The sequence below is a fragment of the Dipodomys spectabilis genome, unplaced genomic scaffold (genome assembly GCF_019054845.1).
Source record: "Dipodomys spectabilis isolate Male_0828 unplaced genomic scaffold, ASM1905484v1 ptg000414l, whole genome shotgun sequence".
In the NCBI taxonomy this organism is placed as follows: Eukaryota; Metazoa; Chordata; class Mammalia; order Rodentia; family Heteromyidae; genus Dipodomys; species Dipodomys spectabilis.
In genome coordinates this window covers 650,948-723,036 of record NW_024871091.1, presented here as the reverse complement: position 1 = coordinate 723,036, position 72,089 = coordinate 650,948, and positions in this window count along the sequence as shown.

Here is a 72,089-nt window from a genome sequence, read left to right as displayed (position 1 = left end):
ATTATGAATCCAAAATAATAGTATGCATAACATTTACAATAGGTTTTATACTTTTGTGTTAGTTCTGAGTGTCAAAATTATCCGAGGACTGCCAGTTAGATAGTTCTCATCATTTTCACAAATTCTACAACACTGGTTTCAGAATGTAGTTTTGTTTCTGATTGATGTGAAGACTTCACTGTATCTGCACATGAAGGACTTCTGGATTCCCTTCATGCAAATAGAAAACAAATCAAAATTTTATAAAGTATTTTGTATTTCATGATATACATATATATACACACACACATATATTTATACACATGATGTATATGTATATACACATGATATATATATATATATATATATATACACTGTTTTCCCCAATAAATGCTTCATAAATGAATTCCAGCAAAATTTACTCAGTTTATCAGATCAAATAAAAGGCTCTGTTAATGATGGCCACATGACACTTGAAAAACATCATCAAAATGAAAGGAGTAATAAAGTAGCATAACAATAAGACATAAATATCCAATCTATAAGAATATATTCTAAAATTCCTCATTTTTATAGCAGGGTCTTAATGAGAATATAAATAGAATAAAATGAATAATATACAATAAAAGAACAGGATGCAAGTGTAAATCACAGAGGTGACAATAATTTAGTGCTCCAAAATACAATAAGGAACTAATAAGTACATGTAAAATATGAAAAGAAAAAATAATGATGGGTGTAAATGTCATTAAAGACACAGATGACAGGCTAAGGATACAATTTGGAGGAAATGAGTATGTAAGGAGGATACTATAGAGAATCAATGTAATAAGGAACAAGGCTCAAAGTCTATACTAATACCTGAAATCTGTCTGGGAATATGGAAAGCATCGCTACGTTCTAGGTTCCTGTGTGGGTAATACCATCCCTCACCCCTCCCCTGGTGGGGATAGAGATAGGTCACAATGCTGCTTCAAGATTTGCAATACAATCTAGAGGATTAGAAGCAGCTGCTTAAACCATGGATCATTTGACAATTCTTGGTTGCCTTATGAAATGGTGCTGTTAATAGTACCAGAACCACAGAAGCCCAGTGCACAAAGAACTGGGACTCTTCTCAAGTCTGTTGCCTGTGCCACACAGGAGGCGATAATTCCAGAACCTCCATTCTCAAGATGTTCTTGCACAGTCCTCAGTTCTCTAAAACTTTCACAAAGCCACTTTAATTTGTAAATGGCTGCCCAATTAGTGTTACCATGTAGGGATACAAATGAGGCTTCTTATTCTGTCCTCTTTCTGACATCATTTCTGATCATTTCAAATCAACAGAATGCAATTCTAATGCTTATGAGAAAACCAGAACCTGAAAAGAGTCATGAAAATAATGAAAATTAAAAGATGTAAGGAAAAAATAATCAAGAGGAAGTAATAGTTGTTAATATTTATGGACCAAAAGGCATAATTGAGTTTATTGAGCAAATTCTTCTGGATGTTGGAGTACTGTAGACATTAGTGGGAGATTTTTAATACCCTGCACTTACCAATTTATGCATAACTCAGACAAAAATCAACAAAGTAATCTCAGAAATAGATGAGATTATACAATGAATGGATTTAACAGACATCTACAGTGTATTTTATACAATAGTAATAAAATGCACATACATGTTATTATTGTGTGGAACTTTTTCCAAAAAAAAAAAGCACGTATCACATTCATTCTAAAACTGGACAGGAACAAAATAAAAATAGAGAATCATAGGCCTGTATCATAGGCCTGTTTCATGTGTGTGTATATGTCTGTGTGTGTGTGTGTGTGTGTGTGTGTGTTTGTTTGTGCTTGTCCTAGATCTTGAACTCAGGCCCTGACCACTTGAGCCATTTTGGCTTAAGGTCACTAGCACTACAGCTCCATTTCCATGTTTTGGTGCTTATTTGGAGATGAGTCTTACAGACTTTCTTGCCCAGGCTGGCTTCCAACAATGAGCCTCAGCTCTCAGCCTCCTGAGTAGTTAGAATTACAGGTGTGAGCCACCAGCACCTGGCAGGACATAGATAAAAATTTAAAAATTCCCAATAAAATTCTCACAAACTAAATTCAATACTGTTTTTTTCTATAGTGTATGATTTTTAAAATACATATTGAAGCCGGGCGCTGGTGGCTCACGCCTGTAATCCTAGCTACTTAGGAGGCTGAGATCTGAGGATCGCAGTTCAAAGCTAGCCCAGGCAGGAAAGTCTGTGAGACTCTTATCTTCAATAAAACCACTAGAAAACCAGAAGTGGTGCTGTGGCTCAAGCGGTAGAGTGCTCGGCTTGAGCTGAAGAGCTCAGGGACAGCGCCCAAGCCAAGAGTTCAAGCCCCACAACTGACAAAAAAAAAAATCATACACTATGATTAAGTTGGTTTTATTCCAAGGATGCAAGAATGGTTTTATGTAAACACAATCAAAGATAAAAATCATATGATTTCAATTGACTCAGAGAAAGCCATTGAAAAAATTATAGCATCTTATTATGACAACTCTGAAAAAGCCAGGAGTAGAAGGAATATACTTCATCATAATAAAGGATGTAAATAACAAACATGAGTCCAACATCATACTAAATAGAGAAAAACTGAAATAATTTCTTTTAAACTCATGGACCAGACAAGTTTCCACTCTCTCCATTCTTAATATACTAAAGGAATTCCTAAACAGAACAGTAAGGTGGAGAAATAAAAGAATTCAAATAGGCAAGAAAAAAGTCAGTTTTTCCATTTGTGGATTATATGATCTAATACTTAAAAGATCTTAAAACTTCTACAAAAAATTCCTAGATCTAACAAACCGATTTGGTAACATAGTAGGCTACAAAGTCAACATAAAAAATTCAATAATGAACAACAATGAACCTACAATGAACAGACTGAAAAAAAATCAAGAAAATAAATCCACTCACAATTGCTTCAAATGAAATAAAACACCCATGCATAAACTTAATCACAGAAGTAAAAGAACCTCTGAAATGAAAACTAAAAAAATTGGGAGAAAAGAAATTGGGGAACATAATAGAAGATGGAAAAATACCTTACTTATGAATTCATAAAATGAATATCATAAAAATAATCATTATAGCAAAAGGGATCTTAGATTTGGTATAATACCCATCCAAGTCCCAAAGCCATTTTTTTCATAATGAGAAAAATCAATCCAAAATTGAGCCCAAAGAGCAATACTAGTGGTATCATGATACCAGAGTTCATTATATTAATATGTGTAGACAGTAAGGCATATGTTTTATTGTCAAGGTGATGTATAGAGAGATTACAGTAACATAAGTAAGGTAATAAGTACACTTGTCAAATATGTTACCCTTTCCCTCATTTTCCCTCTGCCCCAACCTCCCACACTGTAGAATAGATCATTTCCAACATATTGTCTTGTGAATATCACTGTTGCATTGGTTCCACCATTGTCCTTTGTCTCACCACTCTGTTGTTCCCCTTCTCTTCCCTGATTTAAATAAACATATACACAATACCAGGGTACCAAAATCAATTTGTATAAGTTGATCATAAATGCACATGAATTGAATATTTGTTATATATTAGGTTCTAATCTAAATGTTTGAAATATATTCGTTTTTCATTTCTACATCATCACAGATAGCTATAACTTTTCATTCCCATTTACAGAGAAGTTATCTGATTTGCTTAAATTGCAATGTTAGGAACTGAAAAAATACCAATATTCCCACCTAGGTAAGCTGCAATGTAACTGATAAACTATAGATAGATAGATAGATAGATAGATAGATAGATAGATAGATAGATAGATAGATAGATATCCATAGCACTAGCAATGGAGTGAGAGTAGAGTGGTAGAATGAGAGACAAGATTGGTTAGTAAATACTTCAAAAGTATCTCTTCCTTTTCTATAGAGATTCTCCAACCCTCTGTTCCTGTTGTTAATGATTCCTTCTTTGAGTCCAGGTTGATATTTGATTCCTTCCAGGAAGTACTCCCTGACCACATTAAGCTTAATTAAGTTTCCATTGTTATCCAATCATAAAACTCTTCATGTCATTTATTTTTCTGGCTAACTTCACTTATCATCTGAGAGTCAGTACAAATGGAATTGTGGCAAGATTTTCCCTAGACTCCCCCCAAAAAGATTAGATTCCTCTGTAAAAGCCTACTTACACTTGGTAGCTCAATGTCTGTTCCCTACTCTATTGTAATTTTGTATTTGGCACTTCTATGGTTTGTATGTGGACTGTTATCTTTGATAGGCAGATGCTCCACATTTGAACCTTTGCTTCAACAAAAAGTGTTAGTGGTAACATTCAGGAAACAAATGTACCTTAAATGAATTAAGGTTAACTAGAATATCAGTAGTAAAGCAATATGTTTGTTAGTGAGATTAAATTTATGCAGATTATTTTCAGAAACTATTACTAAATTTCTGAGTCATTCAGCAATGGGGACATTATAAATTCAATTTCCAATGACAACAAGGTGAAGCTCAAAAAGTCTATAATTCAGTAATAATGAGAGTAGTTTACAGTTGGTGTTGCTTAGTCCATGTTCTATGACTAGTACAATTTTTATGATTAGCTATGACAAAAACATTGCTACTGAAATATTACTGATGATGGAACTGAGGCTCAAATGTCATAATGTGGTGTGTAAGAATGAAGGATTGAACCTGCACTTTGTAAGTTCAAAATCCAGGTCTCTTCATTATACTGCCACTGCTATCAGTGAAGGATACTAAAAGGATACTTTACACTAACCAGAAGAATTTAATGGCAGTAGGCTAGGCCTTTAATCAGTTTGATTTTCCTTTTGTTTTTCTAATAAACACAATGCAGTTTTGTAAAATATTTCAAAATATGAGCGTTTTAATGTTATTTGTTTAAAAGGAAAAAATTTTTCAACCAATAGAACAATTCCCTATTAGACAACACAAAATGAACTTTACAACTTTGGTGGGGTGGGGGGAGTGTAGTCCTGGAGATGGGAAGGCAAGGGATGGTAAGGGGAAACAAAGGAAGAGGCAACAATGCTTGATAAGAAATGAACTCATTACCTTGCTCATGTAACTGTAACCCCTCTGTACAGTATTTTCACAATGAAAAAACTTATTAAAAAAAAAAGGATATAGGAATGTCAGCCAGGTGCTGGTGGCTCATGCCTGAAATCCTAGCTACTCATGAGGCTGATATTTGAGGATCATGATTTGAAGCCAGACTGGGCAGGGAAGTTCATATTACTCTTAGCTCCAATTAACCACCAGAAAACCAGAAGTGGCACTGTGGCTCAATGTGGTATAGTGCTAGCCTTTAGCAAAAAGATCACAAGGACAGTGTCCAGGCCCTGACTTCAAGCCTCATCACCTACTAAAAAAAGAAAGAAAAGGAAAAAAAAGCAAAAAGCTTACAAGACTTTCAATCTGTTTACCTTCAACAATGATTGGTACAAAGAATCCATTTTTATGCTACATATACTATCTAGGTAAAAAAGTTTTTTTGAAAACCTTGTAAATAATGATATATTGAAGTCAAATGTCACATATAGTAGTACTAAAATTTGTTTTTCATAACATGTATAGCAAAAATGTTGATAGAAATGTGATTAAAGTTTTTAATCACAGCTCACATAGATGATTACCTAATTATCATCCCCCAAATCTAAGTAAATTTTAATTTAGCCTTATGCATTTTTCAAACGACAGCTGAAATAAGTCATCTGGCCAGAATACTAATAATGAAAGAAGTATGTGCTTCTTCTTAGGCAAAATGAAAATGAGAATAATATTTAACATTTCAGTATATTGAAAATGAGTGACAGAAAACTGATACAAAATTACACTCTCTATTTTACCTTCAAACTCATTTTATGGGGAAAATGTGTTTCCTTCCATTCAAGGATATCAAAAATATAGTGGCTAGTTAAATAGTATCCCCAATTAAACTAGTAATGATGTGTATGTGTGCCTATGTGTGTCTGTGTGTGTATTTATACAGGTGAAAATAAAGATTAATACATAGAGAAGAGTTGTCAGGTTATCATTATTCTTAATAGCTGAAAAGGGTTTGAATTACTATAAATCTTTTTTTTGAACTACTATAAATCTATGCATACTTACAATATTATTAGCCATTAAGTACAAAGTATGCAGCTATTATTCCAATCTGCTTTAATTAATTAATGCTTCTATAATGTGATATATTATAAAGCTCTGCCTTCTTAACATAGTACAAAGTTAATTTTTGCAATTCTGTATATCTCATATTTAAGAACACAAGGAAAATACCTTTTTGAGATGAAATACTCTAAACTCTTATTGACATTTGAAACTAGTTTGCTTTCTGACCTTTCATGACAAAATGAGTCCAATAAGCACTTAAGTGAAGGCCATATACCAGTGCTGTAATGGAATGAGTCTAGGCCAAGGTAGAAACAAACAAGTATCCTACCCAGTGTCCATACTGTCATGAGTTGATTAAGTATACCATGTTTGTTCTTGTAAGCAGTTACCAATTAGCCATGGATATGTTCTCAGTTATATGTTACCATTTGTATTATCAGAATGGTTACATTAAAGGTACTTAAATATTATTGCTCTAAATGTCTTGAGGTTCTTATGCATTTCTTCTGAGCTGCCTACCACAGATGTCAAAAATTATTTCCTTTGTTTTTCTAATTAGCATATTTCCCTTCTTTCTTACTCCCTATTAGGCAAATAAGCATAAGTAACAATTGAATCTTGTTTAGGGCAAATATAACATGTAGTTCTTATTATTTCCTGATCAAATACTTGGTGTCAGGATTGGTGTTAGAGATCCATGCATAAATTAATAGTGTGAAAGGATCCAAGGACTAAACTTTGAAGTCCTCTGAGCAGACAGACAGTTCTTCAGAAAAATACAAATTGCCAGCTTCAGTGTTTTTGAAAGTGTTATCACCCATTTAACAGGATCCAGTCACCCAGGAACTTGTCAGACATACAAACTTTCGGCTTCATTTCAGACTCGTTGATAAACTCTATATCCGTGGTCTGTCAAATTATAGCTACCCAAATATTCCTGGGAATTCTAAAGCATACTCAAGTTGTCTGAGTATCACTTCTGTGTTTTAGGCAGGTCCATGGATCATAAGTTTGATCTCCACTTGGGGGTACTATTTTAAGAGATTGTGAAAACTTGAGGAGGCAGTGCTTAGCTAGAGAAAGTGGGTTCATCTTTCAAAGTGCAGGACTTGATTATAACCAGACCTGTCCACTATGAAGAAAAGATTCTTCTCTTTCACCTGTTCCTGCTGCCATGGTGTTTTTCCAAATGCATGGGTCCCAGCTGCATGACTGAAGTCTTTGAGACTGTGAGACAAAATAAACATTTCATCTTTTAAATTGTTCTCCCATATTTTTGTCCCAGCTATATAAAAGTAACTAATATAGTTTTCTTGCTCAATAGAGTGTGCCTATATGATTATACATCTTGTCTTTAATTCATTTACAACCTCCTCTTGCTGTGAATGTTACCCAATGCTAAGCTTACCATCCTCAAGGATGCATGTCAACAAATAAGATCAGTTGATCTGAGATTAGTTAAATTATATTGCCTTTTCAACAACAAATCCTGCGCCATATTTAGGGGTGATATTAATGCAGTTGAATGTAACCATGGAAATGAGGGAATATAAAATCAGATCTTGAAGCATCTGAGTAAGATAAAGGTAGTGAGTCGGGCTTTTCTAATCTTTCAGCTGTACTTTCCAAGGACTGAGATTCAGGAGGTTGAGCATATTCCCGGAATCTTGAATCCAACACATATGGGATATCTTAGGAAACGCTGAATGTAGCTTGGAGAATGTGTTCACGTGCGGGGCCTTCACTGGCCATCTTTGGGCAGATCTCATTTCTGTATAGAAATGGTATACATACGCACTACTGAAGGACAGGGTGAAAATATTGCTGACAGTGAGCTACCACTGGAGGGCAGGGTGCTAGGATGAACTGCTGATGGCGGACAGAGTGTGAAACTCTAAACAGAATGAAGTGGGTGCTACTGAGCAGAATCAGTGAGTCCATGGTAGAATAAGCCAAAGGATTGGGTGTTATTATTCTAGAAGCTGCTGCCATTATTATTGCTGGTGATGAATCTATGGACAGAAAGCTTTGAGTAAACATGACCTTCATCTCCATCTTGCCTGGACACTTTCTATGGCCTGCCTGAATCAAAGGAGAAAGCTGAGGACTTGTAGCACAATAATATATAGACACCGAATAATGGGATCCAATTAGCAATTTTTAAAGATCACTCTAGTTATAATAGAAGGGTTAAATGGTGATACAGGAATGGGAATTAGCAAATTTATATAAGAGCTATTTATGGTCTCTATTTCAAAATGAATTTCATTACAATCCAGAAAAACAGAAAGCAATGGGATATGTGCATAATATTTAAACAACAGAAACAATATACTCAGTATGTTCACTGTAATTGGTTACATTTTCCCCCCCATTAGGCCACTGAGGTAACAATGTACACACTACTGTCTTATGGCAGGTTCAACCGTCAAGCTATGTCTTCAATTGCAAGGAAGAAACATTCCTGTTAGCCAAACAGGTTTATAACTATGAAAAAGGAGTTGGGCTCATTATTTTTGTTCTAGTTCTTACTTTATTTCTTTATTGTTATTCTACAGGTTTGTGTTACTTCCCTCAGTTATCCTCCACGTGATCTAAGAATTGTGTAAATGCAGTTACTGTGTTTATTAGTCACGATGTACAAACTTAACACAGTATAACAGAAGGAATAACTCTAGCACAGTCTGGACAAGAGATAAATCATTATGGATAAAAGCAGAGCCCCTGAAATTAGACAAAGCCAAATTTGAACCTCAAGTCATCCCTCTTTACAACCTCCATTAGCCTAGGTAAATTTAACCTTCTTCAGTCTTTATCGGCTGTGTATGTTGGAGTTAACAAGCATATTGTGTACATTATTGTACTTCGGCACAATGCCTGGAAAGGATTCAATCTAAAGTAATTGGCATACAAGATTTAAAGCTGCTTCTGGCAATAAATGACATTGTAAATCATTTCTTCACTTTGGCCCTTAATGTTCTTATCTGTATTCTGAGGGCATGGAGACTCTAAGCAGTGTGGGTTTAAGATTATAAGAATATTCTTACTTTGGGTCATTTTCTGAACTATAATTGCTTCAAGATAAAGTGCAGTACTTTCCCTGTAAAAGTGATTTGCCAACATAAACAACAAGAGAAAGATAGAAATGACTATAATTGCCACATATTTTTGAAAGCTTTTAAACCATTTTCAAAAGCAGTATAATGTTTTATTCACTGTTGCGTTGGGCTATAATTTTACTTTACTTTGTTTCAAGAGCTCTTTTTGTGTGAGACACGATTTACCCTCTCAGGAAAGGTACCATCAGGCCTGGAACGTTTTATTTAACAAAGTGTTCTTTAGAGATATTTTTTTATCTTCTCTCACTGATATCAAAGCCAGATGCCTAATCTATAATTCCCAGACTCAATTTTGTTTTTTGTAAAGGATCAGTAGTGAAGAGCCATCCAAGCCACTGTCCAGGGAACAGCTGAAGAAAATATACTGCATCTCTGTTCATGATACAGACCTTTTGATATTGGATACTGTCCAGGAAATCTAATTTCTTAAACTGTCCATCACTTGTTTACATTACACTTGGTTCTGAGTGAAATACTACTTCTCTACCACAAAATAATCAAAACACATAGTTCTTTTTGATCTGCAATACATGAATTTCTGAAAACCTATGATTTCTCTCAGTACCTTAGATCATCACAAAATTCTAAGGGACATTCATTATATTGGGGCAACTTTGGAATGAAGAGCCATGAAAAAGTTAGAATATAAAAAAATGCCTGCAAGAGATATAGGTCTTAGATATTTTTCCTGAAAGATACTCATTTTTTTCAAAAATTAATTAATTGATTTATTAATTCTTCTAAAATATGTACCAGGCTGTGGCATTAGCTACTGAAATATATTCATCTTTTCTTTTGCTATAGTTTAAATATCATTGCACAATAATTCCTATGAGGCACATTCAAAATTGATTAGCATGGATTTTTTTAATCATCTCTTTCTATTTTATGTTCTAACCTCAAATTTTGCTATAATCTTTAAATTCTATCTACACAGAGAGTAACCTTATATCTACAGACAGCAAATGACCCTATTTTCCATAGGGGTCACACTGTCTCAGCATACACTGTTCAGTTCACTTTCCTTGAAATGACTCAACTTGGCTCCTCTATCTATGATTATCTTAGGAAGGTAAGCAATCATTTTGCATTCAAATACATTTTGTATACTTCTCTAATGGTCCCTTTAATAGGAATGAACCATTATGTGTCTTCATATTTATCATTTTGTAACATAAAATAGGTCATATTTACCTTGGTATCTTCATGCCTGTGTAACCCGTGTGGAAGAAAAAAAATCCAATACACGGGCTCTGTCAAGATGGTGGTAGTAGCAGGAGAGGGTTAGGCTAAAAAGGAGGATGAAAGATGATACATATGTATGAAGTAGATTATCTGTATCTGTGAAAATAGAACAAATAAATATGTTCAAAGTGCTTTGGGAGGGGAAGTGGAGAATAATATGGGGAGTGTGACTGAATAGAATATATTATGATGGAATATAATATATATGTATATATATGCTCCAGGGGACACAAATACATTAACTAAAATATGGTGTATACAGGGGAGAATTCAAATGATATACCTTTCAGAACAATTAGTTCAAAATCAATATCAGGAAGATAATACTTGAGATCTAGGAAGAGAGGAGAAATAGGGAAGGGGTAGACAAATGAAGAGTGTAGGAGGAAGAGAATGTAATCAAAATGTTTAATGAATGTCTTAAGAATCTAGGAACTATGACAGGAGTGATGTAGCCAGAAATGATCTGTGGAAAATGTGAAATGTTGGGTCTTCGTCCGTCCCACGAAAGACGGACGGGGTCCGAGGAAAGGTAAGCGCGGCGCTAGCCCGTTCCCCAGCCTCCCTCACCCGGGGAGACAATCAGACACAGCGGGGAGCCAAATCCAGCAGGTAGAAAACTCCTTTATTAACAGAGAGCAGCCCTTTTTAAAGCCAAAAAGGGTGGGTGGCATGGCAAGAGAGGAAGAGGAACCCATCACTGTCAAGGTCACACCCTGTCATGCACCTAAAACTTCACGGGCTGGTTAGGCACTGATCGGAAGGTCAATTGGGCTCTGCCCACTCTACTCTCTCCCAGCGCCATCTTGGCTGCCCATGTGCTCTACAGTAAATTGGGCTCTGTCCACTCAACTCCCTCTCAGCGCCATCTTTGCTGCCCATGTGCTCTACAGTGAAAGTCATCAAGATCCATTGTACTCATAAACTGACATAGAATGGGTAACATGTGAATACTAAAGATAATAAAACATAATTAGAAATAAAATAAATACGTGTGGAATTATAGAAAGTGGAAGATTTTACTCTGTGTAACTAAGCTCATAAAAAAGAAAAAAATGGTCCAACATAAAATATACTTCTTCATGAATATGAGATGAAACTAGGGGTTATGAGAATATAAGAACCAGGTAGGAATCAATAATGACAATAAATCAAGTAACATAATGGCATATTATAGTTGAAGAATAAGGCCTGCACAGAGAATGTGGCAGCAGAGAAATGGTCAAAAGGCTGAAATTGAAACAAATAATTCAGCAACTTGTTTAGTGAAATTCTACTCAACTTTAAAAAATTTAAATACTGATCTTATTAACAGGATACAAAACAAGTCATTTATTCAAAAGAATATAGAAGACAGAAAAAGTGTGGAAACAAGTAAAGGTCAAATATAAAGACAACATACTGGCCGGGAGCCGGTGGCTGTAATCCTATCTACTCAGGAGGCTGAGGTCTGAGGATTTCGGTTCAAAGCCAGCTGGGGCAAGAAAGTCCGTGACACTCCTATCTCTTATAAAACCACTAGAAAACCGGAAGTGGTGCTGTGGCTCAAGCGGTAGAGAGCTGGCCTTGAGCTGAAGAGCTGAGGTACAGCGCCCAGGCCCAGAGTTCAAGCCTCACGACTGACAAAAAAAAAAAAAGTAAAGACAACATATTGAGATGAAAATGTAAATAAGAAATAAAGAAATATGAATGAAACTAAAATTTCAATGCCAGAATAAACTACATGAAAGGTAGTTGTAATACAATTAAATTATAAATTTTTATTGATTTCTATAGAAAAAATCCAAAATATAACAACTGCAAAAATATCAAATTATGACTGAGAATTTGATAATCATTTTAAATGGAGACTGACAATGTGAATGACAAGTTACATATGTTGTCAAGAAGAAGATTTTAATGGCATTATTGGGGATTGGTGGAATTTACAGGCAACGGTTTAGTTGAAAGAAGTAGATCCCTGAGTGTTTGCTTTCAGGGACTATATTTGTCCTGACCCCTTTACTCACTTTTTTCTCTGCTGACTATACACGTGGTGTTTTAAAATCTTTAAATGTGAAAAACACAACCAGTGTAGTGGTACACACTTGGAACCCCAGCTACTTGAGTTGTAAATCTGAGACCAATGTAGTCACATGGTGAGACTTCATCACAAAAACAAATTAAAAAATAGAAGGCCTGTAAAATTCACCTTCAAAACTTCCTCAACAACATTTAACTCTATAGAACATAAAAGCAAATGGCTTCCTCCTGGTACCTACAACGTATGTATTCACAAATTCTTATAGAGACTACTTGTTGGACATACTGCCCCCAAACAACCACCTCATTGGGTTCAAAATAAGTTTTAGGCAGCTATTGATTTTGATCAGTCTCCTGTATTGGGCCTGAAACACCAAACCAATATTCACACTAAATGGACTGTATGACGTTGAGAGTATACTGATGGAAGAAAGTTTTAATCAATTTTATATAACCAACTGGATCAAGAGTGACAAAGACTTCAAGATCTCGCGAGATTATGGTGTCTTTTTGCCCCACTTTTATTATTTTGCTTATAAATCCTTCCTGACCATTCAACATGCAAAAGTTCTTTGAATCTGTTCCAGTTCTTGGGCGTTCCCAGTTCACAGATCATTGTTTTGTTCAGGAAACATACACATTTGAGACTTGCTTAAAATTTTCCCTTTTAAACAATCTTCACTACTAATTCATTTTCACACAGAATCTAGATTGAAGTTATTAATTCACAATATTTTGTATGTAATTCAAGCTCATTGTAGTTGTTAGTTGCTTCTTCAATCTCATTTTATGTCACTCAAAACCTGAGATAGGACAAGTAAAGAGACTAGTTTCCACTTGGATTTGACACAATTGTATAAGGATATCAAACCTCTCTAAATTGATGCATGAAGTTAATGCAAATCAAATAAAAAGAAAAGGGGGCTATAAGAAGCCAGAAATATGACATGGCTCTAAATTTATTTGGTGTTACATATAACAAGTTTTTGAAAAATTTTCCAAATGTATCCTATCTCCCTGAAATAATTCCTAGAGGAATATCTCGTATCTCTTTGATAGCCCACACTTATTACTAAATTATATCATGATTATGTAATCATGATCAAAGAATTCCATGTGCCTCAGTATCAAATCACTAACTTTTAAACTTTCTTCAGTTTACTTGATTTCAAGTGCTAGAAGATCTTTTCATTTTATTTATATTTTTGGTCATTCCTGGGACTTGAACTCTGAGCCTGGGGGCTGTCCCTAAACTCTTCAGATGAAGGCAAGCACCCTATCACTCTACAGCACCACTTTCTGGTGATTTATTGGTGCTAAGAGTTTCCCAACTTTCCTGCCCGGGCTGGCTTTGATCTATGATCCTCAGATCTCAGCCTCCTGAGATCACAAACAAGACCATACTAAAGCTACCAGCACAACTATGTTTATTGCAGCATTATTTACCATAGCTAAGATATGGAACCAACCCAGATGCCCCTCAGTAGATGAATGGATCAAGAAATTGTGGTATATATATATATATATACACATATATATATATATATATATATACAATGGAATTCTATGTCTCCATCAGAAAGAATGACATTGCCCATTTGTTAGGAAATGGAAAGAGTTGGAAAAAATTATATTAAGTGAAGTAAGCCAGGCCCAAAAAACATAGGTCCCATGGTTTCCTTATTTGCAATAACTAGTATATGTCTGAGACAAGCAGAAACGTTCAGATAAGTTGATGTTAGGCGAAATGAATCCCAAGGTAAGGATTCAAATTTTTTTTCTTTCTTGTGAATGTTTCTAACATATTTATCAGATGATTTCTTTGTTGCTTTGTATGTCCCTCCCCCACGATATAACCCCTGCTTTCACTATATTTGGTGTTGGTATGATTTTTGGAGGGGAAGGAAAAAAACAAATCATTTAAATAGGGATACAGGTGGCCCCATTGCAACAATGAGAAGTACAAGTCGTTATGTCGAAAAGGAACTTTACAACTTTGGCAGCAGGTGGGAAGGGTGGGGGATGGGAGATGGGAAGGGATGGGAAGGGGAAACAAAGGAGGAGGCAACAATGCTTGATAAGAAATGTACTCATTACCTTGCCCATGTAATTGTAACCCCTCTGTACGGTATTTTCACACACACACACACACACACACACACACACACACACACACACACACACACAAAATCCTCTATATGATTTTTCAGAAATGACCATAGGCAATTACAAAGGCTTTACCTGGTAAGTCTGCTGCTGGTGTGCTGTCACCTCAGATTTAAGTCCTAGTCCATGTACCATAGATTCTGACTAAATCTGGAGTCATAGGTTCAGGCCTTAACCACCTCTCACTGGCTGATGTTCTCCAGCATACTTAGCTGAAGCCCCTTTGTTCAGCGGAATTCTTGTAGAGATCTTCCATATAGAATGAGGAAACACTACATTTCCATGGCTACAACACTCTCTTCTTTCCTTTTCTACTCCTAGCCTGGGACCTTGGTAGATAAAATAACAGGAGCTCTTCATCTGTATCTGTTTCTTTCTTTTAAAATACATTTATAAAAATACAGTACAGCGAGGTTACAGTTACATGAGTAAGGTCATGAGTACATTTCCTATCAAGCATTGTTGCCTCCTCCTTTGTTTTTCCCCTACCATCTATTTCTTTTTCTGTCTTCATATTTTTATTCTTTGAACTTGAATCTGTTGCACAAAGGTGCTAACAATTTACTATGTCCTTCTAAATGCCCAGAGCTGCTTCCATCATCCTCCACCTTCTCTTTTGCTCATTTCACATTTCCTACATATTTTATCATATATATATGAATATTGAATATTCTGATTATATTTGTTTCCTATTCCCTTTTTCATTCATGTCCCCCATCCCATCACCCACTTTCCCTTTCTAGCTTTCTGATATTGATTTTTCTCTATTGTGAGATAGTTTCAAGCAGAATAACAATTGAGTGTGGATAATTAAACAGGGGAAGTAGTGTCTTATGCTGGTTTAGACTCATGCTTATTCTACAATAGAAAGTGAGTAATGACTGGACTGTAACATTTCTTTTTTGTATATTTTTTATTATAAAAATGCTGTACAGAGGGGTTACAGTTACATGAGCAAGGTGGTGAGTCCATTTCCTATTGAGCATTGTTACCTTCTTTTTTTTCCCACTACCATCCGTTCCCTCCCACCTCCACAACTTCCCCAGCCCCTGTCGAAGTTGTTTCTTTTATCCTCTTGTCTTAATCAATTATTCCAGCACCTGGACATTTATCTCTTTCTAATTGAATTGAATTCCTAACAATAACTATATATGGAAAGATGAAGAAATTAGAACAACAAAATATTTAAGTATATAATTGGAGAATATCTACTACTCTGTTGTAAGTTTTAGTATATGCAGAGGTATAGAATAACAAGATACATTTTCTATATTAATTGTAAAGTACAACATATGAAAGAAATTATTTTTCTTCCTTATTCAGCAAGTATCCTTTAGATGTGACACCATTATGGGAATGACATTTTTTTCATACTCTCATCCAAAATTAGTCAACTTATCTAGGACTCATTCAGATAATTATCACTTGCAATAATTTTGATGAATGTTAAAATGTTATAGCAACTAAGCTTCCTATTGAAACCTTCTGAGTCATTCTAACAACCTTACATCTCTGTTGTACATCCAAGAAGGACATGGAGGATTGGTCATAGGATACCCTAGAAAAGTGTTGCAGTGGGCTGGGAAGTTGGCTCAGTGGTAGAGTACTTGCCTTGCATGCCTGAGGCCCTGGGTTCGATTCCTCAGCACCACATAAGAAAAAAGAAAAAAGCCGGAAGTGGCGCTGTGGCTCAAGTGGTAGAGCACTAGCCTTGAGCTGAAGAGCTGAGGGACAGCGCCCAGGCCCAGAGTTCAGGCCCCACAACCGGACCCCCCTCCCCCCCCAAAAAAAAGAAAAGAAAAGTGTTGCAGAATATTTCACTATAGGATTTTAAACTCTGTCTTATTAGTACTAATTTTGTTTCTTTTATTTTAGTAAAAGTAAATATTAGCACTTGAATAAACATGTCTTTTTGTATAAAGTGGAACTGAAAACCCTTATTCCTTTCTTCTATATTTCTATGAAAGTGATACTCTGAACTGAGATAGATATTTAATAATTGAACTATCTCTTATCTTTGAATTGAATTCCCCTTCATAATAATTGGCTCAATGCTAATAATTCATTAAATGAAAGTACACTGAGAACCTACTGTTCTGTCAGTTGCTGTGTTCACTGATGGTGATACAAACATGAAGAATACTTGTGTTCTTCCCATAGGCACATAGCCTGATAGAGGATATGAATAATAGTGATATGATATTCACACACATGAATAGGCTATTCTTAGGACATAATTTTATCACCTAGAGAGGAAATATTACCAACATGAAGTCTGAAAGGTCACTGGTGAGTGTACATATTAAATGCTTCTGGATGAATTGTCTGTCAAGTTCAAATAACTTGTTTCCTTGCTAGATTTTACCAGATGCAGGATTTTAAAATTGAATACAACTGAAGCTTATTATAACTGCAGAATACCTCCCCCAAAGCCAGGAGGCTAAGCAAATGAGAGAATAAGAGTCAATGTACTGCATGACATATGTCCTCTTGGAATTGGACTTTGCTTTTACCCATTCACTTTTATGAGAATTAAGATATGCATGAATAGCAACACAATTCTTTTTTATTTAGAAATTCTTATTACTAAGGCAACTTGGTCTACTGCTGTAAAATCAGCTTAGTCATTGCTAAGATTTGAATATGAAATAATACAAAAAGTCCCTAAACAGGCTCGTGTGTGGAGAACAACAGACTTAGTATTTTGAAATGTCATGGAAATTTCAGAAGGTGGGCCCTAACTAGAGGAAAGAGGTCACTGGGGATTTGTTCATAGAGGCTATATCTTGCTTTGTCCTGGCTCCTCTCTTTCCCATCTACTTCATATCTGCAAGATGGGCTGGGAATGTGGCTTCATGGTAGAGTGCTTGCCTAGTATGCATGAGGCCATGAGTTCAGTTTCTCACTAAGATAGAAACACATATGCAAAGTGAAGATAGCCCTCAACCATATGCTGACATTGCCATGATGCTCTGAATTAAAAGGCCCAGAACACAGACTGAATCTTCCCTCTGAAATTTTGAACCAAAATAAGTCACTTCTCTTTTCAATTGTTTCTGGTACAGATAGGTCATAGGGTAGTTTTATGTTTAGATTTGACGAATCTCCAAACTGCCTTCCAAATTGGTTGTACCTCTTTATATTTCCACCAACAATATAACAGGATTCCTTTCCATTCTTGCCAGCATTTGTTGTTTGCCTTCTAGATGATGGGCCATTCTTATTGAGATTAGATGATATCTCAATGTTGTTTTGATTTCCATTCATTTATGGCCAGAGTTGCTGGTCAAAAAATAAATTAAAAGAAAAGAGATAAATTGCTTCTGGCCCTGGCAACCCAAAATAATGAATCAAGTTGCAGTATGGAGGCAGTATAAAGGTTCCTCAAAAGACTAAACCTATAGCTTCCCTATGACCTAGCAATCCCACTTCTGGAAATGTATCCAATTGACTACAAACCAGGCCCCACTAAAGCTACCACTAAAACCATGTTCATCACATCATTGTTTACCATAGCCAAGAAATGGACTCAGCCCCAATGCCTATCAGTGGACAAATGGGATCAAAAAAATGTGGTATATATACACAATGAAATTCTATGTTTCCATTAAAAAGAATGACATTGCCCCATTCATAAGGAAATGTAAAGACTTGGAAAAAATTATACTAAGCAAAATAAACCAGACTGAGAGAAACATAGGTTGCATGGTTTCTTTATTTGTACTAATTAGAATGTACCTACAAATCTACAAGAAAACACAATGGGTGGTAAAAGACAAAAAAAATTACACTTGGACATGATAAATTAAACAGGTGTATAAACATTCACATAGTGAGACCAAAGGAGGAAATACTAGGAGAGGATCATGAAGGTTCAATTGTTATGTGTATATCATCATATAAAATGATGTTTATCAAAAAAGAACTGAAAACAAGAAGTTTTCTGTTAGTTTACTTTTTATTTTTGTTTTTTTTTCTTTTCCCCCCACTTGTTGTTTTTGATTTCTGTACTTTTTATCTTGTATGCAAATTTATCTGTTTTGGAGAAGGTTAGGGGAAGCACAGAAAAGGTGAGACAAAGGGTGAACAAATGCAGCAGTGATACTTGACACTCTGCTGAATATGAACTATACAACTGGTGGTGGAGGGGTCTGGGAGAGAAAAAGCTGAGAGAAAAGTAGGAAAGAGGTTACACTGTTCAAAATGAAATATACTCACTGACCTGACTTATGTAAGTGTAACCCCTCTGTATATCAGCTTTACAATTAATAAATTAATTGATTAAAGAAAAATAGATAAAATGCTTCTGGCCACAGAAACTGAAAATAATAAATCAACATGCATCCCAGAAACCCTCTATTATATTCTTAGCATTGTGCTTGATACCAGGCACAGGCAGATGAATAGGACAAAATATTGTTTATTAAGTGACTCTAAATCCATTGGAGGAAGTTGTATACATAAATTAGTTTACAAGGAAAAAGAAGTCACAGGTATGATGTTTAGAGGTAGCATGTCAAAATTTTTGGGGGGTTTGTTGAAGCAATGCCTGGCTTGAAATTTATAGCATGGTTTATTGAAAGATATGGCAACAATTACCATTATGTATTTATGTATCTTGTAAACTCCTTTATTTCTGGATATAATAACATTCACCTCTGTCTTACTCAATTCCCATTTGTTTATATCCCTTTCCCGACCTTTCCTTAGCCTGATTGCCCCAACTGTTAAAAAACAAATGCCTCCTAGGATTTCATCTCTTGTATCTTATTATTATTCTAAAACTTTGTCTTTAGGCTACCTCAGCTAATCACATGGCACAACAAACATGTATTACCTCCATCATTTTGCTTTCCATGGATTTTATGCTTATCTAGTTGTCTATTACTTTTCTCTTGCTTCTTTTGCTCATATTGTTGTCAAAACGTGTATTAAGTACCTGTGATAGAACAGGCATTTTGCTAGATATGGAGGGATGTAGTGGTCAGAAAAAGTAGATATGGTCATTGTTACATGAACATCCCCTAGATTACAAAATCTTGGCATATACAAACTCAAATATGTGCAATTTGTCATCTAGAAGTAGAATAGTTCACATTTATAGAGCCAACTACAGTTCTAAATTTTTTTGATGCAGTAACTTATATAATCTCATAGCAAAGCTATGAAGCAGGTACTGTTTTATCTTCACTTTACAGATAAGGAAACCTATATTAAGGGTCACTAAATATCTTATCCAGTTCACTCAGAGAGTAGGTAAAACAGCTGGGTTGTAAATCAAAGTGATATCTTTCCAAAAGTAGGATTATATCTGCTTCCATTACACCTCTTCTAAAATGCTACCTAATATTCTCTATCATAGGGACACCAGACATCCTGTTTTTAAATTTCTACCATTTCTTTTATCTTTTCCCTCTTGTCTTTCTGTTTTTCCCCTCTTCTCCTTTTTTTCTCTTTCTTCTTCATTCCTTTACTTTCTATCCTCCTTTCTCTCTCTCCTACCAACAAGCAATCGCCAAATCTTTTGAATTTGAATTCTCTTCTGATTTCCATGTCTTGTTTATTATGTCTATCATTGAGTGGTACTCAATTTTTGTCTGACAAACATACAAACTTTCATAAAGCTAGCATCATAATTCACCTAAAAGAACAAAGTTGATCATATTATTATTTTGAAAGTCTGCTTTTATTTCATATAACATTCATTGTAGAATTTAAAGACATAGAGGGTGTATTTCATAATCTGATCTCAGATTTCATCTCCAGCATCATTTTCTCTTCTCAATCTTTACAGGTCATTCATTGTTGATTGTAAAATGATTGTAATTTGCCACATATAAAAAGTAGTTTTCCATTTCCACATTATTCTCTCTGCTTTCTCCTCTGCCTTAAACTACTTTCTCCAGTTCTGCCTAGCTCATTTCTGCGTCTTTGTTCAAAATTCAGCCAAACTATTACTTCCCTTAGAGTCTTCCCAACTGCCAGATGGGTTGATGCCTTTCATTCAGGATCTCACAGTACACAGTGCTCTCTTTATCCCTGCACATAATGGTTTTGTTTCTCATCAACTATTGGCTTTCCACAGACTAGAAAATTGTGAAGGCACGATGATATCTTATTTTCAATCATCCATACTGTATCCCATTCTCAAAAATACTTATCACCTTGCAATATGAACCCCATCTGTATAATTGTTTGACTAATGTTCATCTCTTTACTACAAAGTAAAATCTACCCATGTTGACAAGAATTATGCCTATAGTTTCTTCACATTCTAATGCCAAATATGATGTCTGGCCTATAATATGAGACATATTTGTAAGCTTTGCTGAAAACCAACCACATAAAGTTAATTACTGGGAACCCAGTAGAAGCAAAGATCATGTTCACTGAAGATATTTTAAAAAATTGTGATGTGAGATTACAGCACATATCTCACTGGCACAGGAATATCATGTCAAAAATTGTGCATACTCTTCATTATGATAGGGAGAATGATTACAAGGCTGATATGTGGTTTGGGGAACAGAAAAATGGATGTCAGTTTCATAAACAGCCCTCACTGGGGGCATTTTGTGTACTTAAACCAGAAGAGAGATGACATGGTCATTGAATTCTATAGCCTCTTATATTAAGCACAGGAAGAAGAAATGTAATTTCTTTCCTGCTTCTTACTATTCATACTCTCAGACATCCATTGTAGGCAAGAGGAATTACCAGGACTAGCTTTAGGTGAAAACATTTTGCAGAGAAGGCATACGTTCATTGCCCAATATGGTTTCTTTTCTTTCTTTTTTTTTTCTTTTCTTTTTTTTACTTGCTACATTTTTTTAATTGTGAAAATACCGTACAGCGGGGTTACAATTACATGGGCAAGGTAATGAGTACATTTCTTACCAAGCATTTTTGCCTCTTCCATTGTTTCTCCTTCCCTCCCTTCCCATCTCCCTACCCCCACCCCGTACCCCTCCCAGCCCCGCCAAAGTTGTAAAGTTCGTTTTTCAACATAACAACTTGTACATCTCATTGTTGCAATGGGTCCACCTGTATCCCTATTTAAACAAGTTGTTTTTGCCCTTCCCCTCCACAAATTACACCAACATCAAATACAGTGAGAGCAGGGGTTATACCATGGAGGAGGGACATACAAAGCAACGAAGAAATCATCTTATAAGTATGTTACAAAGAATAGCAAGAAAGAAAAAAAAAACATTTGAATGCTTATCTTGGGGTTCATTTCACCTAACATCAACTTATCTGACCTTTTCTGCTTGTCTCAAACATATACTAGTAATTAAATAAGGGAAACCATGGGGCCTATGTTTCTTTGGGCCTGGCTTGCTTCACTTAATATAATTTTTTCCAAGTCTTTCCATTTCCTAGCAAATGGGGCAATGTCATTCTTTCTGATGGAGGCATAGGGTTTTTAAGTACCTGATAACTAATCTTTCAAAGGAAATGACATGTTTTCCTTCAACAACTTTACCCATACTTCTTTGGAGTGCCTGACTCCTGAGGACCCTTTAAGAAACACCATTGCTCAGATATTAAATCCATTTCCCAGGGCCACAAAGATAGGAAGTAGCAGAGTTGTGAGTCAAAAGGTGTGAAGATTGGAAATAAAATGTTAAAAAAAAGTCTGGCCCATAGTAGGTACTTGGTGCATGCTAGCTATTACTCTAATTAATCTTCACTGAAGATAAAATGCTGAACAATACAACCCTTTGAGTTCTCCTTCTGTGCTTTGAAATGTGATCTTTTTACAACTAACAAAGGGTATTATAAAGATCATGGTTTATCTCTCTAAATAGAGCCTATTATAAAGTATGAGCCATCCATGTGTTGAAATTCTTTTTCTAAATTTTAGTAGAATACATTTACCACAGCATGATGAGACTACATAATTCTTACTTTCCTTTATGATTTAATTAGCCCCAGTCTTTTTCTGTTCTTTTGTTTTGACTGCTGTCCTCTCAATCCCTACAGCTTTTTATTATGAACACTTAGAAATAAACACTACACATTCACATTTCTGCCAAGCCTTGACCCAGAATATTAGAGCTTGTTTTCCTTTTCTTCAGCAGTATAAATAATGGAGAATGAAATCGTCAACATTGTACTTTAGTTGAGTATTTGAATTAAGAATTGAACAGATTTCGAATAGTGTGCCTTTCCCATTTATGACACCTGACCACAATCAGTGTCTCTTTAAACTTGTTTATTGTATTCTGTTTCTTCATAAGGGTTGGCCATCTGAGTCTGAATTTATGTTACTCTTATAGTCTAGTACATTGTTTGGTACACTAGGACCCATGGGCCTTTTATGTATTAAATATTTTACTGCTAGACCTATCATTTACATATTTTCAATAGCCTTAGTCCTATAGTAGCATGTCGGTTGTTGGAGATCCTAGGACACACAGTTAATCGTATTTACTATCTGGTTCTTTTTGTGTATGTATGTGTCAAGAGCTTTGCACTCAAGGTTGGCATTTTACCATTTGAGTTATGTCCCCAGTTCCAGATGTTTGCTGGTTAATTAGAAATAAGACATTATGTTGAAAATGAACTTTACAACTTCAGTGGTGTGGGGGGGGGGATGGGGTTAGTTGGGGAGGTAGGAAAGGAAGGTATGGTAGGGGAAAACAAAGGAGGAGGCAACAATGCTCGATAAAAAATGTACTCAGTACCTAACTCTTGTAACTGTAGACCCTCTGTACAGTATTTTTACAATTAAAAAACATATTTAAAAAAGAATCATAGATCTGTCTGTCTAAGCTGGTTTTTCACTAAAATTCTCAATCTCAATTACCTGAGTAGCTACAATTATAAGGGGTCAGCCACCAGCATCTAACTATTGTCTCCTAAAACAGTTGGTTGACACATTTTTAAGCAATTATTTCTTTCTGTAAGTACACTCTTGTGTCAAATTGGAGGAGGGAAACTTTTTCAGACTCCAACCACAGAGCAAGGTCTTAACATGTCATATCGTCACTGACCTGAATAACACATTTCACAATCTTCTGAATCTCTGCTTATCAGAAATGTAAGTGAGGAAATTGCCCAATTTTATCTGAAAAAAAAATCTTGGTGTTTGAAATGCTTACATGAATTGGTTGTCTTGCATTATGATGCCACATTTACGATGTCTACCATTTACCTGAGAGAAAGCAAAATTGTTTGACCATCATAGAATTCTTGAAAACTAGACTTCACTACTACTCCATAACCTACTACTTCTGCTAGTTCAATTTTACTTTGAAATGTTGTGCATATTTCAACAAAAAGATTCAGAAAGCAGTTGCAGATGAATTTAATGAGTCCATGAGGGAACATTTCAAACTTTTATCACATATAATAAATAAAATCCACTACTGACTTGGCAAAATAATGCTAACATGCCTAGATTAATCAGAAGACTTTAAGAAAAATGTAAAGGATTACTACAGAATAGTAGTTAAAGGCTGTGACCATATAGACAAGGTATATCTGTAACCAAACTGTCTACCTTTAACTTCACATTTCCTGTTACCTTAGATACAGCTTCTTGCTTCAAGTCTAGGAAAGTATTTCCTTGATGCTGAGTCACACATTATCTTTATAAAAATAGCCAGGGAACTTAAAAGTTGCACATTTCTCTTGGTGCAGGTATTTAATTCATAGTGCTATGTATGAAGGATAATATATCCTTAAGTTGCATATTCTAATGGAATAATTATACTCAATTTTACTTAATTTCCTTATCTTGCCTTAAGTTGATTTGTTATCTATTTAATTACATGAAAACTCAGAATTCTTTAAATGTAAACATTTCAAATAAGATAGGAAAACTGGTTTTCTGTATTACTTTTAGTCTTTTTTTTCCTTCTTTTTTTAAGTAAGTTTTTTATTGTGAAAATACTGTACAGAGAGAGGGGTTACAATTATATGACCAAGGTAATGAGCATTGTTGCCTCCTCCTTTATTTTTTTCCCTACCATCCCTTCTCTCCCATCTCTACAACTACACGCCCCCCCAACCTTGGCCTAAATGAACCCAAGATAAGGACACAGGTGGGTTTTTTTTCTTTCTTGCTATTGTTTCTAACGTATTTATAAGGCAGTACATGATTTTTTGTTGCTTTGTATGTCCCTCCCCTGGTATAACCCCTGTTTTCACTGTATTTGATGTTGGTATAATTTGGGGAAGGGAAGGGAAAAAACAAATTGTTTAAATAGGGATACAGGTTGACCCATTGCAACAATGACATGTACAAGATAATGGGTTGAGAATGTGGCTTAGTGGTAGAGTGCTTGCCTAGCATGCATGAAGCCCTGGGTTCGATTCCTCAGTACCACATACACAGAAAAGGCTGGAAGTGGCATTGTGGCTCAAGTGGTAGTGCACTAGCCTTGAACACAGAGAGACTCAAGGACTGAACCCAGGCCCCTGACTTTAAGCTCCAGGACTGGCAAATAAACAATCAACCCCCCCCCAAAAGTCTTAATAAAAAAAAGACATTATGTCAAAAAATGAACTTTACAACTTTGGCGCTGCATGGGGCAGGGGATAAAGGGGATGGGGGGAAGGGGTGGACAAGGGGGAGGATGGGAAGGGATGGGAAGGGGAAACAAAGGAGGAGGCAACAATGCTTGATAAGAAATGTACTCATTACCTTGCTCATGTAATTATAACCCCTCTATACGGTATATTCACAATTTAAAAATTGAACTACAAAAAAAAAGAAAGAAAGAAAGGTTGGACAAATGGGATTGCATGAAACTGCAGAACTTCTGCATGGCAAAGGACATAGCTAGCAAGATGAATAGAAGGCACACGGATTGTGAGGAGAGCTTCACTAGCCATACAATGAACAAGAGTCTCATATCTAAAATATACTTAGACCTCAAAAAATTAAATACCCCAAAAACAAATCCCCAAAGAAAGAACTGCCCCATTAATAAGTGGGCTAAAGAGAAGGATTTAACTGAAGAGGAAATAAGAATGGCCAATAGACACATGAAGAAATGCTCAACTTCTCTAGCCATAAAAGAAATGCAAATCAAAACAACCTCACCCCAGTTAGAATGGCTATAATCAAGAAATCTAATAACCACAGATACTGGGGTGGGGGGTTGGTGGACAGAAGGAAACGGTACTACATTGTTGGTGGGAGTATAAACTTGTTCAGCCACTTTTGGAAAGCAGTATGGAGGTTCCTCAAAAGACTCCACATGAGCTCCCCTATTACCCAGTGATTCCACTTCTGAGCATTTACCCAAATGACCACAAACAATACCTTACTAAAGCTACCAGCAAAACTATGTTTATAGCAGCATTATTCACCATACTTAAGCTATGTAACAAACCCTCAGTAGAATGGAACAAGAAAATGTGCTGTTTATGTCCTTTTCATCTTGCCAAGAGAGATAGAATCTCAGAAAGTAATCAATGTAACTATCTTTCATTTGTTGCATTGTGTTTGTTTGATAGGTAAGAAAGGATCTATATGGGCAAAATATTTCTAAGTTTAGAATTGTACAATAAATGTGCAGCTGATCTGCTGTAGCTGCCAATACATTTCCTGTTCACAGAGCATGACTTTCTGACTACAGAATAACAGACCAGATCTTTCTTTTGGCACATCTACTATGTTTCCTTTCATAATAGCAAGCTTGGCAATGTGGAACCTTACTGCATCAATGGCTATTGATTTCCTGATGGACCGTTTGGATCTTGAGAGCATAAAAATCCTAAATCTAATGACTTCAAAATTACAAGTATCTTATAACTTTATTTTTAATCCATCTAAAACTTATTTTGATATTCGGGAGAAGTAAAATATATACATTGATTTTTATTTTAGCATTCAGTCAGTATCCGGATGTAACTTCTTTTCTTTAAACAAGTAACAAATTTACCAGAGTTTACTGCTCCAGTCTTCATTCTAAGTTGAAAATTGTATTATCTTTTGATTTATGATGTAAGAATAAACAATATCCATATCAGATACACAGTTTGACAATAACCTGAATACTGAAGAGAGCTCTGCCCTCATAGTTATCAATAGTGCATTAAAAACGCTTTTTTACTCTCACATCTCCATTCTTAATTGTCCTTTCTTTTTGTCCAACCTAAAATTTACCACTTCTTTGAGTTCCTGCTAAACATTCTTTGTGAAAACTTTGTAATTTGAGTCCATAAGTAATTCCTTCCCTAAAAGGATATATATTCATTTGTTGTACCTGATAATTTTTTAATACCGTATGCTAAAGCTGCATGTATTCTTGTGAAATTTGTTTTTACTAAACATTACTAAACACTAAACATTACTTCAAAGATTTTTGGGTGCATATAAAATCCAAACAATAGCACATGTTCATTTTACAGATATGTATATTGAAGCATAGAAAAGTTATATGACTTTCCCAAGGTCAAACTATTAAATGAAAAAAATCTATGATTCCACACTAGGAATATAGCTTCAGAGTACAAGTTGTAAATGAAAACTTCATGAGAGTGATAATCCAGAAAACTATAAAAGATAGTCAAGATGGCCTAGACTCTAAGGATACAAGACTTACTCCCAGAATATTTTTCAACCACATTCATATTCAGATTAATGACGCAATTAAATGAAACATTTTTTTTCAGTGACCCAGACAATCAGACAATTCTTTGTTTAGGGACAACTTGAACTGAATTTTTCTGAAAAGTGGAGTAATGGACTGAATTTTCTCTAGAGGGTTCTTCTAGCCTGAAGATTTTTGTGATTGAAGTTTTGTATCAAGTAGATTTTTAGTCCATTAAAATTTTAAAAATCTATTATTAACACCCTGTAATACTCCTCAAGCTATCTAAGTTTTGAAAATATGATGAAATAAACAGATTTCTAGCAATTCTCATCAATTTAGATTTAGTAGATGAAACTTAGATTTGGCAAAGGACACATCAAAACAACTATTTTGCTTAAATGAAAATAAATGTCCTTTAATTATTAAACACTCATCCTTGCCTGTTTAGAATGTATAATGAATTATGTACATATTTCAGTATAATTATTAATTGCCTCTGTTTTTATTTACATGACTTATGGATATTTTAAAGTAATTTTGACTGCATTAGCAATTGTATTATACACAATAACCATATAAGCTTTTTATCATAATGATTATATATAATTCTTGACTGGAAAAATTAGTTTATTGAAACACAGTAATTTCATACCATTTACATGAGAACAATCTTATCATAATTTGTATGTATTAAATTTTAGAAACAGTACTAGGACATTTCTTAAGGTGTTGAAAAAATATATCTCCCCATTGAGCTGACAAACTAAGATAAAGTAATTAAATTATAAATCAGCAGGTGATGACGGGTGACTGGTACTGGGGAGGTATATTTGGCAACCAGTGTTACTTTAATTACTCATGTCCTATAAATCCCATAGTCTTCATTCAAAGAACAAAGAAACTTATGGTCTGGGAAGACCTAATGAAAAAGTATTTGAAGAGAAATTTGCACGTTAGTGATAAGAAAACGCATAGACAGGGACAAATAATGAATGTCATTCATAGTAGCAGCTTGGAAGAAAATAAGACAAAGAGATATAGTAGGTAGAAATCTAATTCACTAGAAATGTTGTAGCAAATAATACAAAATCTTTACTAGGTGAGCTTATATTCTAATGAGAAAAGGAGGGAGAAATACAAAAGAACATGTAAGGTATATTGAATATCACTTTAGTGTCCCAAAGAAAACTAAAACAAGGTAAGATAAATTCAAGAGAAAAATCTATTAGTAAATATAGTGCTAAATGTATAGAGACCTGAAGTCAGTGTCGAGATAGTTGATCAGAAAGAGGAAAATGCATTTGCAAAGGTCCTTAGAAATATTGTTCTGAGGGTGTTAAAAGAACATCAACCTAAGTTTCTTTGGGCATGGATTACTTCACTTAATATAATTTTTTCCAAGTCTTTCCATTTCCTAACAAATGGGGCAATGTCATTCTTTCTCATGGAGGCAGAGAATTCCATTGTGTATATACAACACATTTTCTTGATCCATTCATTTACTGAGGGGCATCTGGGTTGATTCCATATCTTAGCTGTGGTAAATAATGCTGCAATAAACATAGTTATGCTGGTAGCTTTAATATAGTCTTGTTTGTGGTCATTTGAATAAATGCCCAAAAGTGGGATTGCTGGGTCATAGGGGAGCTCTATGTGGAGTCTTTTGAGAACCTCCATATTGCTTTCCAAAGTGGTTGAACAGGTTTACACTCCCACCAACAATGCAATAAGGTTCCATTCTGTCCACATCCCCTCCAGGAACTGTTGTTATTAGAGTTCTTGATTATAGCCATTCTAACTGGGGTGAGGTGGTATCTCAATGTTGTTTTGATTTGCATTTCTTTTATGGCTAGGGAGGTTGAGCATTTCTTCATGTGTCTATTGGCCATCCTTCTTTCCTCTTCAGAGAATTTTCTCTTTAAGTCTTTAGCCCACCTATTTATGGGCAGTTGTCTGAGTCAAGCAGAAAAGGTCAGATAAGTTGATGTTAGGGAAATGAACCCTAAGATATGTATTCAAATGTGTTTTTTTTTCTTTCAGGTGATTGTTTCTAACAAATTTATAAGATTATTTCTTTGTTGCTTTGTATGTCCCTCCCCCATGGTATAACCCCTACTTTCACTGTATTTGATGTCGGTATAATTTGTGGAGAGGAAGGGAAAAAAACAAATCGTTTAAAGAGGGATACAGGTGGATCCATTGCAACAATGAGATGTACAAGTCTTTATGTGGAAAAACGAACTTTACAACTTTGGTTGGGGGGGAGGAAGATTTGGTGGAGGGGCGAGGAGAGGATGGGAAGGGGAAACAAAGGAGGAGGCTACAATGCTTGATAGGAAATGTACTCATAATCTTGCCCATGTAATTGTAAGCCCTCTGTACAGTATTTTCACAATAAAAAAAATAAAAATAAAAAAGAACATCAACCAGATCTATATAGTTAGAGGAAATGACTGAGGGAAAACACCTGGGAAGATGAGCTCCGAACAGGAGATCATACAGGGATAGGAAATCATAAAGGGCCTTATTTGTAAGAAGAACAATTGTGGCTTTTAATGTTAGTGAGGTAGAGAGGCCTTCAGGCAAGTGAAAATGGGTTGAACGTTTGAATATATTCCAAAGGGAGGTTTTGCTTGCAGGGTGGAAAAAAACAAGAAAGCGTTACTTCAATAACCTTGGCCTGATTATTGAAAAGGTTGAGTTACCACTAAGATGGAGAAGATCATAGGCCAGGAATATGTGTGCTTGAAAGTAGAGTAGTTAATTTAGTTTGATGTAAGAGAAATTATAAAATGTTTACAATTTGTAGTTTCAATTATTACTGTGCAAAACTTCACTCTACAAATTAATGGCTTAGACAATTGTAGCATTATTTTTCCCATTAATCTGCTACTTGGTGGAGCTTGGTAGTCACTCATTACTATTCCATTTGTTTTGCAATTTGTCCAGGCACATTCTATTGTGAACGTATTCACAAAAGTCTATGAAGTTAAAGTGGAGAAGAGAGACCAACTCCAAAGACTAAGACTCAGAATGCATGAAATAGGAAATAATGCTATTGTCACTATACAACAAGATTTCATCACAGCATTTGAATAGACTGCCATTGTATGAGTCTGAAGTTCAGGTTAGCAGTGATAACACAGATAGGAAATACGAATTCTGTAACAAAAATATATTTAAGTATAGATTAGATGAGATTATCTAAGGAATTTGTATACATAGAATGGAAAAATAGTCTAAGGAATAAATACTGACGTATCTCAGCATACAGTGGTCAAGAAGGAAAAATGAAGTAAATAAATAAGAGGTGAGTGCAAAAAGAAACAAGATAATATACAGTATTAGAAGTAAAGAGGAGATTGTTTAGAGCAAAATACAGTAAATGGATCAATACAATGAGGCTGAAATGATGATAAAGAGTTGTATTGGAAGGGGACTAAGTATTGCTTGCTTTTGTAGAGCTAGGTTGTGGAATGTTTTAAGTGAGGTAAAGTGTGATAAAATAATTTAATGAAAAATAGTATAGAGAAGTTGGATATGTAGGATAAAGCCAGTGTGTGTGTGTGTGTGTGTGTGTGTGTGTGTGTGTGTGTGTGTGTGTGCGCACGCGCACGCGCCAGTCCCAAGGCTTGAACTCAGGGCCTGGGTGATGTCTCTATGCTTTAGTGCTCAACACTAATTCATATTCTACCACTTAAGCCATACCTTCATTTCCAGCTTTTTAGCATTTAATTGAAGATAAGAGTCTAAAGGTCTTTTCTGCGTGGGTGAGTTTCAAATCATGATCATCAGATCTCAGCATCCTGAGTAGCTAGGATTATGGGCACAAGCCATTGACCCTCAGATAACGTCAACGTTGATAAACACATCTTGGGATTTCCCTTTATTTTAAGTGTATTCTTTTCAATTAGATGTTAAATATTACGCTGGTTTCCCTGTTACCATTACAATAAGTGGCTAAATACTTAGTAGCTTAATGAAACAGCAATTGACTCTTTTAGATGTCTCCAGGCAGAAAATTGGAACATGGAAGAGAGCAAGGTATTAACTAGGAATAGTTTCTGTTGAGGGAAACATTGTTATGTTTCTTGCTGCTTCCAGGTTCTAAAAAGTTCCAGCATCATTTGGGTTGTGGTTGCATCATTTGCCATATTTCCTTCTCTATTAGACATTTTTATGTTCCTCTGATAAGGACACTTTTAATTAAATCAAGCAGGGTAAATGGAAAATGCAGGGTAATGAACCTATCAAAAGTTCATACTGTACAATCAATTTTGTCATGTAAGTTAACATTTTCAAGATTCATGCCAACCACACCTATTAAAATTAAAGGAGAATTCATAGCAGAATGCATATTTTTCACTTGGGATTTGTTTTTTTCTTTATAATGTACAATTTCCAAGTACCTCCCCATTTCTTTCATGATTTTTCTCCTCCTAAAAACATAAATCATTTCCTGACTTAATCTTTTTCATATTATCAGAACAGGAAAAAGGTCATCATTACAGGGCTAGTTAAAAAGGAATGTATAGTGCTATTTGAATATTTGACATCTTTTATTTTCTCCTATGATGTCTTAGTTACCTAAATACCCACATCTGAAAAAAGAGGAGGACTGTCAGCGCGTGCCAGCTGCAGAGGCAGCAGAAGCACATGTTTTCCTTGACTCAAACATGAATGCTCTGCAGGGGATAGCAGGTGCTAACGCCAGGAAAGCAGTATTTGCCAAGATGCGTTCCAAGTCAACGTGAATAACTGCAATAGTACAAGGCACTGCACTCATCCTGCAGAATCCCCTTGCAATGCAACAGCATTTCAAAGTATTAGGACATATTTTAAAGGTCATTGAGAATTTGGGTGTGCTTTGAAGAATTGAATTGTGGCTCCTATGAAGTCAATGCTTAAATGATGCAGTAAGTCCTACCACCTTTCTCACTTAGCAAAATGAGATGTGATTTCAGGCTAGAATTTGGAGAGTGGATAAAGAAGTGTAAATCCAACAGAAATATTGTGGTGTGTGTGTGTGTGTGTGTGTGTGTGTGTGTGTGTGTGTGTGTGTGTGTGTGTGGTGTCCTATGTTGGATAATAGTCCAAGCATGTTACCTACGTCAACAAGTTTAATCCTCAAAAAATCATATCAAATGGGGGATATTTTTATAGACATTATGCATTTCAGGTAGAGAGAGGTTGAATAATTTGTATCAGGTCACATAGCAATTAAAAAGTAGTGGAGTCAATGAAACCAAAGCATTCTGAATTGAGCTTGTATTTGCATACACTGTACTATGCACTCTCTTTGTTTTGTGCTGAGTTGTCCTTTTTCTAGATATTTTTTTTCTAGGATGATTTCCATACATTCCAATGAGGAAAAAGGGGTGGTGCATTAGTGGAGCTGAATTGAAACCATTCCTCACCATGTACCTAAATAAACAACTAATAAAATATAAAGTCATACATTAGGCAATAATCATAAGACCTTAAGCTAATGAGCATACTTGTAATTTTAGATTTAAATGTACATTATCTCATTTAGCCTTCATAACCACCTGTGATGGAAACAGAAATCTCATTTTAAAAATCGGTAGCTGAGGCTCAGATAAATGAAGGGATTTTCTTAAGGTCCCACAATAGGTAGAACTGGCCTCTGTGCAGATTTAGTAGACACTGGTTATGAATCTCAGTATCTCAATGGAAGTGCTCTTGCACTACTTTTAGTAGTCTTATTCTTTTCCCTTATGTGATAGTGGCAGCTACACCCCCAATTAAGGTGTGAGTTTTGAAGGAGAATAAATGACTATAAATTTCCATACTTGGAGCTCTCTGGGAATGTGACCTGATTAAACACATTAATAGAGAATATGAACTATATCTTTCCAGAAGCTCAATTAACCTTGGGCTTTACTGTGAGGAAAATATTATTAACCAAGCATTGGTCTTAATTCCTATCAATGATAGGACCAGAAAAAAATGTAGCACAGGCCATGATGATTGAGGATTTATGTTTATAAGGATAATAAATATTAGTTGATGTGAAAAATATCTAAACACCTGAGTCTTGACATAGTAAATATTTTTCTGCCCTTCAATCTAATGACAAGGCTATTCTTAGCAGGCTGCGTTTCTCTCCCCATGTGCTACCTAACAGTTCTGTAGAGCGTTGTAGAGTCTTCCACTTGCAACTCACAAGTTGAATAGTGATAGAAAGCAAGGAGAAAATATTCTGTCATATTCTCTGTACTACAAATCATGACCTGCACATATATTTTATTGCATAGAATTCAGTTGCACTGCCCCTTGTAATTGGATTTTGAGGAGAGGAAGATATTTCTGAATGTTGTTCTTTTTATATGATTTAAGATAGAAAATAAAGTTGGGGGACACAAAGCACTCCCTGGGCTTCACAGTCACACCCTTAAGGGTTCTACCAGCCCTTCCTAAATGATTATAATTCCCATTTATTAGGGACAAATACGGCTGGATAACACAACATGTAGTTAAGAAGAGTATGTTGTATGTATGGGTGGAAAAAACGGGGTGCCTCTATTATCACTTTGGCTCCATGTAGAAAAACATAAGTATACGACATTCATAATATTTGTTCAAAACCTTAAATCATCCTAGTGGCTGTAATCTTCAATCATCTTCCTAAGAAGCAGCATTTATATAGTATGTTGCAATATATAAAGAACTCCACAGAAGAGCTATCATTTGAGTGGGCAGTAAGCTTTTTTTCATTTTTATAAAAATAAGAAACTGCTGTCCTTGTGATATATCTATACAGGCACACACTATGCTCTGAACAAATTCACTTCTTCCAATATGAAATCTCATTTGAAGAAAGAAAAAGGAACTGAACTCCTGACAAGTTTAAAAAGTTTCTCTAATTTTACCCAGCTAAACGATAGCCAAGCAAAAATTGGAAGCTGGTTGTCAGCTGGTATTTAGTATAAAGCCATTCTGCTTATGTTAATTTACCTCTTATAACACTTGTGCTGAGCTTTCTGAATGAGGTCTAGACAGGAAGCATATGTGAAATACAAGTATTGAATCTGATTTCTTGGTTGGAGCTTTGGTCACAGCCAAAACCTCTGAGTCAATATGTATTTTTTGAGTACCCACAAAAGGGAATACTTCTGTTATGTAATGCCTTCAAAAAGAATTTATACTTTGTTAGGTGTTTGAAAATTGACTTTCATGGGGTGAAAAACTTTTGAATTGCATTTGAGAAGAATATTGATCTAGGTGCAACAGCCTTCTGGATGATTGCAATATAGCAGGGTTTTATATGGTTATGTCAGGCCAGTATTTCTTGTAGCCTCTAACCTGGAGATAGTGACACTAGAAATAAAACCAACGAGTGTGTTAAGAGGAAATTTATTAACTGCATGAAAAAAAATCTCCTCTCATAATTAGCTTAGGTAAAATGAAAAATAAATCTAGATATCATGAACAAAGAGGTGGATACTAGCTAGGGGTTATCAGTTCTACCTGAGTATGAATGATCTGACAGCAAGGGGCTGGCAATACATTGTGCACATAGCTTGTTGCCTGCTCCCTGTCTTCAGATTCAACACTTGACAATAAGATCATACAATCAGTTTTTACAAATTAAACCACAAATCTCTACAACAATCCTTGATGGCAAATATTGCCAATCAACAAAGATACACCAAAAATTCAAAATAGTTAATTAGTATAACCATGGCACCTTTCACTGCCCACTGGAAAGAACTTGAACAAACCCTAGAATCCAATGATAGTTATATTAAGTGAACACCTACTCTGTGCAGATATAGTCTAATCTTCTTTCATGTAAGTGTCTACTGGAGTCACTTTTTTTTATCAGATTCATTTTGAAGGTAAGCTCACCAAGCCTTAGACTAATTAAGGGATTTTCCCAAGGTCACACAACTAATAAATTGAATTGAGATTCAAAGTTAAGATGTGAATGCACATGGAACTGGTTACCAAACTTAAACAGAGTCTCCAGTGGTTCATCATACTCATTCGAATAACAGGTGGGCCTTCAAAACACAAATGCCTTAGCACTGCAACCATATGCAGTGATTACATGTGAGCTGTAGCATAAACTTTTTTCCAATTGTATTTGAAACTACTTGAGAAGAGTTTACTGTGCATCCAGTATGAAGAACCACTTGCATTAAGCTATAATGCTTTAAAAATGAGATGTCATGTTCTTTAATATACCATGGATCACTAAAGTAGGCTTCTGTGTTGTGGGAGGGTCACTTGGTAAGGAAATTTGTCAGTGCCAATAAAAGCCCTTTGGTGATAGTCAATAACCAAAGGGAAATTTCTTCCTCCAACCCTGAAGGACTGAATTTGCCACAATTGGGTCATCTCAGAAGAAGTCCCCAAATCCCAGGAAAGGACACATACCTTCTAACACTTGGATTTCAGACTCATGAGTTCTGGCAGAGGACCTATTTAAGTCATGTCTATACACTTAATCCATGTAAACTATGAAGTAATAATTGCATGTTGTTTTCAGCTATTAGCTTATGTAATTCATTATGTAGCAATAGATAACTAAGTCAGCTATCAAGGAAAAATGGTCCATGATCATTTGAGCTTGTCTAGGACACAAGCTGCCCTGGTTTAAGGCCTCTAGTAGTAACCATATTTATATTTCGGTATTACTCTGGTGAATGGTGTAACAATTTAGCTACTTTCCTTCTTTTAACCACAGTTTCATCAAACAACCTTCTGAAATTAGATTGTTATTCTGATAGGTCTCTGTAAAATCTGTTATACAAAGGAGAGGCGAAAGTTGGTACGTTAATAGTATCATACAGCATGACAAAGCAATCAGTTGACATTTAGGTATAGATCACTTACACTGTGACTTAGTATGAGTGTGCCCATGAGATAGTAAACATTTCAGGTGTTAATGAGGAAGCTCCTTGAAAAGAGCATGCAGCACTATCCTTTCTGTGGAAAAGAAACATGGAACAAATCAACGTGTATGGTGTGCCAGACTCTATTGGCTCACCCAGTACTTCCACTGAGATTGCTTCATCAACATGCTATTCATGCTACTTAAATAAGTAACTAAAAGTAAGGAAAGTATTTAATGGAGTGGTACATGAGATATATGAGGTGAGCAAATATCTGCCATATGACAAAGCAATAGACTGTCTTGCTCAAAATATAAAGCACCTCTTTCTTTTATGACAAAAGTCTTTGCAGCATACCATTCACAAGTTTGACATGCCCTGCTTTATCTGTGATTTTTTTTCTGCTGGTAAAATCATCTCAGTGAGCATTGTGCACTGGAATTCTATCTCTATTTGTTTTAATAGTCTGTGAAATGGAGGAATGTTCGTACCAATGTACCCAGCATGTCCTTTACTGCAATCTTACCTGGCAAGCTGTAGGAAGCAGTACAATAGCTAATTTCTAGATAAGTATATCTTAGGACACCGTACAAAAAAATCAGCTGCAGGTTTCTGCTGTTGGATTGAATTTTCTAAGTCTAATAGCTTAGTTGTAGCAGGAAGAGAGTAGATATTTCTCCGTTGATGCATTTCTATCCTCTGATAGTGGTGATGAGTGGTTACTGTGTTAGAACCTATTATTACCATTCTTCTGCAAGCACAGTTTGTCACACGTTTCCCTCTTTCTCTGCCTATCGCCTAGCTCAGTTATCAGAATGTTTCTAAAATGTTTCTAAAAGGAAAGGGAGGTCCTTGAGAAGGATAAACTAAGACTGTGTTTTTCTCAAGCACTGTCTGGCATCAAGTACATTAAGTACAAATACGAAATAAAGAAGTGTGTTATTTGTAGTCAAAATGGAGTAGCTATTCCTGGTGTTTTTTTTTTTCAAATTCAGATCTTTAGAGAATGACTGATCTATATTAGCTCCTTTTTAGATGATGAGTAGACAGGAATGAATTAAAATTAACATAGTTTTTATCTTCATGGCAACTAGAGTCTAATTTAACAAAAAGAGAAATTTAACAAAAAGAGAAATAGCAAGATAATACAAAAAAGCAATAAATTTGGGGACAGTAAAGAGCATTCAAGTCCAAGGAAACTCCAATGCTCAGAATATATTTTGTATAGAGAAAAGGAAATTTCAGATGGAAAACTCTAATGTGAATAACAGTGGGAAAGAATTAATGATTATAAGGAGTGCCCCTTAATTAGTTCATAGTTACAAAGCATCCTACAGTTGAAATAGAAGCCAAAGAGTAGGATAGCAGGGAGGTGTTAGATAGGCAGCTATGATACTAGCTACGTGATCATAATAGTCCTTACTAAAAGTCGTCATATTCTCTGGCTTTCATTGCATATTCTCTGTGTATTCTATATTTTATTTCATTGTATCTGCTATGTAAAGCAGCATTTTCTTAGACATTTGTACAGAAGAATTTAGTATGACTAGCTAGAGATAAGAATCACCCATATTTTAAATTATGAGTGTTTCTTATTCTATTCCTTTTGGCTTGTGTTTTTAAAACCTAGAGGAGCTACAATTTTCCTAACCAGCACTAATATCTCTCTAACATGAATGCTACTGTAAGGCTCTGCTTGATGCCTGAAGAAGTCTGCTACTTTACTTAGGTATCCCTCTGTGGAAAAAGATACAGGAGCAGAGAAAAGTCTTTTTTTTTTCTGTTTCTGAACTCTATCCAGGCTCTTCCTGCTTATGTGAGGACTGAGGAGAGAATACATCCTTAGGAGTTATGCATCAAATACTCTGAGAGCTTAGCAATGTGGTTAACTCCCTAGTTGTCATCAGCTGAAGAGCAACCTCATGCTGCTGGTAGGCTCTCCTTAATATCTCTCTTGCGTATCATGGGTAAAACAGGAAGGAGGTTTTTAAAAGAACATACACTTAGTTAGCTATGCAGAGGGTTGTAAAATCTTTAGGTATAACAGATTTCACAGACATTCATAAAACTGGCCAAGTTGTAAATAAATGTAAACCTATTTCTATTTGAAGATATCCATTTGGGGTAAGTAGTTTCTCATACTTGGATTAGCTCTGTGACCTCCCCATGATTCTTGAAGTTGCAGCCCATGCTTTGGTTGTCAGCCTCTACAATGGAGAAGAGATGGCAAGAAGAAAATTATACCATTGTTCTTTGCCCTAAATGTGCAGACTATGTCACAAGCAAGTAGGATAAGGACTAGTAAAAAAACGTCCCAAAAGGAAGGTACAAGAAAACTCAAACTGGGATTACTAACTGAATGGTCCACTTTACCAAAGTATAGAGAAAGAGCAGAACTTTGAAGTATATGTAATCCTAATGGGGAGAAATTCCCAGAGCTCCGAAACAGCAAGTATTATATAATTATCTTGAGGATTCACAGTAACTGATCTTAAATACAGCTAATTCAAGTGCCTCCTTTTGATGTGCTCCTTTTATCTGTAGGAATTAATACTCTTATCTAACTTTCCCCATTCAGAGCACCTGTTGAGAATCTCCAATGAAATAACACAACATAAATCTACAAGATACAGAGACTCATATAGCAGTCTTGGGACAAATAGCTAGAGAAGGGACAAATCTGATAAATCTTTATCATTAATGGCTTAGCTCAGGCCTTAAGGGCAGAAGGTATGTAGTGTCATAGACCATCAAAAACAAAGGGCAAGGACACATATGCTGTAATTCATAATTACCATTGTGTAGCCCAAACTTTAAATGCTCTTGATACTTTGTAGCACTGAAACCTTGAATAGGCCTTTTAATATTTTTAATACCAAGTTTTACATGTATGCAAATCAAAATGCTAATAATGTCATTCAAATGGATTGTAATGGTTAAATGTGAATATTATCTTAAATATTCATATTCAATAAGTATTTAATAATAATATTTAAAATAATATTCATATTTAATAAGTACTATCTATTGCTTTAAGTATAAAAAGAATGAATAAATAGGAAAATAGGAGGAAAAAGAAAAGAAAAGAATTATATTTAAACATCTTTCCAGAAGCGAGAGTTTTGTGTTTTGTGTGTGTGTGTGTGTGTGTGTGTGTGTGTGTGTGTGTGTGTATTTCAAATATTATTGTCTTCCCTAAGTGCCTTTTTAGGACTAAACATATTCTAGGTGCTAAAATACAAAAATGTTTAAATAAGACTAACTTATTCCTATAGCCTCCTTTATTAAAACCAAGCAGTGATGTTTTGCCCTTTGGAGTTTTGAACAAGATGGTTTTATTGCCCTTTTAGTCATTTAGAATGCTAAAAGCCAGAAACAACTGGGGATCTCCATATTTCACTTAAAAAATCTCCAAAAAATTTTTCCTAAAAATTACAAAGATGAAAGAAACGTTCAGGTTAGATGACTCTTCAATCCCAGGATAGCTTAGAGAATTTGCTAATTAGGACCAAATAATATACAGGAGATACAGCATGTGACACTCTAATCATTTATCTATCTCTAATTATGACTAACTTAGATCAAGGAACAATTTCTCCATATAGTCTTGCCTGATTGATTAAAATAACAATTTAATTTGAATGTGATAATACCAATACATTTTATGTTTTTTATTGGTTATAAAGCAGAGTAATACTAGAGGCAATTAATTGGTCTTAATTCAATGTTAGCTGGCAGCTTATTGGACATAGTCAGGGTAGGTTCATTCATTCAGGATGTATAATACACTATATCTTTGAGAATTTAAATCAAAGCTTTGCCTCCACTTTCCTCCTGGTATGTCAGTATAGCTTTGGCCAAATCACTATGGCACTGTCATTCAGCTCATCCTAAAATCACCTAGTCTGTTCTTAAAGAAACTCTTCATACAAGGTTTCACATGCTGATCAAGGCTATATTCTTAGCAAAACAGTGCTTGAAGTCTCCAAGATCACATTGAAAACCCTTTAGGGCTCTCTAGGGGGATCAAGACTCACTGCTGAATTATTTATAATTCTATCTAAAACATTTCCACAAGGCTCATAAGAACAAATAATACATTATCAGAAGCTCATCTGTTTTGATTCTGTAATTTACATCCTTCAGGAAACCAAAATTCTATCATATATAAACTATAACACCTATTTTAGTGAAGCGTGGGAAAATCCTTACTTGAGCCCCATTTATGATTTGAGGAAGTATGACTCATTAGGACAGCAATAGTGAGAATTTGGCTCTTTTATCTTCCTTTTACATAAGAAGAACATGTGACAATAGATTTGTTTTATCCCAACTTTATACCACAATTGGGACAAGCGATATCTAGGATCTACAGTTATGGCAAGATCCATCCCATTTGTATTCATGCATGTAAGAAAATGCAGTTTATGGCCCAGATTTTTATCCCTTCACACTCTAAGAAATGTGTAGTATCCTATAACGCATACCAAGATTAAGTATCAGGTCAGGGAATCAACTGCTTTCTGCAGCCATATTTTCACCCACAGAAAATTTAAAACCAAACTTAGGAATAACATTTCTTTAACACATTATTTTAGAATTCTTCTACAATGTGAAGCATTTCAGTGAGGCCCAATGAGCTTTCTGTATTTCAGGTAAGGCTTAAACTATAACTTTTATTTATAATGTCACTCTGAAGCTGATCTGTCTACCATACAATTCCCTAACATCTAAGAGAAGGAATCTCACAATGAAAGAGAAACAGAATTCAAGCCAGCTATGCCCAATGTCACTGCAAGACTTTTTTATGTTTTTTTATTGTAAAAATAGTGTACAGAGGGGTTACAGTTACATGAGTAAGGTAATGAGTACATTTCCTATAGAGCATTGTTACCTCCTCCTTAGTTTTTGGAGACCATTTCTGTTGGAGTACTCTTTGTCATTGTGTACATAAAAATTCTGTATATCTCCCAATTTCCTTTCTTGTCGGACTGCCTCCATTGCATCATTTTGATTTTTTCCCTTTAATAGCAAGGCCTCTATAGTTGGACCTATATATTTGGCTCAATATCAAACTAAATCCTAGCTGACATTTTGTAGATTTCAAATACTGAATTACAATTGCTGAAATAAAATGTTACAGAATAAACAAAAGTGGAAAATAAGTTCAAGAATACCTTTTGTTAAATTTTACAACCTATAGTAATACAAATAGTATAATATTCATATACAGAAAGAACAATGGGCTATCAGTGTAAAAGATAAACTGATTTCGTTAGAAGCATACATATATAATCATCTGATTTTTGATGAGGGGCTAAGATAATTAAATGGTGAAAGATTTTTTTCCAGAAAAAGTAGCTGAAAATTGTATGTATATGTATATATATATATTCATGTGCATGTGCATATGTTTATATATGCATATAAATATGTATACATAGGTATTTATGCACATGTGCACATAAACATATATACAATTTGTGACTCAAGCTATACACAAAATGAAAATTGACCACTGATCTGAGTTCAATCTACAAAGCTTTAAAAATCTTCATGATAAAGCAAGAATTCTTTAGAAATGATATACAAAGAATGAAAGATTTTAAATATGATACATTGGACTCTTTCCAAACTGCAAAATTACCTCCAAAAGCAACGGTTAGGAAGACAAACTGTCAAGCCACAGACTGGAAACAACCCAAATGTTCACCAACTAATGAATATATAAACTGCTTTTGTATTCCATGCCATAGAATAGAACTGAAAAATGGAAAAGAATGAAGTACTGATACATGCAGACATGTGGATGAATCTAAAAAACAACATACGTGAAAGAAGCCATTGACAACACTCCAGCATACTACACAACATTATGACGAAAAAATTGTAGATAAGTACGAACTATAGCTATGGAAGACAAAAAAGTCACTATGGCCAAAACTGAGAGGACAAAAAACTTGCAAAATATGAGGAAGAAACTGTAGTAGAAAGTATTGGTGATCACATAAATTTCTATATTGGTGAGTGTCCATCAAATCTATCAATAAAAATTGGCAGATTTATTTTTGAAATACTATCCCAATGAAATCTTTTAAATTATATATGATGCAAAAGATAACTATATATGTATATCTGCATAAATATACACTTATATGACACACAAAATAACCAATATAAATAAAATACAGGTGATATTTCAAATACAAGTTTATATTTAAACAAGAATATTAGTTTGATATCATTTTTATTGTTTGACTGGTTACCAGTGTGCCAACTGACAACCTTGATAATTGTTGTTATTGCTTAAAGGTCATGATGTAGATAGAAGTCGGCACTTGGACAATTAAGTTATCCATCAATGTAAATCTTACTCTACATTAAATTAACTTGAGATGAAGAACAGCTTCAGAGATGAAACAATAGTAGCCAGAACTTGGTATCTAGAGAAGTAATCTAAGAAACCCAGTAACAAAAAAACACACTGGGTTCATTAGCATTCATACTAATACTTTTACTGCACAGAAAATAAAACATATTTGAGCTTTCAACTCAGGAAGTTAGAATTTGGAAGCAAAAGTCTCTGTTTATCTCTGGCTTGAGAAGTCAGTAATGCCTACTCCTTATGTCAAGAAAAAAGAACGGGCTTTTAACAGGACCATATAGGTGTTTGGATTTGTGTTACTCACATTTTTCTCTGCTTATTATTCACAACAAGAGAAATTTGAATAAGATGAGATAGCTTGTCCCAGTTTTGGATACATATTTGTCCCTGAAGAATGACCAGGACATAGGACTGTGATTCTCCTGAGTCAGGTGAAGAATTCCTGTGTGAATAATGTGGAAGATTCTTAAAATTGAAGGCTGCATGAATACGACAGCGACTGAGAGAACAAATCCATGAAGGAATTAGAAATGGAATGATGAGTGGTTTAGGAGGTAAAACTTCAGTTCCTGTATCTTCCATAATTTAAATTTGTAAGCCAACAAATCTATTTTAGAAAGTTCCAAAATCAGTAACAAAAAAAAATCTGAAAAAATTAGTACCTAGTGTGCAATCCTACTCAATCTTAGAAGACTCAGAAGCATGCTTACATAAAATGCATGTTTAAGGACAATTTTAATGAAAAGCAATAACAAAAATAGGTGATGCATTGCAGGAATAATATGGAAGAAGGTAAGTCAACACCTTAAGCACAAAATTTTTGTGATTCTCAAAATGACACTTTGAAGTATATTACATTTACAATATTGAATTATGAGGCTGACACATTGGTAACTTTGTTATAGCAAAGTGTTTTTTTATTAATAAGTTTATTTATTGTGAAAATACCATACAGAGGGATTACAATTACAAGAGCAAAGTAATGAGTACATTTCTTATCAAGTATTGTTGCCTACTCCTTTGTTTCCCCTTACCATCCCTGCCCTCCCATCTCCCCCTCCCCCCCCCCCACTTCCCACGCTAAAGTTGAAAAGTTCGTTTTTCAACATAACATCTTGTACATCTCATTGTTGCAATGGGTCCACCTGTATCCCTATTTAAACAATTAGTTTTTTCCCTTCCCCTCCACAAATTATACCAACATCAAATACAGTGAAAACAGGGGTCATAACGTGGGGGAGGGACATACAAAGCAACAAAAAAATCCTCTTATAAATATGTTAGAAACAATAGCAAGAAAGAAAAAACATTTGAGTCCTTACCTTGGATTTCACTTTGCCTAACATCAACTTATCTAACCGTTTCTGCCTGACTCACACATATTCTAGTTATTGCAAATAAGGGAAACCATGGGACCTGTTTCTTTGGGCCTGGCTTACTTCACTTAATATAATTTTTTTCCAAGTCTTTCCATTTCCTAACAAATGGGGCAATGTCATTCTTTCTGATGGAGGTAGAGAATTCCATTGTATATATGTACCACATTTTCTTGATCTACTGAAGGGAATCTGGGTTGGTTCCATATCTTAGCTATGGTAAATAATGCTGCAATAAACATAGTGTGCTGGTAGCTTTAGTATGGCCTTGTTTGTGATCATTCAGGTAAATGCCCAAAAGTGGGATTACTGGGTCATAGGGGAGCTCTATATGGAATCTTTTTCGGAACCTCCATACTACTTTCCAAAGTGGTTGAACAAATATACACTCCCACCAACAATGCAGTAGGGTTCCCTTCTGTCCACATCCCCTCCACCATCTGTTGTTATTAGAGTTCTTGATTATAGCCATTCTAACTGCAGTGAGGTAGTATCTCAGTGTTGTTTTGATTTGCATTTCTTTGATGGCTAGGGAGGTTGAGCATTTTTTCATGTGTCTATTGGCCATCCTTCTTTCCTCTTCAGAGAAATTTCTATGTAAGTTTTTAGCCCACTTATTTATTGGGCATTTGTTTCTTTGAGGATTTGTTGTTGGGGGATTTAATTTTTTGAGTCAGGTATATTTTGGAAATGAGACCCTTGTCCATTTTATGGCTAGTCAAGTTCTTCTCCCAATTCATATGCTTTCTATTGATCTTGTTAGCTATGTCCTTTGCCATGCAAAAGCTATGCAGCTACATGCAATCCCATTTGTCCAACCTTTCTTTGATTTCTTGTGTTTCTGGGTCTCTATTAAGAAAATTTCGGCCTGTGCCAAGGAGACCTAGGGTTTCTCCTATTCCTTCCTGTAATGTTTTCAGGGTGTCTGCTTTGACATCGAGGTCTTTAATCCATTTGGAATTTATTCTGCTGCAGGGTGATAAAGATCTAGCTTTAGTTTTCTACAAGTGATTAACCAATTTTGCCAGCACCATTTACTGAAGAGGCTGTCTTTCTTCCATTCTATTTCTTTAGCTCCCTTATCCAATATTAGATGGCTATAGGTCTTTAGGATCATTTCTGGGTTTTCAGTTCTATTCCATTGGTCCTGAGGTTTTTTTCTTGTGCTAGTACCAAGCTGTTTTGATTATTATGGCTTTGTGGTAGAGTTTGAAATTTGGTATTTGTATTCTTCCAACACTGTTCTTTCTGTTAAGGATCGTTTTTGCTATTTGAGGTCATTTCTTGTTCCATGTGAATTTTTGAATTGCCTCTTCTATTTCATTGAAGAATGTTTTTGGAATATTGATAGGTATCGCATTGAATTTGTAGATAGCCTTAGGAAGTATTGCCATTTTCACGATGTTGATGCTTCCAATCCAGGAGCATGGGAGTTTTTGCCACTTTCTAAGTTCTGCTTTGATTTCTTTTTTCAAGTTTTTAAAGTTTTCATCATAGAGTTCCTTCACTTCTTTGGTTAAGTTAATTCTTAGGTATTTTATTTTTTGTGGTGATATTACGAATGGAGTTGCTTTCCTGATTTGAGCCACACTTTTCTCATTGTTGGCATAGAAAAAGCCATTGTTTTTTGAGGGTTAATTTTATACCCTGCTACTTTGCCAAAGTTTTGAATCACCTTGAGTAGTTTGGGAGTGGAGTCCATGGGATTCTTTAAATACAAGATCATGTCATCTGCAAAAAGGGAACGTTTTACTTCATCTTTCCCTATTTGCATCCCTTTTATGTTTGCATCTTGTCTTATTACTGTAGTTAGGCATTCTAATATTAAATTGAAGAGAAGTGGAAGAGTGGACATCCTTGTGTGGTTCCTGAGTTAAGAGGAAATGGCTTTAGTTTTTCACCATTAAATATAATGCTGGATGTAGGTTTGTCATATACAGTCTTTATTGTATTGAGGAATGTTCTGCATTGAAGGCCTTGTAGAATTCTGCTGTAAATCCATCTGGTCCTGGGCTTTTCTTAGATGGGAGGTCTCTTATTGCTGTTTCTATTTCAATGCTTGATATGGACCTGTTAAGATTGTTTAACTCATCTTGGTTTAGTTTCTGTATGCTGAAATTTGCTAGAAAAAAGGTCCATTTCTGTCAAGTTATCAAACTTATTAGCATAAAGGTTTGAGAAGTATTTTCTTATAATGTTCTGAATCTTAGTTGTTTCTGTGGTGATGGTTCCATTCTCATCTCTGAGTTTATTTATATGGGTGTGTTCTCTTCTTTTTCTGATAAGATTTGCTAAGGGTCTGTCAATTTTGTTAATTTTTTCAAAGATCCAACTCTTTGTTTTGTTGATTCTTTCTATGGTTTTTTTTTCTGGATTCTAATTGTTTTAATTCTGATTTAATTTTCATTATTTCTTTCCATCTACTGGATTGGGGTTTATCTTGCTGCTCTTTTTCAAGGAGGTTCAGATGTCTCATTAAATTGTTGTTTTCAGATCTCTCTAATTTGTAGACGGAGGAACTCAGAGCTATAAACTTGCCTCTGAGTACTGCCTTTGCTGTGTCCCAGAGGAGCTGGTAATTTGTGTGTTCATTTTTGTTGAATAACATGAACATTTGAAGTTCCTTTCTAATCTCTTCCATGACCTACTAGTGATTCAACAGTGTGTTGTTCAGTCTCCATGTGTTACATGGTTTTCTTTGATGCCTTTTGTTGTTGAGTTCTAATTTTATTTCCTTGTGGTCTGAGAGAACTCAGGGCATAACTTCAATGTTTCTAGATTTGGACAAGTTTGCTTTGTGACCTAAAATGTGGTCTATTTTGGAAATGTTCCATGTGCTGCTGAGAAAAACGTGTATTCTGATGCTGCTGGGTGAAATATTCGGTAGATGTCTATTAAATTTAGTTGATCTGTGCAGTTGTTTAGACCTGCAGTTTCTCTATTGAGTTTTTGCCGAATTGATCTATCTAGTGTGGATAGTGGTGTGTTAAAGTCCCCAACAATTAATGTCTTTGGATCTATGTGAGATTTGAGGGAAAGTAGTGCTTCTTGGATAAATTTGGGTGCTCTGTTGTTTGGCGAATACATATTTAGAATTGTAATATCCTGCTGAAGGAGAGATCCCTTAATTAGTATGTAGTGACCTTCTTTATCTCTTCTCACTAATTTTAATTTGAAGTCTATTTTATCTGATATTAGGATTGCAACTCCTGCCTGTTTTGGGGAGCCATTTGCTTGGCAGATTTTGTTCCAGACTTTCACTTTCAAAATGTGATTTTTTTTATGGGCAAGGTGTTACTCCTAAAGGCAGCAGATAGAAGGATCTTGTTTTTTAATCCAAGTAGAAAGTCTATGTCACTTAATTGGAGAGTTAACTCTGTTAATGTTGAGAGATAGGATTGAGAGGAGTTCGGGAGTTCCTGCCAAGTTATTCATCTTCTTGGGGGCTGCAGCAACTGGGTTCTTCCTATGATTCTTGGATTCTCAGTTTGGGTGTGTTTTCTTGGCCTTTATTGTGGTCTTGTTGGTTTTCTATGTGTAGGACTTCTTTAAATATCTTTTGTAGGGCTGGTTTGGTGGAGATATATTGTTTCAGTTTTTCTTTGCTATGGAAGGTTTTTATTTGACCTTCAATTATGAAGGAGAGTTTAGCTGGGTACAGTATTCTTGGTTGATAGTTGTTTGTCATTAGGGCATGGCATACATCATTCCAGGCTCTTCTTGCTTTAATTGTCTCTGCTGAGAAATCTGAGGTGATTCTAATTGGCTTCCCTTTATAAGTGATTTATCTTTTCTCCTTGCCAGCTTTAAGGATCTTTTCCTTGGTCTGAATTGATCCTGTGCAGATTATAATGTGACAGTGGGATATCCTGTTCTTGTCTGGTCTATTTGGGGTTCTAAAAGCTTCTTGTATCTGAATAGGCCTATCTTTTTGCATGTTTGGGAAGTTCTCTGCTAGGATTCTGTTACACAAATTTCCTAGACCATTAACTTCTGCCTCTAGATGCTCCTCTACACCTAGTATCCTCAGATTAGGCCTTCTGATGGTGTCTTCCAAATGTTGAATAGATCTATCATATTTCTTGGATTTGTCTTGGATAGTTGTATGTTCTTTCAATCTTCTGCATGGTCTAACATACTGTTAAGACTTTCTACTTTGTTTTTTTATTTCTTTTCCTTCTAATTGGTCAACTTTGATAGCTTCAAATTGTTTTTTGGAAGTTTGTTTTAGATCTTATATGAGCTTCTTTACTTCCTTGATTTGGTGTTCAGTGTTTATTCTCAAATCATTTAGTTGATTGGTTATGGTTTCCTTGGACTCCCATTCCTTCTGTCGGGCTCCATTCAGCATTCCCTTTGTGGTCTTCCTGAATTCTTTCAGCTGTCTGTTTATGGATTCCATGAATGCCTCTATTGATCTTTGTCTGTTCTCGTCCCGCTCTCGAAATTCCTGTATTACTCTTTGATTAGCTTCCTCACGTTCATGCAATTCCTGTAGTTCTCTTTGACTGTTCTCAGCCTGCTCACTCTTGTACTGTTCTCAGCCTACTCACACAATTCCTGTGTTTCTTTTTGACTGATCTCAGCCTGCTCATGCCATTCCTTTATTTCTCTTTGAGTGTTCTCTGCCTGCTTATGCAATTCCTGTATTAATCTTTGAATAGCTTCCTCATGTTCTCGAGATTCCTGTTTTAATCTTTGGTTTCCCTCCTCTTGCTCCATATCATGCTCACACTGAGTCCTTTGCAGGTTTTCAATCTTTTCATTCACCATGTTTACCAGTAGTGTTTGTAGAGCTTTTTGGGAACTCGCCTCTGGATTATTCATTATCTGTTCTGTCACCTGATTTTCATGAGTGGGAACTGAGATAACTTGCCTCAGCCACAGCTACCGGCAAGTGCTCAGATCTGTCTCCTTGCCTGGATTTTCCCTCTCTGGCCAAACTTTCTGTTCTGTGATGGCACACTTGGTGTAATTCTCTGGCCTAGGACTGTTCACTGGAACACTAAAACTGGTTTCTATGCAAGAGCTTGTTTATCCTTCAGCTTCGCCTCCACCATCTTCCTCTGAATCAGCAAAGTGCTTTTTGAAATTTAATACTTATAACTATGACCTCTGGGACAAAATTTATAAAAGTTCATAAATTTGGCTTTCTTCTCTGAAATTCTGACATAGTATATGCAGGAATAGGCTCAGAAATCATCAAACTAAGCACAAAGTAAGTGATTTTAAGAGATTGTTCATCAATTAAAAGAGAAACAACAATAAAATTATATTTTAGATGATTTCTTCTGAAATAAAGACAATTCTCTTTTGCAAATAATTTTCTGAATTTTCTCTATGTAGTTTAGTTAAAGCTCCATAGATAAAATATTAACAAACAAGTAATCAAAACACTACATTTATTGGCAATTTACTTGAGTATATGTCCTTTTGCTCAGCCTTGTTTCATGGTGCTTCTTAAAACATTCTGTTCTAGCTTTGCATGAGATACAGAGTTGTATCTGAGAGATGAGCATGTGGCCAATATTATTCTGTTCTAGGACTTTATGCATTGTCTAGTCTTGATATCTAAATTTAGTTTTCTACAGGTTCATTAACTTAATTCTCAAATCACACTATATTAATATGCTTAGTTTCACATCAGTACTATAATATTTTTTTTGTACAAGTCCTGGGGCTTGAACTCAGGGCCTGGGTACTGTCCCTGAACTTCTTTTTGCTCAAGACTAGCACTCTACCACTTGAGCCACAATACCACTTCTGGCTTTTTCTTTTTATGTGGTACTGAGGAATCAAACACAGGGCTTCATGCATGCTAGATAAACACTCTACCACTGGGCCAACATCCCAGTGGTACTATATTCTTGAATAGTATAGAATTATATTAAATTTGAAAGAGAAAATCCTGTCATGAAAGTGTGCTTACATTTTCAGGATTGTTTTGGCTATTTTAAGCCCTTAAACCTATATGTGCATTTTAAATTAAGTTTGGTAATTTTGGGGATTTTGATTGAGAGCCCTTTTAATCTGTAGATCAATTTAGAGAATATTACACATGGATAGAAATATGTATGTGTATAAAATCATTGGTTTTATGGTCTTTGGAATATAATGTCAATTTTTCTTTTGTTTAATATATTCCTATTTCTTCTGATAGTATTATGAAAGGAACTGATTTCTTGATTTTGCTTTGAGTTAATCTTCATCTAATCTAATATCTCTAATATTTCTGTAGTAATTTTCTATTATTCAACTTTCCTTGTCTTTTTATTTAATATTGAAAGAACTTAGAGATATTTTTCATATGGTTTTTTTGTCTTGAACCATGTTGTTAATTCAGGACTTGGAACACAAGGAATTTTAGACAATTCAGGAAATTTTTCCCCTTCAGAGAAGACTCTGTTTTTCAAAGTTTCCTACCTTCTCCCAATTCATGTCATTTTATTTTCCAATGTCTTTTACAAAGTTCATAGCACGCATTAACATTTGGAGATTTTTCACTTATTTTTCAGCCAGTGCTCCCCACTGCTAAAATCACGGATCAGTGAGAATTGATGTCAGATACAGAGTTGCTCACTAGTATTTCTAGTGCTTATAATAATACCCAACACACAGTAGGCCCTCAGAAGAGATGAATGCATGAATGAGGCAATTACTTTTTAATGGGTATTTGAAATAGCCCATACAAATCAGAATGATATAGAATCATGATGGTGACAGGGTTTCAGATATAAGCAATACGTTAATTTATTCAGTAATAGCCCGCTGCATCCTTGGGGCCAGTTCCATTTATTTTCCCTAGTTCATTATCCAAACAACATTTGCTTGAAAGAACTGCGTTGATCCCCATGATCTTATTTATATTCTTTTCTTTGAATATAGTTTCAATTATGGGTATCTTCATCTACTACGCAGATGTCATGGAGATGTTGAGTAGTGATTTCAGGGGGAAAAAAGTCTCATCATGTTAAGAAAAAAAATTATATTCACTGTAGCAAATGGTCCTCCTGCAAAGGGAAGGAAGTCCGTGTGTGTGTGTGTGTGTGTGTGTGTGTGTGTGTGTGTGTGTGTGTGTGTGTGTGTAATGAATGTTTTGTTATACTCAGTGAACTAGTGATAAAAACAACTCTGCCTTAAAGCTATGGAATGATCTAAAGTGTTAGAGTGGTAGCCCAATTATCAGCAATCAACTGTGTTTTACACAAAAGCCTGAGCTAGGAAACTCTGTCAGTTCCCCAGAGCATATTCCTTTCAGTAAATTATTGTTTCTACAAATCCTGAATGACAGTTAGTGCCAAAGGAATTGTCTTTTCCTTGCTGACATGCAGCCACCCAATGAAGTAACCACCTGCCTGACAGATGGCTCTCCTTTAGCCATGCCTTTCAGTATGGAGAGCTGGGATTTAGGGTTAGGGGTTACACTGGAATTAGTGTCTCAGAGGAAGAGTGAGCCAGGAAGCTGCAGAAATATTTCACAAAGGGTTGAAGTCAAAGGCCACATAAAATACGCCTGTGAATATAAAACAGATGGCAGAGTATGTACACTTTGTGCTCATGCCTGTGGCTCCTTGGGATAGCAGACAAAACAAAATAGCTGCATGACCTTAGACAATTCAATAAAAGATTCCTTCTCATCCTTTATCTTCCCATCTATACAATGAGGGCTTGACCTTGTCTCTGCTCTCCAGTTGTGGATATTGAGTAGTTGAAATGGGGCTAGTACAAACTGAAATGGATTTACCTCTAAAATTCACACCAGATTTTAAATACATACACACATGAAGATAAAGTATCACATTATATTTACATATTGATCATAGTTTGAAGTGCTATTTTTGGACTGATTGTTGTAAATGAAATATATAATTAAAATTAAGTTTGCATCTTTCTTTTTTCTTTCCTTCTGTCTTTCCTTCTTTCTCTCTCTTTCTTTCTCTCCTTTTCTTCCTTTCTTCCTTCCTTTCTTCCTTCCTTCCTTTCTTTCCTTCTTTCCTTCTTTCTTTCTTTCTTCATTACTGGTCATGGGGCCTGAACTCTGGGCTTGGGCTCAGCTCTTCAGCTCAAGGATAGCACTCTACCATTTGAGCCACAGCATCATTTCTGGCTCTTTCTGCTTATGTGGTGCTGAGGAATCAAACTTAGGGCCTCATGCATGCAAGGTAAACACTTTACTACTGAGCCACTTTGCCAACCCTTGCATCTTTATTTTGTTCATTTACACGTGGCAGAAAATTTTAAAGCTGAACAAACAGGTTAAAGACTCTGTTTGGAAACTTTTAAACATTGTACTCAATGTTTAAAAATCTACTAAGGTATCACTTTGTTAGGAAGTATTCTCTAACCTCCTGAACCAGCTTAGGTTAAATATTAAGCCTCTACATTTTTTATAACCCCACTTTCCAATGTTCTTCACTTCTCTCTGTTATTGGAATTACTACACTACACTGAAAGCATCTTGTCATGTTTCTGCCCATATGACTAAATTGATTAAAATATCTAGTCTAAAAGGGCTAAACTCACATATTACTGGAAATAGAAACTTTGTATTTGTTCTTTTTTTGTTGGTTGTGGGGCTTGAACTCTGGGCCTGGGCGTTGTCCCTGTGCTCTTCAGCTCAAGGCAAGCACTCTACCACTTGAGCCACAGTGTCACTTCTGGTTTTCTAGTGGTTTATTGGAGATAAGAGTCTCATGGACTTTCCTGCCCGGGCTGGCTTTGAACCACGATCCTCAGATTTCAGCCTCCTGAGTATCTAGGATTACAGGCATGAGCCACTGGTGCCCGGCTCTTTTTGTTTTTGAATATATGCTAATCCATTACATCATGTTAATAAAATGTGTATTAATGTGTTCTAAAGGTGAGTATATAATGTAACTCTAGGTTCTCTCAGAATTATTCAGGAATATTCGATTTGATTATGCTCATGATGAGCATGGGAATGATTTGACAAATGATTTAAAAAAAAAAAAAAAACAGCCTGGCCAGGCACCGGTGGCTCACACCTATAATCCTAGCTACTCAGAAGGCTGAGATCTGAGGATCTCGGTTCAAAGCCAGTCTGGGCAGGAAAGTCCGTGAGACTGTTATCTCCAATAAACCACTAGAAAACAGGAAGTGATGCTGTGGCTCAAGCAGTAGAGTGCTCTGCGCTGGGACAGCTCCCAAGCCCAGAGTTCAAGCCCCACGACCAACCAAAAAACAACAACAAAAACAACAAAAAACAGCCTGGAAGTGGTATGTATCATTTATTCTCAGTGACATGATAAGGAAAGAAAACATCAGTAAATCCAGTAATCAGTAAAACCCAGGGGGTACTAATTAAGTGGCCTTTGATTGGAAAATAAGTTTGAGGTAGAAAGCTTTTGTATTCACAAAAGGATAAAATTGTAAATCGAGCTGAAGGTGAAGACCTCAAGCATAAGAAGTGAATTGGTTTTGAATCTTCCAAAGTATGAGAGGAAAGTTTTAAATTTGAAAGGAAAAGCACCTGAATAGAAAATGATACAGAGCCACATGCAATTGCAGCATTACAGAGAGTAAACACGAAATTTTAGCAGGGCTCTTAAGATAGAATTGACCATGATGTGCACTTATTTAATACTTAAAACTTCTTTTTTTTTTTTTTTTTTTGGCTGGTCGTGGAGCCTGAACTCTGGGCCTGGGCACTGTCCCTCAGCTCTTCAGCTCAAGGCTAGCACTCTACCACTTGAGCCACAGCGCCACTTCCAGCTTTTTCTGCTTATGTGGTGCTGAGGAATTGAACCCAGGGCCTCATGCAAACAAGGCAAGCACTCTACCACTGAGCCACCTTCCCAGCCCCAATACTTAAAACTTCTGTATTTGGACATGTACAAATAACCATGATATAGTAATCATAATCAATATTGATTTAATATCTCCCAAAGTGTTCTCATGTATCTTTGATTTTGATTTATTTTTACATTATTAGTGTACTTTAATTATGTGAAATAAGGAATTTCTTAGGATATATTCACACACACATGCAATGTTCTTTGATCATCTTCACCCCATATATCACATTCTTGTTCCCCCTTTTCTTTTTCTCTTTTTACACTCTTAACAGTCCTCATTTAACTTCCATACTACCCACTTAATTCTACAGAAGGGAGAAAATACGTAATACTTATTTTGTGAGTCTGATTTATTTTGCTCAATATTGATATCCAGTTCCATGTATTTTCCTATAAATACCCAAATTCCATGATTATTATATTGTGATAAATTTCCATTGAGTATTTGTTTCATTTTCTACCTATTCATCCATTGATGGGCATCTAGTTGGAAAGAATAATTTACTACTGTGAATAGTGTTACCATAAACAGTGAACAGATCCTGGTCCACATCTCTGTTTTTACAAAAAGTCACTGAGACCCATGATTCACAGTTGGCCCCAGTCCCAGTCTGTCTGCTCTGCATTACTCAGTTGTAGGACCACACCATCCATACTTTTTGGTCTCTTCTAAACTCTCAAAGGATCAGCCTAACCCTATCTTTTATACTCTTAAGTCTCTTCTGTATCACAGAGGAATGTTATATATTATCTATATGCTACCATATTTTAAACTTTCTTGTATTGCAGCCTCCTACAAGTTTACAATAAGACCATTTTCAGAAGCATTTAAGAGCTAAATTGGTATGACATTGGCATTCTGTTAATATTATCTAGACCTTTCAGAAACCTATTATCTTCCCTGGAGACGGCATTGCAGATGTGAGGTAAAGACCTGATGACTCACTTATACCCTAACTCTCTTTTTTCCTTTTTTATACAAGTTCCCAGGAACAGGAAGGAGCAGGCTTTGAGTTTTCTACTCTGTGTACGTCATGTCCTTCTTTACCTTCCATTGGAACAGGGAAACTTCATAACCTATTTAATCTTGATTCTTTTAGATGATAGAGAAAAGAGAGTTTGGGAAACATGACCTTCAGGACCTATTGCCTTTCTCTCTAAATTGTGATTTGGCTAACAAAGCTTTCTTTCTCTTTATAGTCTTACTGCAGTTCTATTCCCTGTCATAGAAACAAAATGCTTAAATAGGGACACAGGTTGACCCATTATAACAATAAGATGTACAAGACACTATCTTGAAAACGAACTTTACAACTTGTGGGTGGGAAGGAGGGAGGAGTTAGGGAGGTGGAGAGGGAAGGAATAGTAGGGTAAAAACAAAGGAGTGGGTAACAATGCTCCATAGGAAATGTACTCATTACCTTACTCATGTAACTGTAACCCTTCTGTACACTTCTGTACACTATTTTTACTATTAAAAAAAGTATTTAAAAAAAGAAATACATGTGTAGCTGGGCATCAGTGGCTCACACCTGTAATCTGAGCTACACAGGAGGCTAAGACCTGAGGATCACAGTTCAAAGCCAGCCCGGGCAGGAAAGGCCCTGAGACCCATCTGCAATAAACCACTCAGAAAACTGGAAGTAGCGCTGTGGCTCAAACAGTAGAGCACCAGCCTTGAGCTGAAGAGCTGAAGGACAGTGCCCAGGCTCAGATCTCAGTCTCCTGAATAGCTAGGATTACAGGATGAGCCACCAGCACCTGGCATTTTCTTTCTTTTTCTATGAGCCAATATTGAAGCTTGAACTCAAGCCAACTGAATTTGCCATATGGGTATCCTACTACTTGAGCCACGCTGTTTAATTATTCTTTAGATAAGGTCTCCTGTTTTTAGTGTAAGCCTGAGATTGCTATGTTTACATACTCACTTCACTATACCTGGATTATTCAGACTCAGAGTCTAACTTTTGCCTGGGACAGTCTCAAACCACTACCCTTCTGATCTCTGCCTCTGACATACATGAAAGTATAGACATAAGCCACTTGCCACCCTAGAGAATTCTGTTTCTGTAATTTGAGGGTGAGTTCCAGCTGCTGCTGGTGTGTGTTAACATTTGACAATGATATACCATAACTACAGTATAATTTTTATTGATGGGTCAGGTTATTCTTAGTTATTCTCTAGGTTTTATGTAATATGTTAATGTCATTTCTGGTAGAAGATTTAAAGCCAATATTACCTTAACTATGTTTAAATTTTTATTTTACCTCTGGAATAAATAAAAGTCCTAACATTTATACCTTCTATTTAATCTTATGTTTCTCTTCTAATAAAAAAACAAACAAAAAAACTGTGATGACTTGTGGATCATACCAAAGCTTATGATATAATGTAATCAGCAGATTCCTGCTAAGGTTTCGAGTATATCTAGAATGTGGGCTTACCAAAATCAGAAGCTGCACCAGAAAGCATCTTGTTTCATGACCAAAATTAAGTGCAGCATAACCTCAGAAAAAGATTAAGTAGTTCATTTATTATAATCTTTTGGTCATACAACAAAGTAAATGAAAGGCTTTTGGAGTATTGTTTTCAGTTGACACAGGAAAGTTATATAAATTTTATAGTATGGGTATAATGACTAAAACATAAATACATTGTATAATATTCAAATAATGACAAACGTACATTTTCAACCATTTAAATGATAAATGGGGTAATACTTTATGGTACTTTGAGTGTAAAATTATTTCGAGTGTCTATTATTTGGCATAGCATACAACATTGCAAACCTAGTTATTTAGGAAAACAAGAAGAACCAACTACTAAGATATAGATAGTTCAGCTTCGTGCTGGTAGAAGATTGCACAGAGAGAGACAACAGCTGGGATGGGATAAGATGTGATAAAGGACAATTTGACATGATTACAGGTGGATGCATTGGAAGTTGCACAAGAAGCTGAACAGCCTCAAAGTCTTAGATGGTTCTGTGTGTGTGTGTGTGTGTGTGTGTGTGTGTGTGTGTGTGTGTGTTCATCTTCCCACATGCTTCCAAAAACTTACACAAATGCAAGCTATTCACCATTTACATTGTCATAAAGGGTTTGTTGTTTTGTATTACACTTTCATTCTCGATTCTATTTATTTCTACTCTTGATTATTGTTGTTTTCTCTTTTCTACCAATTTTGGGTTAGTTTGCTTTTGCTTCTCTAGGTTCATTTTTCATTGCATTTTATTTGGGAAAAAAGAGCAGATTGATGAAGGCATACACTGATAGAAACTACTCTCTTAATATTGATTTTGCTATGTTGTATCTCTGCATAGTAAGGACCTAATAGTCACTGCTGGCTGTGCAGTTGATTCTTGGGTGAGGACTAACACATGGAGCTTTTCATCTCCTTCCCAAGCAGCTTGATGGTCTGAGCCACTCAGGATAGGTTGTTCTGCTGCTTACTAGGGGTATTAGAAGTGGTTGGTTTGTCAGGCTGCTTCCTGAAATTGTGATTGTGTGCAAGCAACTATCTAGCTACTTCACTCCAAAGAGAAGCTTGGGTCAGCTAGACAAGAATACACTGCTTGACTGCTTCAGGTGGCTACAGGAGTGTAAGTGGGTCCACTCTGCCTAATTGGGAGGCCAGGTATTTCAGAGTTTCCTTCCTAAGTGCTTTCTGGACTATAGAGTATGCTTAGGCAGGACCAACCAAGTGCTGAGGACCTCCTTGAACAGAGCACATAGTTACGGGCTCCCAAGTTATTCTCAGGGACCTGGCATGTTAGATAGGGCCATCTGATTGGTTCACAGAGCTTAGAGCTTCAAAAACCTTCAAGCCACTCCAAAAGTAAATGCCTCAGTTATTTGTAATATTGCTGACGACTGCTAGGGTTCTTGGACTTATCCTTTCCCTGCAGTGATGTACCTTTTGATTCAACATTCATCTTGAGAAGCAGAGTAGTAATCTATTTCTCTTCTTTATAAGGCTATTGTGTATATCAGCACTACCCAACATCTCTAGCATATCCCTACTGAAGTCCAACAATATGCATTCATCTTATTCTTAAATAACTGATGCTTTCTCTTGATTGGGCCTCTCTCTGTGTCTTTGTCCCTGTCTGTCTCTATCTCTATCTGTATCTCTCTCCAGTCAGCCTTAGTCACATTACTGTCTACATGTGTGACTTTTAGAACAATATATATATATATATGTGTGTGTGTGTGTGTGTGTGTGTGTGTGTGTGTGTGTGTGTGTGTGTGTATACAAATATTGAAATTAATATTGTACATGTATGTGTCTTCTAAATCTCTGAAAGTTCATGTATTAAAATTTCCAATTTTCTCCCATGGTCTCTCAAATAAGGAAAATATGATAAAATAAATGTCCTCTCTTAAGAGTTTCAAGCACTATTTCTCAGTTGCTTTTACAGGTTTTAACCAAATTTAAAATGTGTCTTCTTCTGTTAATTTAGGATCAAAAAGAATAATCAATTTAATTTTTTTCAAGAAACTAAAATTACCTAATAAAGCAAATTTCTATATTGTGAAAGTCCATTTCACACTTTTGAACTATATTGTCCATTATAATGGTCACTGTTTGCATATGACTACTAAATGGTAGAAATTTAACAGCAGTATATATATATATATATATATTGTGAATAGAAAACACATAGTGTATTGTGCAATTAAGTATTAATATTTTACATTTACTCACACAAAATGATTTAAATAAAATTAATTATGAAATTAATTTTTACAAAATTCAATATTTATTGGCATTGACAAGTTCTATAAAGCCATTTCATTTTGACATGTCAATATATACATAAGAGGTACGTGATCAGACTTACTCTCTCCATTACTCTCTGTCTCTCTTGCTCCCTTCTCCTTCCCACAGTAATCTCAACTAGCTCCATTATTCTATTTTCATACAAGTCCATGAAGTATTTTGACCATAGTCTCCCTACTTAGACCTCTCTGTTTCTGTTTTTGTTGTTGTTGTGCTGTTGGTTTTTGTCAGTCATGGGGCTTGAACTCTGGGCCTGGACACTGTCCCTGAGCGCTTCAGCCCAAGACTAGTGCTCTCCCACTTGAGCCACAGTTCCACTTCCAATTTTCTGGTGCTTAACTGGAGATAAGAGTTTGACAGACTTTCTTGCCCAAGCTGACTTTGAACTGCTATCCTAGATCTCAGCCTCCTGAGTAGCTAGGATCACAGGCATGAGCCACTGGTGTCTGGCTAGACTTCTCTTTTTGACTTCCCTCATTCTACTAGTACCCAGCTCCCAAAGAGTCCCTGTTTTATATTCCTATCATTCATTATTTTCATTGTAATTCAGTTATTCAAGTGGCTATCACAGTGGTGTTTCACATGTCTATATAACATTTTAATGGACTTAATCCCATTGCTTTCTCTCACTTTCCCTATACCCACTCCCCCTACTATTCAATAGCTTTCAGTTAGTTTCATTGTGCTATCTTCATTCACAGATGCACTGTTTTAATATTACTGAAAAACATAAAATTATGTTTATATGTCACATTTTCTGTTGGATGGCTCTGTTGCAAACATCTTGTGATCAATAATTGCAAAACTTCTAGTGTCACTCTGACACTGTATCTTCGCCAGCATCTACTTCTGTTCTTTCCAACTCACTCACTTTGCAATAACAAGATTTGTAATTCTTTCTTCTCATTCTTTATAAATTCTCTTTTATGTCTTTGATATTTTCTCTATAATACTCTTCCAATTATAAATCTATGATGAATTATTATAAATGTTTTCCCCATATATTCTCAATGCTCTCATCGTTCCATTTGGACGCAGATGTTTGTTGATAACATGTTTTCGTGAAAGTAACTGTTCCCCTGTTTCCCTGTGCCAGGCAGCTCAGTACATCTGGACAATAGCACAACCACACTGCATGCTCTTTAGCTTCAGTCCTCCCAATTCACAAGTTTTATATCATCCAAAGCCCCTGAGGTCTAATTAAAACACAATAGATGAGCCGCACTTCTATGATTATCCTTTCACCAGGTTTCAAGTATAACCCAATAATTCATATTTCTTTTTTTTTTGTGGTCCGGTTGTGGGGCCTGAACTCTGGGCCTGGGCGCTGTCCCTCAGCTCTTCAGCTCAAGGCTAGCACTCTACCACTTTGAGCCACAGCGCCACTTCCGGCTTTTTTTTTCTTTTTGCTTATGTGGTGCTGAGGAATCGAACCCAGGGCCTCAGGCATGCAAGGCAAGCGCTCTACCACTGAGCCACCTTCCCAGCCCCAATAATTCATATTTCTAATTGACAAATTGTAGGGAAATCACACATTGAAAACCACTGCCCCTCCCTTAATGCTACTTAGCATTGTTTAACCTGACAGTGTTTTTCTTTTCTCTTTAAAAATTTGTTACTTTTTCCTATAATGATCTAATGAGATGCTGTGAAGCATAGTTCTTCCCTATCTCCATTTCTTATCTATTTTCCCCTCCTTTATCACTTATCTGACTTACACAAACCTTCTTTTCATTCTTCAAATAAACAAAGTATTGTTTCACCTTAGAGTCTTCGTCTTAATATATTTTAACCACATGCAATTGTGCATAACCAATAAATAGTGCTGCATACATATATTAGATTTTGAGATAAAATATACACTCTTTAAAGTTATAAAAGAAGGAAATGTTCCTTTCAAATAGGCAATAGGAAGGAGATAAAGTTATATAATTAAGTGGATGGTTATCACATAATATTAATGGGACATGTACCTTACCAGTGTTCTCAGAAATTATTGAACATGTATACACACACACACACACATATGTTTCACAAGTGTCATACTGATATACTACTTGTCATACTATCAAGTTTATAATGATGGATGACAAGTCCAATTCAAGAAAACCATGAAAGTGATCCACGTGAGTAAAGAAGTTAACTTGGATAACTAAGGTGCTATTAGTGGAGGTAGTCAAGTAGATAATTCTAGAGAATATTTTTGTCAGTTGTGGGGCTTGAACTCTGCACCTAGGCACTGTCCTTGAGCTCTTCAGGCTCAAGGAAAGTGCTCTGCCACTTGAGCCACAGCATCACTTCCGGTTTTCTGGTGGTTAATTGGAGATAAGAGTTTCATGGACTTTCCTACTTGGGTTGGCTTTGAACTATGATCCTCAGATCTCAGCCTCCTGGGTAGCTAGGATTACAGACCTCACACCCAGCAGATCCAGACAATTTTTAAAGTAGCCAAAATAAAATAATTTGGCTGGAATAGTGTTAAGTGATGCTAACAACTTAAATTACTGAGAACTTTAGAAATTGTCACAATAAAAATCACTTCAACTTTGGCGCCAGTGGCTCATGCCTGCAATCCTAGCTACTTAGAAGAGTTGGTTCAGTGCCAGCTGGAGCATGACACTCATAGGTAATTAACTAACAAAAAATGGCAGAAATTGAGCTCTCCCTCAAGTGGTAGAGTGGTAGCCTTGAGAGCCTAGGCCCTGAGTTCAAGAACCAGAACTGACATAAAAAACCCAAAACATTGTAATATATTTTTCAATTCAGATGTTTACCATTAAAAAAAGTCAAAATCATGATTTTTGTTTATAAAAATGATAATCAACTTTCTCAAAAAGTGGTGCAGATTTGAAAAAAATTGCATGAGACTATTTTAAATAATACTCCAGAAATAACACAAATATTTTTGTTTCCATAATGCAAATGTTTTCATAATTGCATCTCAAAGATTAATGGAACTTTGAAGTTACTTAGATGGTATTTTTGTGCCAATGAATGTTTATTTTTTTATTCATTTGAATTCCTACAATATTGATTGACTATAGAACAAAGGCTGTTATTTCTCCAATTTGGGTGAAACTATATATATTTTATATATATATATATATACATATATACACACACACACACACACACACAGAGTGAAAATATTTAAAATTTTCACCTTTACAGGAGCCTTAGAGCTTCTATTAAATTTTTTCCCTCAATGAAAAGAATCTCACAGTTTTAGAGAAAATTCAGACCAATTGTCTCTTTTCATATAACAGCTACCATATATTGCACAGTATGTGCTAGCTATGTAGAAGTATTAATCGGTAGAATTCTGTTCCTATAGCATCTAATATTTATAACAATGTTATAGTAATACTATTATTATACCCATGAGGAATGTAAGAATGACAGAAAGAACAGAAAGTTCTATATATTCTAAAAAAAATAGTGCTATTATTTGAATCAAAATATAGTTGACTCACTTTCTTGTACCACACTTTCTTCCCATAATAGATATATCATCCCAAGATCTTTATAAATGCCTGCTTTGCACATAGATGAAAAGAGGAATTTATTCATGGTATCAGAAATCATTTTTTAAACTTTTATATGGTAATTTCCCACTATAAGTTTTCTCAGTCCAAGTTCACACCTATCTTAACATTCAAACTTTTTGTCCTGTGTATTTTATCTCTTGATAATGCCTCTTTACCCTGTGGTTCTTTATAATTAAAGTTAAACCCTAAGATTGAAGGCTATTTTTAATGGAAGGACAGACAAGAATGAACCTTGCAAAACTAGAGAATATTTCTCACTTTGAAGATCTTTCCCTTGTTCAGATTCATGAAAATGAAATAATATCTTTGATAGAGTTAAGCTAAATAATATATGGGCATATTTGCAGATATTGTTTGTCAATTATGTTTAAGAAGTATTTATTGCATTAAGATATACTCTAGTATCAGTTTTTAATATTGCCTGCACCATTAATGGTAAATAATATTTATAATGCTTTCTGAAGGAGTGAAGGGAATAGAAGGACTGCTCAACTTTCTGTTAAATATGTACATGTATTAAAATGTTATACTGTACTATGTAAATATAACCAAGTTGCATGCAACAAAAACCAAATGTAAAAATAAAATAACAATTTACACAAATAGTAACAACTAAGTATTTGTGAAAATCGTGTGAGACATACATGACATTTATAGTATGTATTGTATTACTCATTGCATTAGCCACTATTTTAGCAAATACATTGTACTTCAATTGAAATTCTTGTAGTCAGCATTGTGACCTAATGATAGAAATCTGCTTGGGAATTAGAGACCTTGAGTTCCATCTGGAGTTCAAAAATAAAACATCAACTAAACTATGAGCTTGGAATTTTCACTATTTCTAATACATGAAGTAAATTGTACTAAGAGGAATACAAAGGTATTTGAAACTTCTTGAAATAAAAGTGTTCCACAAAGCATTTTTATGGTATTCTTAATATACATGCCACATTAACATTAGTTTTTCTATTTCTGTAAGTTTTGTATTGGTATCCCAAATGCTTTATGGCAATACTCCATGGTGCAGTATAATGTTGGGTTTCAAGCTGTTAAATTTTAGAGCTTTTTTTAAATTGTCACCAATTAACACTTCCTTCTGGAAGAAATGCTTTATTAGTTCCCTAATCAGTTGAAATGACATCTTCTTCTGAAGAAAAGTTCAAAAGGGCACATATAAGCACATTTTTTTCAGTTAGATTCGTTTTACTCATTCTTTATTTGTGGTGCACCAATTAGCATGTAAGAATTATAGGTATAGAAAGGTGAAGGCCATCATTCTCACTGTTATTTATAATATGAGCTACAGTCCATTTGACAAAAGATGTTTACACATACACAAAAACTATTATTTTGAATGGCACGCAAAAGAATTTATCATAAGGGATTAACTTGTTTTGGTAGTTCTTATAATTCTTTTCTTTTTCATATACTTTGGAAAATCATTAAATTATAAAAATGAGCAAGCAGAAAAGCCTTGATATGGAAATCATGTAAATCTAAAAATAGATTCTTAGACTCCTATGGAATTTAAATAAAAGTGTAGAATATGCTCTTGTGTTGGAAACCATGAAGGTTATTTTCTGTATATATGAACCCTCAAGGAAAGACATGTACTGTGAAAAAAAACAAGCCTTAAGAAATAAGAGATTGCAGAAGAACTACATTAACTTTTCCGAACTCATTAAGATGAATCAAAGGAGCAGAGGTTATCTACAGAAAACACAGGTGGGAGAAAATCTTTGTTTCTGAAATCTGAGTTTAATAATCAAAAGGTCCTTCTACCACTATTTCTTTGCTTCATAGCAGCTATAGAATCTGGAGAATGATACCATAGAGCTTGTTCTCTTTAAGTATGTATTTTTATCTATATAAATAGGAAAAGGTTTAAAACATGCCATACACATATTGATGGAGATAACCCTCCTACAGAAAATAACCTAGATGGGAAAAAAATCAATATAAGAAAGAAGCATTTCTGACTAGCAAAAATATTTCAGAAGCCATTTGAACAGGAAAACATGACAATTCTAAAAATAGTACAAAATAAAACCAGTAAAGATTTTATGATGTAAAACACAAAATAGCATCATTTAAAACTAAATGAAGACAGAAACTGAACATAAAATTGATCATTAAAACGTTATATAAGTCTACAGAGTATAGTAGTTTTTATGCCCCAAAAGAAAGAAATGCCAAGGACTTGTTAATTCTATGCCTATAATAGGAATTTTTGACACAAGATCCAAGAAAACTCTTCAACATTGATTACATACATTACAGTAGTACTTACTGTACTTACATACTGTAAGTACTGTGATGTAAGAGATATATTCTATTAAATCTAACATTCATTAATTTGACAAATAGTAAGTGCCATGTGCCAAAAATGGTGCTTGATAATAGAAATATATTAAAGAAAAAATACAATATTTTTTATTATAGAACTTAAAATAAAGGAAGCAAGACCCTTAACAACAATTATATGATCATAAGAAAAATAAGAAGGGGCTTGAAATGTGGCTCAGTGGTAGAATACTTGCCTAGCATGCATGAAGCCCTGGGTTCGATTCCTCAGTACCACACAAACAGAAAAAGCCAGAAGTGGTGCTATGGTAGAGTGCTAGCTTTGAACAGGGATAGTAGCCAGGCCCTGAGTTCAAGCCCCAGGACTGGCAAAAAAAAAAAAGAAAGAAAGAAAGAAAGAAGGAAAAGAAAATCATGGAGGAAAAGGCTTAGAACCTTTATACACAAATTTCAGAGTGCAAATAATAGAGAAGAAAATTTTAGACAGCATATTACCAGATATATTCATAATGCAGTAAACCTTGTAAATGAAAGATGAGGTTTTAAAATATCTGAAAATGGAATTTGATGGGGCATACAGAGTGCAAAGACAGTTAAATGACCGCGGGTCTAAAATGGAACCTGCCTAGCAGACTTGAGGCAGCTTCTCACATCTTTTAATTACAAAAAGGCTTAAAAATATATGTAAACCCAAAACAATCCAAAAGTATAAGAATACAGGAAAAATGATCATATTTTACCAGAAATTTCAGCAAGTATTAAACAATGTACTCACACTGAAAACACAATAAAATTTTACCATCTTTTACCTCATAAAATAATTTGTTTAATGTCACCAGTGACTGATCAGCCAGAATTACAGGGTTTCTGCTGCTGTTACATTTGGTAATAAAAAATAAAATGAATCCATCAGGTAAACATACCAATCATGGTTAACGCAGGCCTGAGTGTCGCAACTGTGAGACAGGGAAAGAACAGAGACAAAAAATGAGAGAAGATAACTGATATTTATTATGGAGGACCTAGATACATTATTCACATAGCATTTTAATCAAAAATAAGAGGTATGAGGAGGTATGAGATAGCCAGGCACTGTGGCTCAGGCTTGTTTATGTCACTACCTACAAGTCTAGATTGTTAAAAATCATGGCTGGGAAGCCTATCTGGTGAAAAGAAGTTTGTGAGACATCTTTTCGAAGAAGAGCTGGGACTCCTCTTACGCACCTGCTAGGCTGGCTACCAGGAACCTTAACACAAGAGGATTATGCATGGGTCACACACTCAGGCAAGACTAATCTAAAAAAATAATAGTCAGGACTGGGAAGGAGATCTCAGGAGTAGATGCTTGCTTTGTATTCATGAGGCCCTGGGTTCGATTCCTCAGCACCACATGAACAGTAAAAGCTGGAAATGGCGTTGTGGCTCAAGTGGTAGAGTGCTAACCTTGAGGTGAAGAGCTCAGGGACAGCACCCAGGCCTAGAGTTCAGGCCACATGACCAACCAAAATAATAAGAATAATAATAACAAGAATCAGGTCTGGATGTGTGACCCAGCTCTAAGAATGCCTGTCTAGCAAGCAATAAGACTGGAATTCATATCCCAGTAAACACTATGATACCTACTTACAAAATTGACAATGTACAATATACTATCATTAACTACACGCAAAATACTTTATATTAAATAAAGCTATGAGGCATACTTGCTAATAGCAGGTCATATTAAATGATACAGACTGACCCTCTTGCCACACGAGAGGTGAAAAGATTGAGTGGCAATAAAATATAGTATTGATCTGATACCTTCTATGTAATAAGACCAATGTTAGATATATTAAATATGTTATTTGTTAGGCTTTTTTCATTTTATATTTGTGGGTATTTTCCTTATATTGGTAGAAAACCATATTTCTCTAACCTATAGAAGCTATGGATTATAAAATTGATTCTAGTTTGGGAAAAAACACTTAAATTTTAGGTGTCTTATTCAATTGTCAAATGCTATAATTCTTTTTGAAGATCTGAATATTAGAACTATGACAATGTTGCCAGCAATTGGGATTAGGAGGACAATTTCCCCCCCCTGGGCCTCTCTTCTAGGAATTGCTTTGTAAATCAAAGAAGGAACCATCTGGAAAACTTCATTTGCAAACATAACTTTCTACTATAAAACCAAGGAGTATTGGGAAAGTCTGGAGGGAGGATATTTAACACACATGTACAATCTAAGTGTCAGTGTTTTGTAATTGCTTCGTAACCACTCTTTCTCATTTACTAGCATCCTTACATGGTGCATTCTTTTAATATGAAGTTTATGTTTTATACTCAGTACTAAAAGAAGCATCTACTGGTGGTAAGGTAAAGGAAAATTAACATTTAAAGAGAACTTACTGTGCAGAGTTAATGAATTTTAACATTTATGGTGGTTTAGTTGTTTTGTTGTTCTTGGTACCATATTTTGAGCTTACTATATGAGTCATGCCTCCAGCTGTGTTTTTTGATGGTTTTTTTTTGGACATAGTCTTACAGACTTTTCTGCCCAGCCTGACCTCAGATCTCAATGCTCTGGGTTTATATCCTGGGTGGAGAAAATTACAAGCAGGAGCCATCAGTGCCAAGTTGTGATCGCTTATTTCTATTAGACATATGTATATGCATATCTACAGTTACATGTAAAAGCAAGTTGTACACAAAAGACTACAGTTGGGTTTGTATCGTTCAGTGATTTTTACTTTCTTAGGTTCTATTATCAATGATTTTAGTGTACAAAATCATCAAAACTACAGTAAAATATGTTATTTTTATTTCTATATTTTTAAACAACCAGAAATTTAATAATTTGAATGTGAACAAGTGATAACCAACACAAATCAGTTCATTTCTGAGTAGTGTATTTTTTAGATTCTTACACATATAATTATTAGATAAACTTTCCAGATGCCCTACAATAGACAAAGGAATCAAAAAATATGGTACATATACACAATGGATTTTTACTCATCCATTAGAAAAAATAATGTCATTTTCAGGGAAATGGATGGAACTAGAACAAATCATGCTAACAGGTAATCAAAGCTCAGAGATATGAATGGCGCATGTTTTATCTTATATGTGGGAGCTTGATCTAAAATATAGTGGGACATGATAAATTATACAGAACTCAAGGCATTCACACAAAAATTGTCAGGGGGAGAACCTTAGGGGAGTAACCAAAAAATGTAACCTCTCTGAACATTTAAAATGCTATTGAAACGAATTCCAGGTTAAAAAAAACCATTTTGTTCTTGTTGCTATTGGTGGTGGTGTTATTGAAAAAGGGAACCCTAATACAATTGGTGGGAATATAAGTTTATTTAACCACTCTGGAAAGCAGTATGGAGGTTCTTTAAAAAACTAAACATAGAACTGTCCTATTACCCAGAAATTCCACTCCTTGACACTTATCCAGTAGAACACAAACAAAGTTACAGTAAAACCATCAGCACAACCATGTACATTCACCATAGCCAAGATATGGAATCTGCCTAGGTGCCCCTCAATGGATCAAGAAAATATGATGGAGATACACAATGGAATTTTACTCATCTATTAGAAAGAATGATATTGTACCATTCATAAAGAAATGGAAAGACTTGGAAAAAATTATATTAGGAGAAGTAAACCAGACCCAGAGGAAAAAAGGTTGCATGGTTTCCCTCATTAGTGGTAGCTAGAATGTGCCTATAAATCTGCAAGTAAACACACTGGGAGGTATGCAAATAAATGAATTAACTGAAGTATAATAGGCTATATGGAGAGCTCAAATAGTGTAATAGTTTTGAAAGACTAGGCCAAAACCCAACAAAGTAAGTACCATGTTCATGCAAGATAGAGGTATGGCCAAGGGGAGAGGAGAAGAGGAATGAAGAGGAAAAGAGGAGGAAAATGCAATCAAGAATTCATTGTATGAACAAGGACACCGGATGCCCCATTGCCACAATGATACCCACAAGACACTATATTGGAAATGAATTTTACAACTTTAGGGGTGGAGGGAGGAGTGAAGGAGCTGGGGGAGGGAAGGGATAGTGAAAGAACAAAAAAGGAGGGGGTAACTGCTCGATAAGAAATGTACTCATTACTTTGCTCATGTAACTGTAACCCCTCTGCAAGGTATTTTTGCAATAAAAAACATTTAATAAAAAGAAATGTACTCATTACCTTACTCATGTAACTGTAACCTCTCTGTACATCATCTTTACAATAAAATGAAATTTAAAAAAGAATTCATTGTATGTACAACAAAACTAAGAAAAATAAGGGAAGGAATGGATCAAAGGGGGAATGAGAATGTTGAAGGGCTGACATGATCAAGATGCACTGTATTCATAACTTGGCACCTCATTTGTACAACTACCTATGGATAATTTAAAAATAAATAATTTTAAAAAGAGCATGGGTCTTTTCAATTTTTATCACCATTTGTCAACTACATTTTCAAGAGGGTATTCTACTAGAGGTAGAAAAAGGCAGGGCATTGGTTGTAATGCTGTGACTCAGGAATAAGGCTTAAATAAATACTTCTGAGGCACTAGGATTCTAATTGCACTCTTAAGTTCTTTTCCTAACATACCACTCTGCTTACAATTAAGGGATTCTGAATTCATTGTTACTAATGTTAAACTTCTTAGGTTAATGAGAGAGCTTAAACTGTCTTACATATGTATATGACAGTGTTTTTATGGCCCACCCATTTGTATATAAAAATTATATATAACTGTATATATTTTTTTCTAGGCTCATTTTAGGTCCTTTAAATAGGCATTAGAATTATACTACATTATGCTCCAACAACACCAATTCTCATTACTGTAAATGATAAATAGGTACATATGGAATTGTATCTCTCTATACATCTCTTTCTGGAACTCCACTGCCTAATTTTTGCCTCCACATAGATATTTAATGAAAATTTCAAAATTAATATGATCAGTAATAATCTTTTTAAGCTATGGATATTTTTCTCAATACTAAGTATACATGTAAGGATATATGTGATCAATATTGCCCCATTTGAAGAAATGGAAAGACTTGGAAAAATTATATAAAATGGTTAACCAGAGCCCCCAAAAACATAGGGTGTATGGTTTCCCTCATTTGTAGTAATTAGAATGTGCCTATAAACCTACACGTAAACACAATGTATGGTAAAAGACAAAAAAATTACATTTTATCCAAATGCTAAATTCAACAGGATTCTAAATTCACACAGTAATATCAAAGAAGGGTATTCTTAGGAAAGAATCACAAAGGCTCAAAAGCCATGTGTATATCAACATATAAAATGATGCTTATCCAAATAAACTCCAACAAATGGAAATAGATTTTTTTATTTTACTATTTGTGATTTTGTTTTGTTTCTTGTTTTGCCCCTCTAGTCACTGTTTTTGACTTCTGTATGTTTTGTCTTGTAAGTCTATCTGATTTGGGGAGGGCAAGGGAGAGCAAAGAAATGGAGGGACAAAGGGTGAACAAATGCAGCCATGATATTCACTAGACACTGTGTTGACAATTATGCAACTTCAGGGCAGGGGTTTCAAAAGAGAAAAAATTGAGAGAAAACAAGGGAAGAGTTGACACTGTTCAAAAGGAAACATACTCATTATCTGACCTATGTAACTGTAACCCTTCTGTACATCACCTTTACAATAAAAATAAATTTAAATAAAGAATTTAAGAGCCAGTTAGTATTTTTCTCATTTTACATTTTAAATTACTGAGGTAAATACTAGATATGTAAATGCCAAACACCAAAAAGTAAGTGTCAGCATCTGAGATTTAAATTTAGGTCTGCTAATTGGAGAAACCACACCACGTATGTCATGGTATACCATATCACATCTTCCAGATTGAGCTATTTATTTATTTGTTTATTTGGACTCAGGACATAGGCATGAGCTTCTTTTTTGTTCAAGGCTAGCACTCTACCACTTGAACTACAGCTTCACTTCCAGCTTTGTTTTCTTTTTTGTAGTTAATTGGAGAGGAGTCTGATGGACTTTTCTGCCCAGGCTGGCTTCAAAATATGATCCTCAGAGCTCAGTCTCCTAAGTAGCTAAGATTACAGATATGAAAAGTCAGTGCCAGGCTCAGAGTATTTGTTTTGTTATCTGTATATCTATCTATCTGCCTTGATTCCTCAACAGATAGACTTTTTGAGGGAGAGCTCCACCAGAAGTCACTTCAATAAAATGCTGAAACAAGGATACAGGTTGATCCATTGTAACAATGAGATGTACAAGACACTATGTAGAAAACGAACTTTACAACTTGGGGTGGGGAGGCGGAGGTGGGTAGGTAGGGAGGGAATGGATGATAGGGGAAAAACAAAGGAGGAGGTAATAATGCTCAATAGGAAATGTACTCATTACCTTACTCATATAACTGGAATCCCTCTGTACACTATTTTTAATATATATATATATATATATATACATATAAATGTAACATACACAAATCAAAGGACATAAAAATAAATGTCTGCATTTTCCATCTTCCTCAGCACTCAATTTGACTTTCAGACTAGGCTTTTAAATCCCCTTAAGAAAGTTTCTTTGGAAAATTAGTGTTTATAATCTATCAGTAGATGCTGCTCAGTGTTTATAATCTATCAGTAGAAATTGCTTTTTATTAATCCCTGCATCTCCTCTTTTCCACTAGCCACACAAAATCTTAAAATAACAAAAGAATGAAAGTAAGCAACATTTTTTATACTGTTTCAACATACACTAAATCCCTGTTGATTCTGATATGGGCCTTTATTTGAAATCTGTAAACATTTACTCTCTGAACTTCTTTCTTTTTTCTTGTGAAAATACCGTACAGAGGGGTTACAATTATATGGACAAGGTAATGAGTGCATTTCTTATCAAGCATTGCTGCTTCCTCCTTTGTTTCCCCTTACCATCCCTTCCCATCTCCCCCCATCTCCTCCCCCATACCAAAGTTGTAAAGTTCGTTCTTAACTATATTATGTGTTTCTGTGTATTTCTGCCTGTTCAATGAGAACTCCCTGACACTAATGTCTTCTTTCTCTTTTCATTAATATATATATATATTTACAATTTCAAAGTGTCAGGAAGGTAATTCATATTTAATAATATTTGTTGCATTATGTCTTCAATATATTCTTTTGTACTAATTCAACACTTATTAAGTAGGTATTAATTGCTAGACACTATGCTACTTACTACTGGCTTATATTTTATAAGCCACATATAGAAAGCAAGTAAGTAAATGTGCATTTATAGGATAATGCCTTAAGGAATTAGGTGTATAAGAGTGCATACAAATAACTGTGGATGCACAAGACACATTCAAAAAGTGTGTGCTATAGTGTGGAGGGAGAAGACATCCCTTACCATGAAAAATGAGATCTTGAATTAGTGTAGGAGCTACACCTGTGGATTTCAAGAGCAGCTCATCTAATCCAGATAATGTAAAATGGTGAAGATTAACTTTGATAAAAGCATGACAGAGAACACTAGCTCATCTTTCTTTTGAGGAGCATCTGTCTTTGTATGCTAAGACTGACATAAAAATAATAAAAAAAATAAAAACACTATCATTGTTGGCTTTTAAAACAGAGATTCATTTCCTAACTGTAATGGAGGCTGGAAATGAAAGTCATTCCTCCATCATGAATATATTATGCTTGAGGATTACACAGTATCACTGACAAAATTATCTAATCCTTCCTTGGTGGAAAAGCAATCAAAGGTGCATAAAGTGTGCATGAAATGTTGTGACTAA